Genomic DNA, 72,089 nt, shown 5'->3' on the forward strand with positions numbered 1-72,089 from the left:
ATAACTAATAAAGTAACAAAATAATTCAGAACTAAAAAATGCAGTCATCCTTATCGTACTAAAGACATATAAATTTGGAGAGTGCTCTTTTCTAGGGTGTTACACCGTAAAGCGTGGTAGACGTTTTCAGACGTTTCGGAACAATATGCTGCCTAGATATTTAGGACGGAAGACTAAACAAAGCAGCAGCAGCCTGCTTTGTTTACTCTTAGATCCTGAAGATGGATGTAGTACAATCCTGCGAAAGTTCTATGAACATCTAACAGACTATACGACGTCACATCCCAGAAGACAGTATTCTTCATTGGCTCCGCCATGGGAAGAAATCTGAAAAATGTAAATTTGTTTACTGCAGTGAATAGAATAGGGAACAATAGTGATGAGCTTCGAAAATAAGGAAAAGCAATCTTTATAACATTCACTTCTTTTAAAAGTATTTCGTAATTATCTAAGGGCTAAGTTCAGAGATGGTGGATTATATGACTTACGAAAGTCCAATGTCCAAATGTCTCTGCTCCGCAGCGTATTTTACTAATACATCCTCGGATTCTACACAACGAAGTACAAGAAACATAATTGTCTGAACAAAGGATAAATCAATGAAAGAAGGTAAATGGCATGAAACTAGTACAAAGCATGACGAAAGAAAAGAACGTATAAAGTTGAACATTCATTAAAGAAATAATAAATACTCTCAACAAAAGAAAAAGGGGGAAAATAGCTAAGAAATAAACACAACGTTTCGGAAACTTACAGTGCCTTCTTTCTATTAAATTACTCCTGGTGTGTAGACACACCAGCACAATTCATAAATTAATAAACGAGCTACTAAGAGACCGATACTAGAACAAACTTCTTGTTAGTAACTTAAATATTCCTCTTCCTCGAAGTTGTAAAATTCGACTTCAGAATTTCGCGTATTTGCCATGTGTATAATTGGGTACGAACAGAATATGTTATATTTTAAAGTATTTATAAGTGCACCATCTATCACTGTACGAAATCCCAGGTGTGTCTCATGACTCATCGCTATCGATCTCCAGGATCAAGTTCAAATATTGTTAGATCGTCTGTTTGACTGTGATAGCAGCACAGCTGAGCTATACTTGCCGCCATTTTCGGTCTGGTTTCTTACTTGACTCATTATTTGATGCCGAATTCGTAGGCTGTTGTTCCTCTGAAACGTCGGCCTCTCTCTAACATAAAGGCGTTACAACCCTAAAATCCGCACACCGGCGAGAACGGCAAATCAGCAACAACCCCACCACCACACGTAACAGAAGTTACATAATTCTTGAAGAACTGTCACCATACACGATTTCACGGTTATATAAAAGATAAAGGTATAGCTGTCCCTGCAAAAGGACTCGAAGGCCTATAATGTTATGAGACGTCGAGGCTTCCAACTTTTCTAGACAATTGGCTCAAAGATGGCGGTGAGGTTGTCAGCCTTACGGGCCGGCCGGTCGCCCTTTACCACCAGGAAGAATCCTGGTACTCATTTCTGTTAGAGGCTTAGTCGAACCCAGGGCCATAGTGCGTTTGAAGGAAATTGTAGAATCCAATGATCTTATCAGGAATCGAACCCGCGACCTTCTGGCTTGTAACATAGTTCCCCTTCACCACATCCACTCTTTTCAAACTTTCCTCATATTCGTTACTACATCATGGCAAAACACAATGGAGAATTTTAAGCTCTCTTTTTTACAAATAAAACATGCGTTTCAATTTATCCTGAACTTTAATTGCATTGTGTAATTCGTTTTAATTTCTCTTTATTCAAGTGAATGAACTTACATTAACATTTAACTCTGTGACTGTCAATGCTGTGAGATATACGTGTATAAGTGAAGACTGATAAATAATAAGGAGAGGGCTTTCGTACCCTCGAGAAACGTTAGTATTCACATAGTCTGTTACTTCGACGTACGCATTCTAATTTTGGAACCATAATCTGCTATTTAATAACACCCGATCTATACGTCAAAATCAGTCACCAACCAATAAATTTCCTGCAAGTACTACAGCAACTGCGAGACAGGAACTCAAGCTTTAGTCTGTGCCAGGTCGAGCGAACTAATTACCTCTACTCCCAAACTAAAACCCCTGGAACTTTTGTAACAAACTCCATGGAGCCGAGTCCTCCTTGAGAAGCTACCAGCTGCTGAGCTACTAGAGAATTTCCCAATATTTTATGAAACTCGAAGGTTCATTACAGTTTTCACAATAGCCCTCCCGTGGTCCCTGCCCTCAGCCAGATCAATCAAATCCATACTACTCCATACTACCTCTCTAAGTTTCATCTTTAATATTATCTTCCCGCCTATGTCTAGGTACTCCAAGTGGTCTCTTTTCTTCTGCTCTTCCCACAAAATTCCTGCTTGCTTCCCTCTTCTGACTCATGCGCCCTACATGCCCCGCCCATCTCGTCATACTTCACTTGATAAATTCTAATTATACTGGAACTTTCGTATTCTATCTATTTATCTATCTAAGACATCTATCTATATATCTATCTATCTGTCTGTTTGTCTCTCTGTCTATCTGTCTATCTATCTATCTGTCTGTCTGTTTGTCTCTCTGTCTATCTATGTGGCCATCCATCCATTCATCTATTTATGGCTCTACAGCCCTTTGTTGGACTTCGGCCGGTTTTTTTTTCAGTTTCTTAATCAATACACAGTCGGTAGGGCTCCTCGGACGGGTGGTCAGCTCGTCGAAAGGCTGCTACCTACACGCAGGACAAGACAAAAATAACAATCGCACAGGGACATCCATGTCTCAAGTGAGATTCCAACCTACGATCCCAGTGTTAGAGCGGCGAAGACAGTTCACGCCTTAGACCGCGCGGCCACTCTGATTGGCTGGAACTTTTGTAATAGGGAACTATATTCCTCTGGTAACCAGACTGACAGAAGTGAAGGGATAAAAGGAACGCATTTCAGTTTGGTGTCTTTCTGCATGACAGTCCCGCGATACGCAGACACCTGGCACAGCATCCCGTCCATTCTTGACCTGACGGTAGCACCTGTGCATCGGCAACACTGCGTTGCTGCATCACCGCACTAATAATTCAATCTGCTTCGAGAAATTCTTGGGGCACGTGGCTACGACAGCCGAGAGTTTATTATCGAATTTAAAATATCTATATCGTGGTTTCGATTCCTGCCTTCTAGAATATATTAATACGAAAGATTAATAATTTTGTAAATCATAACTATGTTGCACTCTTTTCTCGCTATGTTTGCAAATATATAGCTCAAGCGTTTAGTCGCTGGCTTCCTTCTTCGGCTGCCAGGGTTCGATCCCGGGTCTGGTCAAGTGGGATTTGTGGTGGAAAAAGTGGCTCTGGGGCGGGTTTTCTCCGAGTACTTCGGTTTCCCCTGCCAATCTTCATTCCACTAAATTCTCCATCATCATAATCACCAGGGGCAGGCTACAATAGGCCAATCGGTGACCGCCGTGCCGAATGGACCCAGTTGGACTCCACCCTCACCCCCACTAAGCGAATTGCGAATATATCACAGCTGAAATATTTAAGCAGCAGCAGCTTTTTATCGGTTTGTATTTTAAAAACTGTTCTATATATCCGGAGAATTGCTTCTATTAATAATGTAGTCCTGTATTTATTAACTATTTAATAGTCTGTAAACACCTGTAATAACACAACATTACAATGACAGTAAAACGTACTGAATCTGAGGTTCTCACAGCGGTCACTTGAATGTAACGCCATTCAGTCCAGTAGAAATTCGGCAATGTTCAGGAGAGATTTCTCTCACCATATTCCGAGCTGAAAATGCGCTAAGGAAGCAATTTGGAGGAAACATGCACAAGCTAAGCAGTTATACTCTTTATCCGAAGCGTCAGTGAAGTTTTCGCTACACGGCGTTGCATTTCAGAAAGCATTAAAGACTTCGAAAAGAAAGTATGACGTCTGTTTCGATCCACGTTCTTTATTCCGTACACAAAGGCTAACTGGATGTCGAAGTCCCACTGTTAGACCTGTATTATAAGCACCGGCACCGGTTATAATGGAGTCAGAAGATCTACAAAGTGTCGGGACTGCAGTTCTTCTATACATTGTGCCATCACCTAGAACCTGGATCACCAACGGGAGCAAAGCTCACACAAGACGACTGATGGGCCGCGGTGGCTTGTCCTTAAGAGAAGTACCCGGATCGGACACGGCTAGCCGAGCCTATTATTTAATGAATACGGGAGTTCTTTTCCAAGTAGTGTGTTATATGTATGTATGTACACACATACCCGTTACTAGGCAACAACCGCGAAACAAACTACTAGAAAACGGCCCTTAAACAGCAACAGAGGAACGGTGTTTCAAGTGCGGTTCGTGCCGAAATATTATAAGCAGAACAGTTAGTGATGGCTCAGTTAGTCAAAGTTAGTGAAGTAAAGAGTAGTTGGTTGGTGAGTGAGAGGACTGCTGGGGCTCAGTCCTTGTGAGCTGTTGCTGTGAGAAGCTGGTAGCTGAGGCACGGGGACAGTTCGGGAACCCATAGGAAGGGGAACGTCCGTCGTTGGAAGCCGTTACCAGAACAGTGGTGAAGACACAGTAGTCTGAGAAGACTTTAGTGTGTGCTGTAGTTAACTGTGAAGCGCGTGAATTATTTATAATTACCCATACTCATGGCCACGGATCTGTAAGAATCCACTGAATCCGATTGCCAATCCAAAAACCGTCTATAGTCACTCATGCACGTGACAGCATTTGTATTGTCACGTGTTGGGTATATGCCACGCGACAAATAACTTGACGCCTTATTTGATATGGCGAATTTACTGCACATTCGCTCTTACAATCTCACAATTTACGAGCTCAACATTACTGCCATCGGTATTATCACAAATACTAGACCGCATACTCTTCCCTGGCCAACTCGTAACTAACTCTTGAATAGTCTTCTCTGCTTCTTATTTATCCCCGTTACGGACAACACAGAAAACAGTTACGTAATATGCACCACTGTTGTCTGACGCTGTGTTTGCCGATAGCCTAGCAACGCTGTCGGGAATTGTTTACTGCTGAGTAGCAACGGTGACATCCCGTGTTACGTCACTGCGGGAGGGGGCGGGTTGTCATGCATAGCGCAAATGTGTCACAGCATGCATAGCCACGGAAAGGACAGTTTCCAGCCCCCCCCCCCATACCTTCAGGATACTACATATCCGTTCTCACCAGGGGTAACGCGACCGGAAAGAGAAGGTACCACTCACCTCCATCGACCACGGAAGAATGTGTCGAGCTATTCCTCCCATCCCCATACGTCTTCATGCTGTGGTGCTTAAGGAATCACGGGGACAACTGTACCTCAACCTACACGGTATAAGTAGATGAGGAAGGACTGGAAACTTTCTCTGACTTGTTCAAGCTGCCGCACCTGAGCTGTCCTGGCAAGATTGGCGAAGTGGAGATGCTCCTCGAAGGCAAAGATGGTGACTTTGATCGATTTCTTCAAACATGAAGCAAACTCCGAAATAACAACATATGAATCTAAGCAATAAGTATGACATTAGATAACTAAAATGGCAGAATTATTTATTTCAGACCACAGCCACTAACACAGCCGTTTCTCTGTATTATTTAATTGACCTGTATTAGGAGTATATGAGGATTATAGAGGTTAGATGAAGGAAGTAAAGGAGGTGGAACATTACCCATCTTCCTTTTCCTTCTGACGAAATGAACTATACTTATGATATTCACGAATTTGAATTTTCATCAACTCCCGCGAACGGAACCTTGTAAACGTAGGCGTCCGCCACGTAGTCCTAATGCTTCGAAGACCGCGTATTACAAAACCGTACAAACACAAGATGAGCAGTCGTCTAGGTTATTAACATATTCCACTATCCGATTTGTTCCTACTTTCCTTAATTTATAAAGGCAGATGCATTTGTGACATCATGTTTGTGTTATATACCCATTAATAATTTCTTTACTTTTCCATATAACTTAGTATGAACATCATACTCCTACACGTCACCAAATCTTGTGCTTTATAATATCCTACTGTAAATAACATATATCAAATCTTGTGAACTTCTGAGGTGGTGGGAACATTACCGACTCTGGTGTCGCATTACCATAGTATCCTGAAAATTTTCGTGACAATAGACGTTCAAAATATTTGTCTATGGAAACACACGTTATCAAGAAAATGTTCGTAGAATATAAGAGAGAAATATGGCGGTCGAGCGATTATACACATGCAGCAAATTATCCCTCTCATATCGACCACCAATCTACTACTGTAGGCAGGTATGTCAAACTTTTCATAGAAGTAGGTCATAGGGGCAACTAAAAATTATTTCTGATTAAGTCGGGATGGCTCATTCGCTATACGACGGGTTACGGGTTGGACAGCCGGTGTTAGATTCTTGGCAGGGTCAAGAAATTTTTCTCTTCTCCACAAAGTCCAGACCGGCTCTAGGGCCCGCCTACCCAGCCTCCTATCCAGTGGGTGCCAGAGGTTCTATCTCAGAGTTAAATCAGTCGGGACGTGATGCTGACCACTCACCTCCATCTAGTGCCGAGGTTAAGAATGGCAGAGCTATGCCTCCTCCACTCCCCCATACGTCTTGATGGCGTAATGTTTAATTAAACATAGGGACAATTTTACCTTTGCCTTCACCTTTACAGCTTTACATCTCAATAACTACAAGTAAGGTAGCGGTGTGATATGTGAGGTTCTATCGAGAAAAATTTGCGTCGTTTGCATTTGTGCTAGTGGAAATTACATACCGCCTTCTTCTACATGATTAATTTGCAGGCAAGCAAGCATAAAAATTTATCTCATAACTATATTTTGATAGCAGGACAGGCAGGGCATGGCTCAGTCGTTACAGCTGGTGCTTCTGGAGTTACTTCCCGTCCAGAGTGCAGCAGATAAAGCAATTTGTTTGCAGTTGGGGGTCTGAGTGCTCAAATTGAGGGCCTACTGCGTTAGGCCGAGACAGTTGGTCAACTCCATCCCCTCCCTACCGCTCTGTTCCCCTTACGTGCAACAGATCGTCCAGAAGAAGTTAGTACTTCTGTCCTGCATTCGCAACAAAAGCAAAGTGGGACGACTTCATATAAAGTTAATATCAGAGATGGACGTGACGAAAATCTTGAAAATTGAAAAGGAAACGCAAGAAGAACATGAGTGTCTAGAAACCGGACGCGGCGTAGTTAAGAACGTGAGCGGGCACCATCACAAAGAATGCAGATACGCCTAAATAAAGGGACCACTCAATTAGAAATTCTTGATTAATATGACTCCACAACGCAAGTGTATTTCCCAAAAATGGATCAGATCTAGAGACTCTACGCGTATTATCTATATTAATTCATCAAACGGAACTTCCTCGACTACGTGGCTCATATATGCCATCGAATTATAGGATGATTGAGCATAGTTGCAACACACGTAAAAGTGACTTGTCGTGACCGATTTTTTAAGATAGGCCCACTATTCTACGATTTGCCTGTAGGGCACATTAAAATAAAAACGTAAATATGTCCCTGTGTTTAATTAATTCAGCACTTAAACACTACTCCATGAAGATGTATGGAGGTATAGCTCCATTATTCTTTATCCCAGAACTAGATGGGGGTGAGTGATTACATTTCACGCCCCTGATGTTTTACCGTCGGGGAAGCAGCCCCTGGTATCCATTGCCTAGGAGGCTGGGTGGGCCACAAAACCAATCTGAACGCTGTGAAATACAGAAAAATCTATTTTCCTCGAGGAATAGAAACAATCCTTGAAGGTTACAGAATGATTTTTCTCAGTTATGAGAATCGAAACCGTGACATACCAATTTGAATCAGGTACACCAAAGCTGTATTCGGTCGAAATATACCATGTTCGTGCAGTGCTGAAATATCTGCACTGCAATTTGTTGTTCGTAAGAGTTATGTATAGGTAATATTTCCCATATGTTATTTTTGTGACCTTGGGAACACAATTATTTCGCAGCTGTTCGTCATTGGGCGGCTGGGCCACTTTCATCCCACCAAGGCTTCCTGGATTCGATCCCCGGTGACACATAAATGACTTATAATATATGAAGCGGTGCCGATTTAGGTTTCTCTCCGAGATCTTCGGTTTTCCCACGGAAACAGACCGTGTTTACGGAGCTGCTGCCTCTCAATGTGTTGATCAAATCGGTTACAATATTTTTGTTCTTTCCAGGACTACACTTATTTTGAAAAGGGGCCTCCTTTTCGCCGAGGGAAGGAGTATGACGACTACTACTGCTGGTCACTCCCCCTCTTCTGATGGTGACTCGAGCGAACACTCACTCACTAACTGATCTTTTGACTGCTCGAGTAAACTGCTGCTGGGTCCTCGTCAGCACAATAATTCTTGGTTCCGAGTTCCGGGGTCTTCATGATCATATTTTGCTGTCATCAGGACTCTAGGAGCTGTGCCGTATATTATACAGGAATATAAGAGCTTGTGTTATATTAACATGTAGCTATATGCATTTCTTTATTAAATCCGTCACAACACAACTATATTAAGGTCAGTGCCTGGTATTGGCTCTGCTACATGTTTCGGCTATTAAAAGTCATCATCAGGCAAATACATGGCTAACATATGTACATCACTGAACTGCAGTACTAATAAAATTGGATACAATAATATTAATTATATTAAAATACTTGGCGTAAAAATACAGTAAACCAGAATATATAAAACAAAAGTTATAGTATAAAACAAGAATAAAATTCTTCGATTGATGCTTTACATCATCGAGTCAGTCGCTGGTTTTGTGATTTTGTTGTGTTCCCACGGTCAAACTGGAGTACTTTATATTTTGTGTATAAAAACTGTTATTGGAGGCTCGTGATTTAGATGTAATAATATTAATGTTAATTCGCATTTAGTCGGTGCCTCATCTTACGAATTATTGTCCGTTTTGTAGGGAATGTAAACAACTACCGATTTGGTGATATTAACATATATCACCAAATCAGTCATTAATAGCCGAAACATGTAGCAGAGTCAAACTGGGCACTGACCTTAATATAGTAGTTGTGTTGTGACGGACTCTAATAAAGAAGTGTATATTATAATACAATAGGACGCACGAAATGAAAATTATGTAGCTATATGATTCCTTAGTTTCTGTAAGGGCTTACCCAATGCCTTTGTATGGGAGAAAAGATGACGAAAGAAACTGACTTAATGGAACTAATGCAATCAAAAGAAGAATTAATCAGTCTACTGAGTTTCCTTTATCGAATTGGACGATTTTAGTCGCTCTTATTAGGCATATCATTTTCCAAGTTGCCCGGCTTGACCGGCAGAAGAACGGATACCTTGAATTGCAGAGTCATGTAGAGATACTCGTATTCTGCCGCAAGCAGCAGTCGGGACTGAGATGTACCGGCATAGACTTCCCGTACTCACCCACATGTCGTATTCTGACCCTACTGTACGCGTGAATATTTACTGAACAAAAAGTGGGTAGCTTCTTCATAATGAATATGATGGAACGTAGGTTCCAGTAGATTTAAATTTTGCAATGATAATAGTCGATATTTCCGTTGCTGACTTTCTCACACGTGTGAAATATTTTGAAGCTCTTTGGAAAAGTGATGAGGAGACGATTTGGACCTAACCGGCAGGAAATAACAGGAGGATCGAGAAAAGTCCATTATGATGAGTTTGAAAAGTGTTTTGCTTCAAAATTTAATATTTGACTCGCCCAATTAAGGAAGTTAAATTAGCATTAGAATAAAAAAAAAAGGTTTCGAGAAATGTAGAAACTGTTTATAACCGGCGGGGATAGCGCAATCCGTATAGCAACTAGCTACGGGCTAGACGACAAAGGAGTCAGAGTTTGAGTCCCGGAGGAGGCAAGAATTTTGACTTCTCCATGCCGTCCAAAGCAGCTCTTGGGCCCACCCAGGCTCTTTTCCATTTGGTACCGGGGGCTCTTTTCTCGGGGGTAAAGCGGCCGGGACATGAAACTCACCACTCACTTCCAACTAGCGCTGAGGTCAAGAAAAGTTGGGTTTATACATCCACTCCCCCATACGTCTTCATAATGCAGTGCTTAATAAGTTATGCAGAGGGACAAATTTAACTTTTTTTCATCTTCGCTTATAACCGGCATAAACAATTTTGTTCTTTTCATGGTTAAGAGGAAAACTAATTACTTCTTAACGTTTCACTTGTAGAATACACTTCTCTCACATGCGCAGACGCTCAGTTACAATAACAACAGAACTAGATATCCACATATCAGATTACGGTACAGTCTCATAATCTAGACCAGAGGATGGCAATATTAATATTCAGCGTCGTGGGAACATCAATAAATACAGCGTAGGATACAGGATTTTTGGGTTACCAAATAGAGACTGACCTGACTGGATAATAAAGAAACACATGGAGACAAAATAGTGTCATTTACAAGGGATTAGCGTGACTAATAATTGAGGATTCTAGATTTGATGACTGGATTTATTGGACACCCCTATTACAATTACACTCTACTATAGTAGCTCACACATTTAACTCCTTCTTAACGACGTCTTTTTGACGGATCTCTGGCTGTTGCCTGAATTTCGGGCTGGTCTCTTCAGTCTCTTGGATTCTAGATCTCTCGATCTGGATCTCTACTTCTCGGATTCACTACTTGTTATAACTGCTAGGTGACCGGCATGGGTTCCACTACTGTGACTGTCTGCGTTGTGCCGGATACGCCTTTAATACCATAGTAACAAAAGCCATTGTCCACCTACGGACATCTATTCTCGTTGACAGCGTAACGCTCGGGAACGTGTTTAGCTAACCGTTGCCTAGCAATACGTCCAAGAGATTACTGTTATCATGATTCACACCTTATCCTATAACATCATCAAACTGTTTTATGTTACGAGATGTTAACTGAAATTCGAAAAGCGGAAGTGAAATCTCGTGTTGAAGGATGAACAGCTGTTGATTGTCATATTCAAGATGGCGACCTGGAGTTCGGCTAAGGCTTGTCTCAAGAGCGGGAGTCTGAAACCTGGGACAAACTTCAAGAGAGCGTCAAGATATGAAGTCAAATAAAACATGAAACAAAGAGATGAAAGAAGGGGTTCTACAGAGAAGCGATATGAGACTATACCGAATTTGTAAAAGAAAAAAAAGAATATAACTGTGAGTAGCCGAGGAATACAAACATGGAACTAGGAAATGGTTAGTGACTATGGAAAGAGACAGAAAATTACTTAAGGAAGGAAACAAAGGATATATAAAATTTCATCTTCAACTTCAAATCAAGATTCTTCTTGGGCAGGTTACAGTGATTAAACTAGTTATGAAATTCTCTAGTTTTACAGAACCTATAAATGTAGCCACTGGATTATATTCCAAGACATTATTATCCATACTATCCATTCATACAATACTACCCTCACGATTAAGGGGTGTGACTATAGACGGGGTTTGGATCAGTGAATAGATTTATTGATCACTTGTATACACCACACGGAACTACAAGTAATTACAGCACTACTGCTAATCTTCACAATTCACATATCACCAGAAACCCGTTAAACATTTTCCAGCCTGCTGTGTCTTCAGCAGCCGTTCCCTAGCAACGGCTGCTAACTGTGCGGATTCTTCATCCTACGCGCTCACGTCGTTACTGTCCGGATAATATTCCGCAACTGAACTCCTGTCAACTGTCAACTCAACCATAGCGCCATCTCTTCTCAGCCTTCCTTGCAGAGCTCGACTCAACTGCCACTTCTCAACTGACTCCTCCGGAACTCGACTACCGATTCTCGACTAACTGGATTGCCCCAGTTGCCTCCTTTATAACAACTTTGAACTAACGGAATACAAAACACCGTTTTCAACAATAACCCTATTCTTTTAGACACGTGTTTACACATCCCTTGCTTAGAAACGGGTTGCATGACATCGTTGTTCTAGTGTTTCTCGTGTTACCTAGCAACGGCCGATGTTTACAGAGTCACTACTTATCAATGGGTCTATATGCCATATGAAGATCTATTTACGGGCTCGAAGGCCGAGAAACTTGGTTTCGATTTCCGATAAGAGCAAGAGATATTTTCTTCACCACAGCGTCCAGATCGGTTTTGGGCTTCACCCAGCATCCTACACAATTGGTGTCGGGGGCTTTCTCCTTTGAGGGTGTGAAGTTGAACATCCATAGAAGTTAAGAATGATGGAGCTATGCACCCACTCCTTTTACATCTTCGCATCATGGTCTTTAATTAACAAAGCGCAAGGACAACTTTACCTTTGTCTTTACCGTGAATATACAACAATAATCATGATCATAATAATAGGCCCCTGATCTTCAGATATATCCTAAGGTATAAAATTAAACGAAACAGAACGACATACATCCAGATAAAAGTATGCATGCAAACCGATAAACTGAGAAAGAAATGAAAACAAAAGAAAGTAAATAAAAAGGAAAGTGAAATCAAAATGAAGTTTCTTCGAGCAGGAAGGAGTCTATACAGTGCTGGTAAGGACTGAGGTCTTCAGTGCAAGAAACGAAACAAAGATAAGGTTTGAAACGAAAAATTTTCAAAATATTCAAAGGTGCATTTCGGACTTGAAGCGAAATCTATAAAGACCTTGGACCTAACATTGCCATTTCCCGGACAGTTCTCTGTATAGATATACTGAGTTCATTTCTAGCTGTAGGATGTGAACACGATTCGCTTCCCTCATCATATATTATGGGGAACCTGCCGAAACAATTGTTGACAATTTCGTGTAACAATGGCATAGATAAACTCGTTGCCGTGGAAATCACGACTCATTTCAATTAATGTCGGGTCTAACTTATGTTAGCCTGACAAACAGAAACCTCGATTTCCTAAAGAAACGGGCTTTGTATGCTCGTTAAGGGAAATTTCTTCGAAGAATGTGGAAAAGGTATTTTGATAAAATGTATGACTAATGTTCCAAGTTGAGGGCACCAAAAGAAGTAGAGTATAAAGTGTTTTCTAAGTGAAAAGTGTATTAATAACATTTCGTAATCATTTCGCTTTATGATTATGATTAACTCAATCTTAGTTGAAATTTACGTATAAATAAATGTCCATTTTGTCAGTTAAACTTCACAATTTTTCATCAAAGGAAAGCTATGTATATTATGTATATTTGTCAATGGAGAGCATGAAAGCTTATTTTAGCTGTTGTATACAAGTACATTAGGGCCTGTTTAAAATTCAACAGCAAATCTCTTATAAATTTTCGTCCTTTATTACAAATATGTTTTTGGACATTATCCATCTCCGGAGATAGGAACTAGCTCTATCGATTGGGCCCAACTGAGTAGGATTTACCTGAAGACGGAAAGTGAATCCAGTCTCCGAAACGTTGTGTTTTGAAAAATAAAGAGGACGGTGTTGTAGACAAAAGAACAGTATGATGGGTATTGTCCAGAAATATAATATTTGCGCTAATGTATTTTGGTCACAAACTTTCAGATCTTATTTCGCCCTTTATCTTTTTCAGCTCTACACTTTTCCTTCCTTTTCCCTTTTACTTTCGCATTCTATCGAAATTTCTTCTTCCTAAGTTTTTAGTAAAAGTATAAGACGAAATATGCTGTAAATAAGCTGAGCTGACTTTACTTACTTACTCACTCACTCACTCATGGAACTGAGCCCTTGTGGAGGAACCGCCAATTCTGCAGCTACTCAAGAATTTCCCAGCATTTTATGGAACCCAAAGGTCCATTACCGTGTTCACAGGAGCCCTCCACTGGTCCCTATTATGAGCCAGATCTATCCAATCCGTACCATCCCATTCAATCTCTCTAAGATTAATTATAATATTGTTCACCCACCTATGCCTTGGTCTTCCCTGTGGTCTCTTTCCTTCTGGCTTTCCCACAATATCCTATACACATTCCTCATCTCCCCCATTCGTGCTACATGACCTGCCCACCTCATCCTCCTTGACTTCATCATTCTAATTATACTTGGAGAAAGCTGAGCTGACACCTTTCAATTTTTCAGATTTTAGTGCCTTATGAAAGAACTGCACCGATTGTTCAGAGATAATTTTCAGTTACCAGCACCACCAATCATATGCAACGTTAGAGCTACGTGACTACTCGTACCATGTGCCGTTTTGAAACCCCAGCTTGTTCATACGCATCGAGAGGTCAGCAGAGGCCTGTAACGGACGCCTTCCCCTCATTGTCAGGAATTGGCTGTCGTTAAATTCCCACCATGGGTTACATGAGAAAATTCGGAGTATACTACAAAGCCTAGAGGTGTGATAATTTTAATAATATAATCAGAGATCTGGGACAAACCCGATCTGTGGGTATTGTGCATATTTTTCTATAACCACGTTCGTTGAAGAATTCTATCTTCTGGGACATAACGCTCTGTAGTCCGTTGATAGTCAACAGAAGTTTCGTAGAACACGTCTCCTCCATCTTCAGGTACTCGAAGAATAGGCCAAACAATTAATTGTCACCTGCTTTCACGCTTCGTTTATTCTTGGACAACCTGACAAAGAAAACAAAATTTCCTCCGAAACGTCAGTAGGTTTTCAACGGACTACACAGCGTTATACCCAGAAGACAGAAATCTTCATAACCGCATCTGTGAGAACTTCAAATCCTAAATAAATATTCCTTCCATGAACCTTTAATATTATGTATGATAGGTTAGGCAACGTTGCGAAATAGTGAACTATCTTATAGTTTTAGTTAAATAATATTGAGGCAACAAATTACTTGTATTTCTAGTAGATAACGGCAAACCCTACGGTGTACTATATGACTTGGTATCTAGAAATATGAAATACATCAACAAACGCAAAAATAAGAACACCAACAGTTTGGATGCTTTCGAGGAAACAAACACTGGCTTGTTCTCACGGTTCGTGGAAATACCGTGCAGCTCTAAAAAAATATAATGAAATGTTTCCACGGCCATCTGTGACCATGAGGCGTGCCGCACGGCCTCTGCGAATCAAAGGAGGTGCACTGAAATTTTATTTTTAAAAATAATCCCGAGCGAGAAATATTTATGGCATTTCCAGCGACGCATAAATGAGAGGAGCTGATGGTGAGTAGCCGTACAGCGAATTGCATATTTATGAGGAGCAACATACACATCACCCATCACATACAAGCAGCAATAATCAAGCATCGATATACTGAGTTCTGAATAAAGATGAATTGTACATGTAGCTTTTCCGAGCCGAATAAGACTTCATAAACTTTTAATGTTTTTAAAAAATGAAGTCAGCTAGTTTTCACCAAATTTTGGTAAGACTGGAAACTTCGACGATCAAGAATTATAAATTGCTGAGTGTTTTCGTAAAACGAAATTATGCTCTGTTTCAAGAAGTTACTGGCAAGAAAGCTAGAATCAAATGACAGTATGAAAAACAATATAAAACCGCGCTGCCATTTATCTCTGAAAGGCTTGCTTTATAGAGATTTAGCCAACTCTGTTATGATTAATCGTAAGAGTGCGTGATGCATTAACCTGGATGTTCAACGTTCGACTCCAGGAATCAGCAGGAAGTTTCCTCTTTGCGGCCACATCCAGTCTATGGAGCGAATTCAGTTTTATATCCAATGTGTAACATTGGACTGTAGTCCTAGCGCAAGGAGGACGCAGCATGAAGCTGATACCTCATTTCCATTGGATGCGAATATGTGAATAAGTAATTCCTATACCCTTTACGTAATCATATCATATAGCTCCACTAAGTCCAAGTATAATTTTACAGCTCCTTAACGGCAATTTCGTGGCCATAATCATGCAATGTAAACATGTCAAGATATATTACACATCTGATATTTGGCTGTTGAAAGTAAGTAAAAAAGTAAAGCTATTCCTGTACCAGGCCGTGAAGGCCCATAGGGTTGTGAGAGCTTGAGGGTCCCACATTATCTAGACAATCTGCTCAGTGATGGCGGTAAGCTTGTCAGCCTTACACGCCGTCCGAGCTTTACTCCCCAGGAAAATTATTTAATTAATTCCTAGTACTCATTTCTGTTAGAGGCTGAGTAAACCTCAGGGCCTAGTGCGACTGGAAGGATTAGGTAAACTGAAAAAAATCTAATTACCTCATCGGGATTTGAACCCGCGACCTTCAGGCTTGTATCCTAGCACCTCAACCACTACGCTACCGCAAAATATCGGATATGACTTGCTTCTAAAATACGTCGGCAGAAAAGTAAATTACATCTTGCACTTAATTATATTGCAAGAAATATGTTTGTGCTAACTATAGCCCGTACAAAGACACGTCAAGATTTTCGCATTTTCATTCTTCACGTTTTACTGTTATGACGCGTACACCCATTGCTAAGCAACGACTCGGTAAGCACAATCCCGCAAAGCGTATGCATGCAAGAGAAGGACGTACATTCCCAGGTAACGAACAAGTAAACACGTCTTCTTAACGATAAAGGCTGTGTTTCTGTGTGGTCCGTGCCTAGGGGTTATAAATGGATATAGAAGACGCGGCCAAGTAGTAGGAGTATAGAAGTAGTCGAGTAGGGTGAGTGGTCTAGTTGAGGTGAAGGGTCGAGCTTCGCGATATGAATCTGCAAGAATTTAAGCTTGGGAGCAGAGGAATTGAATGGATTCGAGTTTTCTGAATTGACAGTCGCAGAATAAGGGCAATAAAAGGAATTAGGCTGCGAAAATAAGACTAAATTTGTGATTGGAAATTCCAGTGAGAGATTTATAAATCCGTTGCTAGGATACGACTACTGAAGATTGAGAATCATATTGCGTGCATAACGGTGAACTGGAAAGTGTACAGAATAGCGACAGCGCTGTATTACCTGTAGTCCCGAGGTACAATAAATCAAATCATCCAATCCAAATCCTAGTCTTATAAGTCACTCTTACGCGTGGCAAGATGCTGTATAAATATATATGCGTGTATATCCTCTTAATGGACTGCTCCATCGCATACAGGGCCAAGCAGTTCGTCTCTTGACAACGGCCCCGAAAATAAAGAGAAATGAGAGACGTAATTCTTTCAGCTTGAAACATTACGAGTGCTCACGTTGCCAAAAACCACAGGAAGCCTCTACTAATGACCCCACTTACTCATTCTCTGCCAGTTACTCTGCATAAACATGGGACATCCTTAGTGTAGACTAGCTCAGTGTCGCTGTGACATACGAGGGCTATTCGCAAAGTAACTTGGTGAGGTATTAACAAAACAAGCAATGAGGAGAACATGTTAATATCGAAAAATTACGTACATACTTAACCTACTGTGAGCTTAGCGGCCGCCGTAGTCTAGGGGTAACGTTCCCACTTTATGACTCAAGGTACGCGGGTTCAAACCCGGCGGAGGTGGTGGAATTTTTGAGGGCGTGGGTCCCGTGTCGTAGCTTTACGGCACGTAAAAGTACCTCATGACTCCAAAGGAGGCCACTAAGCTAAATTAAGGACATTTCCCGCCCAACAGTAGTCTGTAACGCCTCTGGTAGATGGGGGAAGCATTGAGATACCTCTGAACCAGTAGAGGCCGACCTCGCTGGCTGAGTAGAGACTGATGGTAAGCACCAATACGGGTAGGGTATAGAGGCTGGTAGAAGATTATAGGGGGACGCACAATAGATCAAACTGGTCGCGGTGCATGGGGAAACTCACCCCCTCCAATAATAATAATAATAATAATACTGTGAGCTTAGTCACGTTTTGAAATCTTCCATCAACTCATCATAATTGCTGAAGCGCTGCGATCTCACCCAGTTCTTCAGGTCGGTAAACAGGGAATGGTCGCTAGGAGCGAGATCAGGGCTGTAAGGAGAGTGGTCAAATCTCAGACTTTTCTTTAAACTCTTCACCTTATTTGGAAAATGTGTCTATATTGTTTTGCCTGCGCTTTTGTTTCAACATTCACAAATGAAACCCAGGTTTCATCATGTACTCGTAAGATATGATTGAGAAATTCATTGCCATCTTCGTGGTATCGCTTTAAAAGAAGCCTACAAAAGCCGAAGTCATTCATTGCGTTTTGCATGTACCCCGTGAGTACGTTAGGAACCCTCCTTGTGCAAAACTTGTGATAGCATATCCTAACTGTGATAATCTCTCAGAGAAGAGTGCATGAAATTTGTGGAAATTAACATGAAAATTCTGACATTGTGAAGCGTAGTCTTTCACAAATTTTTGATCAACAATTTGAGCAAGATTATCGGTCAGTATAGACGGCCGGCCGACAATTTCGCTTTTCATCGTGAACATTTCTTCGCCCATCTCTGAACACTCTACACCATTATCTTACATTACCTCCGCTCATTATATTTTGGCCCTGAACTGCGCTTAATTCAAGATGGATTTCCTCAGCGCTCATAATTCTACAGTGGATAAATAGGATGAGAGTTAGAATTTTGCAGCTAGCGGTATTATCAGTCTCAGGACACATCATAACTAACTCTGTAGAGACAAGGACAAACACTATGTGACCCGTTATGTGATGGTTTACAAGGCAATGAATCATGTGCCGGTACCTCGCATGCGCGAGCTCTCTCCCGCTTCTACATTAGTTGCCTAAGGTAAAAGGAATTTCTTTTCCGAATATCCCTCGTATTTTACGGAATACCAGTAGCAGAGTAAAAAAGGAGGTCTATTTTTAATTAAAAACTCGTTATTCACTCTCGTAGTTACAAATTAAATATATCTTATAAATAATTACAACGTTATTTCACTGTTTAATAATGACGACATAATTACCAAGCTTATCACTCAGAATTACTATTTTAAAATATAACCTTAAATTTTGAAACTCTGTCTGTGTGAAAAGAATTTCCCGCTGTGCTGTGTTTTGCAGGAATTAAAGTACGGCGGAAGGAGTCGTATTAATTTGCTCATTGCAATAGTTTCTTAATAATCCACTTGTACCAACGTAAATCAGATTCGTTCTCAATATTTTCGCGTTTTTTTATTTGTCGGCCGAATGAGTGTAAGACGAATAGAAACATTCCCTTCTAACGTACGGAAAGAATATTGTAGTGATTGCAGTAGTTTCTATGCCTAACATTCTGCGGATAACGCTCTTCTAAGAGCTACTACATAAGCAAATGAACCGAATATGTCTTCAGTAAGTTGTAAGAATGTAAAACAAATCTTCATTCAATATTTATGTGATAATACTCACTTTCCCTTCATATGGAGACATGTTTGAAGTCGTCAGCAAAAGGAACTCTAATTAGTTATTTATGGAATTGTCACGAATAGGAATTCTTGTCCTTCAAGTGACGTCGCAAACGTAAGGATACTGTGCGCGCATGTGCAGTAACTTGTGAGCATGTAGGTTGCAGGAAATTGTATATCCTATTCAAGGTTCCAGTGCTGTTGATTAATCATTAGGCACCAACGAAACCTTAATGTATTAATGTATATGTAAATATTCGTCGTAGATTTTGTGCTTGCCGTCCATAACCAAAGAAGTTCATTTGAATTAGTCATCATTCAGCGTCTTAAATATATATAAATATATTCGTAATTTAAAAAATATGTTGGAGGAAAACAATGTAAAGCTATCCCTGTACCAGGCCGTGAAGGACCGTACGGTTGTGAGACGTTAAGGGTCCCACATTATCTAGACAATCGATTCAAAGATGGCGGTAAAGTTTTCAGCCTTACGCTCCGGCCGCGCTTTACTTCACAGAAAATTATATGTTGGAGTAATTGTACTAATATATAAATAGGCCTATATATAAATTGTAGGATCTGTCAGAATAGGCTTTAATATGCTGGCAATAAACTTAGTTACCATATTAAAACCCATCTGGACATATGGGATTGAACTGTGGGGCTGCAGTAAACCCTCCAATACGAAAGTTTTACAAACGTTCCAGTCAAAAATGCTACGCTCAATAATAAACGCTCCATGGTTCGTGTACAATCAAACCCTTCGTGCAGATCTCGGAATACCCTTCATAAAGGAGGTTATCACAAAAAGCCATCAAATAGAGACCGCATCGTTGACCACGACAACCATCTAATAAATGAACTCGCCGCCCAACCCCTGGCAAACAGAAGACTCCAACGTCATTGGCCAGAAAACCTAATCTAGGCGATGCGTGAAGACCCATCAGTGGATGGTAATCACAACAAGCTACTAAGACGCCCGAACTTATTACTCTGTTGTCACTAGAGTAGATTGTAAATTAGCAATAAAATAAATAAAAAAAAATAAACTTAGCACTACCCTAAAGCTAAAGTAGATGAGATAAATAAAAGAGACGAGATCTGCTTATTTTTGAAGCGTAGGTGTCATAAATTGACTGAACTACTGAACTACCCCCTAGCGACTAGTCTCTTAAAAATGTTAAAGAATTTGTCTCCTAAATAGTCTGTAAGAGAGACATAGAGAAAGGACTAAAATTATCAAGTTAAACCTAAAATCTTAAACATGCAAACTTATGCTCTTAAATCCGTGCTGTTTGCGCTTACGGCCATTAGAACACAACTCGAAGCTGGTACTTCACACCATGTGTTATTTTATTTGTGGCTGCAGCCACATGCTCACGCTGGTTTCTTGCTCATGGACTTTTCTACCCTGAAGATGGAGATGATACGTTCCTCCGAAAAGTCGGTTCACACAATATCTACAAGGCGCCACATCCCAGAAGACGAGATTCTTCAGTCACCACCGTGAAAACATCAAATCTTACATAATTTTTGGGGTTTTCGCATTATTTCAAACTTCGTTCATAAAGTGAGAATTTATTAATATGTTTCATATTGCATTCTTTCAAATTCTCATAAAACGCGACCGCACTATATACACACAGTGCATTTGCAGTAACTGGAAGCCTTGGGAACACATCTCCAGTTGCGCTGTGCGTCTCCAGGTGCTTGTAGACTGGCGCTAATGAAGTGCTCTTGCACTCGGCCCAGGAAGGTGGCAGACAATAACCATAACGAGTCAGGAGGGAGTCTTGAATATCTACTGTCTTCATTTTCTCGAAAAATTTCCTCCCGGGCTATGTTTTATCGTGATTGTGACGAAGGAAACCAATCCCATACAGAATACATTTCAAAACATCAATCTCCCAAGTTCAAACTCTTAATTCAAAGCTCTCGTCTCTTTGCACTGCTTAGCTACAAGCATCGACTATCAGCTGACACCTAATCTGATATTCGGCAAAATATATCTCCGAATGTAATAAAGAAAAATGGAAATACTTACTCAGGTTTAGCGTAAGGATATTTTCCGGATATATTGTTTGGCATTTCCGGTTTAGAAAATCGAGATTAAAATCCGTGGGGATCCGTTGCGCTGACCACACGACACTCTCTATCCGTTAAAGTTGACACTAACTTCGCCGACAAGCGACAGTCGCTCGGTCGGTAGAGTTCTCTTGCGGACAAGAGGTCACGGAGTTATTTGGCATTGTCTTAGTGTTCATTAATTTAAGAAGCGATTATACAATAGTACACGAGATAATCATATTATATACAATACTGCATCGTCGTAAATAAACTTCCTTTAAAAAAGGTGGCCCTGGCTAAACTAATTTTTGCACTATGCCATGAAGGCGTATGGAGGAGTGGATGTATAGACCCACATTTTCTTATTCTCGGCACCAGCTGGAGGTGAGTGGTCAGCTTCACGTCCCTGCCGCTTTACCCCGCGGAAAGGGCCGCCGGTACCCGTTGGATAGGAGGCTTGGTGGGCCCCAAAGCGGGTCTGGACGATATGAAGAAAACAAAATTCTGACCCTACTGAGACTCGAACTCCGACCTCTCGGTCACTATACCGACTGCGCTAACCCGACTCAAATGAACTTCCTTATATTTCGTAATATCTGTAACATATTGTCGCGTGTAGGGGGGTACGCGTGACGAAATGACGGGTTCTAGTTCGGATGATTGGATTTATTAGCACCTTGGTTACAACCTCTTTTAGTTACACTTAGATACAGCGCTATCACTGATTTACACACTTTCTAGCTCACCGTTGCACACGCACTAGGCTTCTGTCTTCCACTAGTCGTCTCCTAGCAACGGATCTCCACACAGAAACTGTCACTTAAATCACTCCAAGTATTACATATAATTAAAGTCTTTCAATCACAAACCAAGTCTTCACACGACGAAATTCCCGTGGCTCTCAAATACTCCCAAATACCGCTTGGTCAAAGTCACATTGCCACTGACGGTCAGTCACTCAGTCTTGGTATCGAGCCCAATCTGGGGCTTATGACCAGACAACGGATTTATAACAATCTGTCACTGCATCCCACACGAAATCTTCTTCGCACCGCCTAATTCCGTTTTTGCCATTATTCTGCCAACTTGCTAAATCCGAAGATTCGACTGAATTCTCTGCTGAGACTGCAAATTCCGGAACTCACCTCAATTCCAATTCTAGCCTGAGATCCTTGCTATGTAGCCTCTGGGCGATCTCCACAGAAAACACCGCTTACTCTAGTGTTGCATGCAACGTGAGTTTCTTCTCTTCCTTGTTGTCATAGATACGGGAGACGAGGGAACCCATCTGAACTTTTACCTCCTCTTGTCCGTTATCCACCTTTCGTTTATATTCGTCCATCTTTCTTGAAAGGCGTCCATCTTGGCTTTCATTCTTAATGGTTAGTTTCCACTTTTGTTGCATGGCTTATACTTCGGCCAGCAAGGGCGCCATCATTTGTTCCATTTTCATGGTATGGCGGTATGAAGATCGAGATCCAATCCGATCATTGCTGACACACTCTACCATAAGAAACGTCTCTAAACTGTGATCTCCCGTCGTCACTTCATGACTAAACGAGTCTCCTATTCCGACCTGTAATACTGTTACATCTCTTTACAAGTTCTTCTTGGCCTTCTTGAGTTTAAGATACGAACGATATTTACAGGCTTGGAGGGGAATATCAGATTGTTCCGACAATGATTATATTATTATATATCTAATTAGGACACCTCCATTGACTCGGGTTTCCTGAGACATTCCTGTTGCCCTGTGAATGCATTTCCGTCTTAGACACAGGTACTTGAACCTTGAATCACAGTTTCTGATGATAACAGAACGCTCCAAAATTAGGTCGGTTATCACTGCTATCAGCCGGTCACGGTAGCCGAGCGGTCTAAGGCATGCACTGTCTTCGCTCGCTCGGAAGCCGGGATCGTGGGTTCGAATTCCACTCAGGGCATGGATGTTTATGTGCGTTTTTCTGTGTTTGTGTACAGGTAGAGGCCTTGCGATGAGCTGATCACCTGCCCAAAGAGTCCTACCGAATGTGTAAGATCTAGAAAAACCGAAGTGAGCGGAGAAGCTCATGGAGGTAGGCCTAGGCCCACTGGGGCTGTAGTGCCAAGGGAAAGTAAATCACTGCCGTTGCTATTCTCAGTTTATTTCCTGGGCAAAATCTTTCCCGAGGCTGTACGCCACAAAAGCAGTGGACGTATGTAATTCCGACTTACTATTGATAAGAAGCAAAACGCATGAATATGGGATTAAATTCAACACAGAAAACGTCAGGTGGGTGGATGTATTAGTTAAATGTGTATCCAAAGAGGCGGTTTGTACAAGAGGTACCACTTTCCAAATTCTTTATTCCCTTCGAAGATTTTCTGACAATCCAGTTCACTCTCCCAACTGACGAAACAGATCGCCGTGATCCCGCGGCAAATTCTCCTACATGCTAGTAGTGCGGGCAGTACCACAACTCTGGCAGGCGGTAAATTAAAATGAAAGAAAACTTTTCTTTCGGAGTCCTGAAGATGAAAATGGACATAAATTTTCTGTAGACAGAGAAAGCATAGAATAACATTTTCAAAGAGTACAAGCAATTTTATAGACTAACCGCTTATCAACTGCATGAACTTTATTGTACTGAATTCAACAAAGTTTATAATACGAGGGCTATTCGGAAAGTCATTTCCGTTTATTTTAGGCAAATAATATAGAAGCGGAGCCGGTGACGGTAGCCGAGCGGTCTAAGGCATGTACTGTCTTCGCTCGCTTGAAAGCCGGGATCGTGGTTTCGAATCCCACTCAGGGCATGGATATTAATTTATGTGTGTGTGTGCGTTTTTCTGTGTTTGTGTACAGGTAGAGGCCTTGCGACGAGCTGATCACCCGCCCAAGGAGTCCTACCGAATATGAAAGATCTAGAAAAGCCGAAGTGAACGGAGAAGTTCATGGAGGTAGGCCTAGGCCCACTGGGGCTGTAGTGCCAAGAAGAAAAAAAAATACTATATAGAAGCGGAAGAGAGCTCGCGCATGCGAGGTAGCGTCACATGACTCACTGCCTTGTAAACCATCACATAACTGGTCACCCAGTGTTTATTATTGTCTCCACAGAGTGAGTTACGTTATGTTCTGCGATTAATAGTACCGCTAGCTGCGAAATCCACGATCTCATCCACTTTCTTCACGCTAAAATTATGAGTTCCGCGGAAATCCATGGTGAATTATACGCAGTTTACAGTCGAAACATAATGAGTGGAGCAAAAATAAGACAGAGGAGTAGAATGTTCACGATGGAAAGAGAAGTGGTCGGCAGGCCGTCTGTAGCGATTGATGGTCTTCTTTACAGTACTGACCAAGAAATTTGTGAAAGACGGCACTTCACAATTTCAGAATTTTCATCTGAATTTCCACAAATTTCAAGCAATTTCCTCTGCGAGATTATCACAGTCAGGCTAGGCTATCACAAGTTTTGCGCAACATGGGTTCCGAAAATACTCACGGGTGCCTACAAAAAGTAGGGAATAGCTTCGGCTTTGATTTTTTAGAGCAATACCACAAAGATGGTTACGAATTTCTCAACTGCATCGTACGAGTAACAGGAGATGAAACCTGAGTTTCACTTATGAGTGTTGAAACCAAAAGCAGTAGATGCACACACATTCACCAGACAAACTGAAAAATTTAAACAAATATTGTCTGCCAGAAAGCTGATGTAAACTGTTTTCTGGGACAGGGAAGGAGTACTGATGGTAAAAACTGATGCAACAATGTATTACAATAATGTGAGAAGTGTATTGCGACACACTAAAAGAACTGCGTAGGGCCGACCATTCAGAGAGAAAGGCGTGGAAAGCTGACATCCGACAGAGTACTCCTCCATGGCAATGCACGTCCGCATATAGCAGCTCGCTCTAATGGACCATTTCGACTGGGAGTTGTTTGACCACCCTTCTTACGGCCCCGATCTCGCTCCTAGCGAATACCACCTGTTTACCTACCTGAAGAACTGGTTGAGATCACAGAGCTTCAACAATAATGAGGAGTTGATGGAAGGTGTGAAAATGTGGCTGAGTTCACAGGCGGCAGACTTCTTTGACATAGGCTTACAAAACTTACTCCCCAATACAACAAGTGCCTCAGTCCTGGAGGGTGACTAAGCTGAGAAGTAGCTTCAGTAAGTACGTGTTTTTTGTCTATAATAAAATTTGTTTCTCATTGATTATTTTGTTAACATATCAACGTAAGTTACTTTCCGAATAGCCCTCGTATATATAAATATGTTTATGTGTATTTTTAAGTGTTAGTGAATATGTTCAGGATTTGGACTGATAACTGGGTTTATTGAACTCTTATAACTCGTAACTACGAGCTATTGTAAAACAAAGCTATCATAAACATGCCGATTCGAATTCTGACTATAGTACACGTTAAATTTTCTGTCTTCACCAGTTGTTGTCTGGTAACGGATCTCAACAATGTCCTCTGCTTACGCCCTTAACAGCTGGGGACTGTCTCACATTCTCTACTGACTAAAAACTTCCGTTGGTTCTTCTTATACAGCCTCGGCTCGACTCTCATAGAAAACACTGCATCCAACAGTTCCTTCATTGTTGCCTGTTAACTGAACCATGTTTATCGATCCGTTTCTCGCAACGGATCAGTTATTGCCACGAGTTTACGCAGATATTGCCTAGCAGCGGCTGTCTCTTTCAGCCATCCTTTCACAATATACGAGGGAGATTCAGTAAATCGATCACAAATTGAAGTAAAACAGCTGTAATGGACGTGATAGGTTTTCTGTATGTCATTAGGTAGCAGCGCAGTCCAGTTTCATGACGACCTAGATAGCAGACGCACATGCGCATGTTCAGAGGCTGATTTCGATAGTCAAATCGGGACCGTTTTTGAGGGGTGTACTACCGAAGAGCAGAGTTCTGTCGTGTGTTTGCCCTGTGTTCAAAAGGAATCATTGCAAAGGATATCCATAAAGAAGTATTTCTTTTTTATGGTGGGAAGTGTTTGTCGCGTAAAGGAATCGATAACTTGGTCGAGAAACATGGCAAAAGTTGCACTGATGACGAAGAGGTTAAAGCGGAGGCGCGGAAGTGGCTGAGACAACAGTCAAAAATTTATACGCTGCGAGTTTCGACGTACTGGTAAAGCGATGGGACAAGTGTATCAATGTTGGTGGGGGATATGTCGAGAAATATTTTTTTTTCCCAAGATTCGAGTATCACATGTTTCACGTTTTATACATATTTGTAACCGTGTATCCTGACTGCCATGACCTGGGAGAGAGGCGATCCATATTACTTTCGAACTTACAGGTTAAATTAATCTGTTCGTTTAAGTTTAACACCGCTCTTTTCCAACCCGCCTTTGCTTGTATCGGCGCAGTCGGAATGGTGCTATCCCTGCTACACCTGTTTCTACCTTAGGACAGTGTATGATGGCTACTGGAAGTTGTTCTCACAGATCAAACTAAGGAAGATCGGTATAGGTACGGGAAACTAGCTGGGTCGGTTTGCATGGGTCTCAGGGTAGCGATGCCGAAGAAAGCGTTTTCTGAAAGTTGAGCCAACTGACGTTTATTCACCTGCTAATTCACCACACTGTTAAATTAATGTATTCTTAGCTTTAAGTTACAGCGTTACACTATCGGCTAGCTATGTCTCGGAGCGTGCAAGGGTCCCGTCCGTTCAGTTCGGAATATTGTGAAAGTCTCCCCTTTTGTGGAATGGCTTGCACCCCCACGCCGGNATAAGACTTTTGAAATTTAAATTACCGAGAATTAATTAGAAATAAATTTCATGGTCATCTATAATCGTCAAAATAAATAAGGGCTCAGAATGATCAGCGTCAAGTTTCTATGTTAAAATATTTCACAAGAAAAATAATTCCAGATCTACAACAGCAGGGCAACCAGGGGTCACCCACAGAAACGAATGCTCTAGTTGCAAGGGCTAATTAAGGAAGTATATGGGAACATTGAATTGCTTTTATTCGCAAAATCCGTGAAGGATACAGACCATGAGGGAAAACGTAAAGTGAAGAATAAAGTTCATTTTCCTTGTGGTTATGCCATTCCGTACAAATGTCAACGAAATAAAAACATGAGTTAAAAATAAAAATGATTTGTTTTTATTATTATGCCTTTCGGTAGATACTGCAGATTGCATATGCGTTTAATGCCACAGGTTTCGGTTTCCAGTAGAAAATACGGAAATTCAATAACCGAACTGGTGTATCTGTGCAGCAACCTGCAACACATTCCAGTTATCAGTATTGGTTCACGTGACTGTGTGATGATAGCTCCTTAATTATCCTCACGAGGCTGAGTGGACCCCGTTCCAGTCTTCTCAGATAATTTGGTAGGACCAGGAATGGAACCCGGGACTTATGGATCTGTAGCCAGGAATTCTGACCACTAGACCACAGACTGTCAAAAATATTAACGTAAAATCCCCCCCCCCATTTTTCTCCAAAGTGTTGGAAGAATTCGACCAATTGAATTTAGTCTCTTCTTATTTTGCGACTGCAGTACTCAGGTTTTCAAATCACAGTCATGAAACTGATTCAAAGTGTTCAACAAGATATTTGGAATAACTCGATCTTCTGAACAAAAAAGAAACAGATTCTGATGATGAGACTTTAGTCTTCGAATATGCTGCTGCACATGTGAAGGGCATTAATTCCTCCACCCGCTAAGTTCAGAGTCTACGAGACCAAGGACCCTTGAATGTTTAATTCATTGAATACTTGCAAGGTTTGTGAGACAATTGCCAGGGATTTAAAAAATTATGCCACTAATATTTTCAATCATGAAAAGCATTTGAATACCTCCATTTGAAAGTCAGAATGTGAACAGACTCGACGAAACTTAGTGGTAATATCAAAAAGCGTGCTCTCTATGATCTGTCCAGTGATTTCACTCTCAATCACCGTACTGTGTTGAGCTCCATTAGTGCATAACCGTGAAAAGACAAGATGATAGTGACTTGTAAGCTGCAATGTACGTGGAAGCAGACTGATGGTTGGTTTTAAGACAATCACGCAATCATTTTCTGGATTATTTGAGACGTACGGAATTTCCCAAAGTCTCGGTCGAGATTCAAACCCAGAATCTCTTTAACCTGAAGTTTTAGAACTACATATCGTGACGTTCGGCAATGGAAAAATAAATAATAATAATAATTGTATTTTTGTGAAATATCTTTTGTCCAACAGACAATAAAATAACTTCCTTTCAAATGATTTCTCATGAAATAAATATGGGTATTAATTTAAAAAGAACGCGATTAAGAGCAGAGAAAATTAATCACAACAGTATTTCATAAAGAAACCTGACGCTTTAATTGCTTCAACGTCTTCGTAAATCTGATTTCAAACAGTAACAGCTGGACAGCTCCCGCATTGCTACTTCAATATCTGAAACAGAACCACGCTCCATCCCTCTCACGCGTCGGGGAATTGCGAAAAATCTCATCAGTCAGTCAGCCAGCTAGACACTGGAGTCACTGGGATCACAGAAAATTGTGTTTATTAATTGGAGGAGTGATTCACCGCAGCTGCACTGGGTGTTCGCGACTGTCAGAATATCAAATAGCAATTCAGAATGAATTCTAAAATTAAACACAAAACTAATTCCATAACTGACTCCATTGTACGTAGATCCTGTTCCTTAAGCGTCAAAAGTTAATGTTTCTTAAATTTATGGGACCTGGAAGTTTACTGTTTTTTTTATATAAAAGCTTACTGTGAGACCATATCCTGTGCCAACTCAATACATTAACTCACTATCATGCCTTCTGTCTCAAAGATCCAGTTTAATTCATATATTCTACTCCAGAGTCTCAAAGAGGACTTTTCTCTTACGTTTTCCCGAACAAAATATTGCTTTACTTTCAATTTCCCTTACACTTACTACATGAATGGTCCATGTAATCCTTCTCGAGTTAAACAACTCAAGACAATATAATTTATAACATCCTACAGAATGGCCTGGTACATTATGTTCCCTGAAATTTTTTTTTAAATCATCATATCGTGCTTCCTTGATACATTTAAGCGAAGATGTGGGTAAAAATTATAGGTATTTATGCAATTTTTCCGTTCCTTTGTTTCTTCATCTCTGCTAGGATCAAATACCATACTCACTGAATTGAATTAATGTACATTTTATTAGCCTTATGCTTTTCGCATCCATGCAATACTCATCCTGCCATGACACGGTTTCCGGAAGCTTATTTTGTGAAACCAGGATGTGCTTGTGAATGTACGATAGGCGGTAACACAGGGAGGCCTCGTGATTAATACTTCACCACTTGAACATCAATAGCTTGTACTAGACATAAGCGCACAACTACTGAGCCACAGAAATAAAGAAAATGTCCACATTTGGCATTGTAATGACATTCTGCGAATCTTCATCGTAACAAATCAGAGATACCAATTTCTGGTCCATTATACCATTAAATATGTCAGCTGTGAATTAATCCCTGTTCATTTAATTAATTTATCGCTAGGTGGCGTTGCGGAAGGAAAACTCACGAGATCAGCAGAATTTGTGTAACGTGATCATATTTCATCTTCTTAAGAATTGGAGAAGGAAATGCCGATCTGCTTCCTCTTTTCCTTCTAGCTCTCTAAAAAGTCAGAGAGTAGCAACCAGAGATATATACTGTTCGACAGCTTCGTGCAGGAGTGAATTATGATCTCTTTATCTTGATATTTTTGTTGGTTAAGTCATGTGGTGAATAACTATTTTTTACTGACCTTATAAAATGTACGACTTGAACCTCAAGATACTCAGTTTTGTTTATTTACCTGTCTGAAGGCGCAGTAAGAAAGACAGTGCAATTTGTCTGTATGACTCAGTTCACATTCTACCCGTTATAATTTCGGTAACAACACAGGGATTAGGTCTATTATTGAATAGAATAAATTGGTGAGAGAAGTAAAGAAAGAACTTGAGGTTTATCTCAGGGCAGCATAATATAATTAGCCTTAGGAACTAATTAAACCTGTAATCGTTATAATAATGAAATATTAAAGACTATAATTTATAGAACGTGGTGCTGGTGTTTTGAGAGATCATTACAAAGGTTTCGGATGACTTATTGACTTGTTTCCATTTTTTTTAAGCTGCAAAATTCAGATCCAAGGAACTAGGGCTTACAAATTATTTCTAATAATTATTGCATGTTTGGATCATAAATGATGATCATCGGGTAATACACAGATCAGCTACAACAATATCTGTTCTCTAAGTAGGAGTGTACAATATGTTCTGGCCGATCTGTGTATGTCACGTGATGACAGTGTATGATAGAAATACGAGTATGTAGCTTACAGCCAGAAATAAAAATAAGTAAGTTTTTGTGAAGTTACGAGTGAACACACTGCTTCTATGTTCAGGTTATATATGCTCTCCTGAAGATCAAGTTAATATTTTTGGTTAGTTTCTTAACACAGCCGCTTTATGATTGCGGCCATTATCAGCTTACAGTTCGGTATCATAACTAAAATATTTGTAGTTTTCCTCAGTCTCTTTAGAAAATATTGAGACATCTTAACTGGGCCATAACCATCACTTTATGTATCCTTAAAAATATTTACTCATCATTAACCTATCATCGCTTGCTATTTTGGCCATGAACCTGAATAAACTGAGTGACTGAAACTAATAATTACTGAATAGTAAGCATTTTTCCGGGTTCTCAATTCATTTTCTTCGCAACAATATGAGACTTCTCCGTAGACCGACTATAACCTTCCTTCAAGCAATGGTAACGCATTTTTTCTTCTCCCAATATGAATATGTTGATTACGTTGTTATTTATGAGTTCGTTGGTTCATATCTGGCAACAGTTTAGGCTGCTTGACACTTAATGATATGTTCAAATTAGAAACGTCCCTGTCTTGTTGGGTTTCCAACATTAGTTCACCCAATTGTTAATTTTACAACGTGCATTATGTTTCCAGAATTAATTAATCTTTCATATTAATGTTGCTATTTTCCTGGGTCATTTTGCTACTTTACGTACTAAGTAATTTAATGATCGTAGATGTGAATCATATTTATCTGACTTGGAGCTACCAAACTAAGTGTCATCATCATCAGCAGCAGCAGCAACAACAACAAACTAGCTTTGTTTCCTGTTGGAGACTCTACTTTCATGTTTCAAATTCCTACAACCAAAGCCACCACCATCAATACTTCCACAGTATAACTGATTGTTAGCAGCAAAGCTACACTTCGAAAACTGAAGTTAAATAATCTTAAAATTAATAACCCATAAATTACAGTGACAAGATCTTTAACTGGGTTAATTGAATTTGGAATTCTGATGGCACAGGTTTGGCTTCACATATTACAATTGTGTAGCCTGTAAGCCGATTTTTATAAGAGTACGTGAACTATTCTTGTGATTTCAGAGAAGGGGAGAATGCATCCAGTGACGTGACTAGGTCATGTAGGACGCGTAGTAAAACTCTATAACCCCCCCTTGTTGTAGTTGATTATGATGATCTATTAAATTTTTTATGACAGTACGAGTAGATATATGTTTTTATTGGAAAAAAAATTGTACAGATGAAATACTCTCACGTATTAAAATATATGTACTAAATCAGAAATCAGCGCCAGAGAACATAAATATATGATGACATTTATTGATAAAATACATAAAACTCTTTTTAAAACCATTCATTCTTGAACTTACACAAATTATTCAATGATTTAATCAAAGTAAAATTAAGAAGCAACATCTTGTTCAATCGAGACAATTTGCAGTCCATATAAGCCTCCTTGGTTCATGGTGCTCCGCCAATAATCTTTATAAAGATCTTCAATTTTGAGAAAATATTTGTAGTCTTTCTTTAGTTTGAAATGAGCGGAGTAGGCTTATGTTATCATCTGCTGTCCATGTGTGTCTGTGTGTCTGTATATGTTTCCTCTTAACAACTTTCGGGCGCCTGAAGCAATTTTTATGAAACTTGGTTTGTATATCATGCCACCTGAGGCAATCTCAATTACACGATTCATAAATCCCTCTCGTCAATAATACCAGCTTTACTCAGGCAAAACCCCTAATAATTCTTCAATGCCTGAACTGATCACCACGAAACTTAGTATGTATATCATGACGCGTGATACCATCTCAGAGAAGTGTTTCATTAATCTCTCATCAGTATTACTGACACTGCAGCCTGTCAACTTTTCGAGGTAATGACAAAAACAATGTTTGATTGAACTGATCGCTATGAACCTTGTGTACGTCATGACGCCTGAAGCCAATTCAACGGCGTATTTCATAAATCCATCCCATTAATAATATTAATAAGGCCGCTCCATAGCTCAAGCGGTTAGTCCCTGGCTTCCCACCGCGGCGGCCAGGGTTCGATCCCATGTCTTGTCAAGTTTGATTTGTGGTGGACAAAGTGGCGCTGGGGTGGGTTTTTTCTGAGTACTTCGGTTTCCGCTGCCAATCTTCATTTCACCAAATTCTCCATCATCATAATCACCCGGGACAGGCTAAAATAGGCCAATCAGTGGCCGCCGTAACGAGTGGACCAAGTTGGACTCCACCCCCCACTAAGAGATTTTTTTTATTTATTAATTAAAGACTTGGTAACCCAGAACCTAATTACAATTAAAACTAGTTGGATAACTAATGATTATTTTTTTTCTAAACCTAATATACTACGTAAATTAAAACTAAGTCACTTCCACTGAATTACTTAGTATTTTAACAAAAAAGAAAATTAAAAGAAAAGTAATATTAATATGTCAGTCTCTCAGATTTTAGTGTTTTACTGACTTCATAACGCACCAGTACTATCTTTTCTTTTTTTTTTACTTGTTGCAGCAGATACTCAAATTATAGTGAAAGGAAAATAGGTGATTGGTTCTCCCAGAGTCGAGTATCTCTCATATGTAGAAAGTTCCTTATATGTACGTGTTCTCCGACGAGGTATAGGCCTTTTCTGTATTCATGAATTTCCCGCACGCAATCCTGTGATCATGCATACAGGTGTTTCTGTGGCAGTACTTTTATATCTTGATTCGCATAGCTGGGAATCAAAACAAACGCATAGTAATATGTGGCCGGCAATTAAGTTGCCATTGCTGTCAGATTGTGATATCATGAAACACTTATCAGAAAACCATCTAAAGGAACAGACGGTTGTAATGATTAAATGATAAGCAACGTTGGGTCAAATTAGTAACATTGGATCAACACATTTTTATTACTGTCAGTGTATCGTCATTGGACGCTGCCACAAAGAAGTATTACATAGAAACATTTCCTGTAGCAATGTTAGTTCGGTTATGGCAAGATATTTGCATCCGATTGCTTCTGAAATTAGAACTGCTATTCACGTTTATGTACAAATAGTCCGAGACACGAATGTTAAGTCGAAATTCAGCTAATTACTTTATGACTTCTCTGTTTTGTAACGTGATTCTTTATTTACTATTCACATGTATTCTACCTACTGTAACGGATTAGACCAACGCGCTGCCAAGCAACAGCTCTCTAAATACGGTCAGCACGCTACAATGGAAGATGTGGCTCAGTGGACGAACGTTATTGCTCGTTGCTACGCAACGGTGTACCAATGAAGACGCTGGCTACGAATCACGTGACTTGTTCTCTGTGTGGTCTGTATGCTTTCTGTGCGTGGACTATGCCGAGTACTTATAAGGGAAGTGAATTGAGATGTAAAGCCAGTTCAGGGCAGTTACGAGTGGATAATAGCGGCAGAAGCACACGAACAAGCACACAAGGAGGCAGTGAAATTGGACTGGGAGTGTGTGATTTAGAGAGACTTTTATAGTTCCTGTGTTTTAAATCTGTGAAAACTAGTGGAGGCAGACTGAAGAGATTAGTGTGTAGTATTGTACATTGTGTAAATCAGCAATAGCGTTATAATTAATTGTAGTTAGGACTAGTAAGTATCCAATAAATTCAATTACCAACCAAAACCCGCGTCTCAGTCAGTTATACACGTGATAATATATTAATCATTTATAAGTAGAGGATCAGCAGCTGGGGTAGCTCAACTAGGGCAAGGTCGGGCGGGCGGAGTTCGATTCTCATATTTTTCTCTTTTCCATAGCGTCGAGACCAGCTGTCGGGCCCAGCCAGACTCCTGTCTAAAGGGTACCGGAGTCTGTTTACCCCGGAGGTAAAGCGACCAGGGCGTGAAGCTGACCACTCACCTCCTTCTTGTCCCGTGGTCAAGAATGATGGAGGTATGCCTCGAATCTCCATGCTTATTCACTGAGTAGTGCTTAATTAATTAAGCATCGAGGTAGGTTTACTTTTAAAACCAGAAGATCATTTAAGTAAGAATTTAAAGAATTCTTCATGCATAAGAGAAAACATATTTCAACTCAATTTCAGAGGACATCTAAATTATGCTGATTATGGAAACAATCACCCTTTGTACCCAGAATCAAAAGAACCCCACAAATAAACTGCTTAAATGAAACGTTGTGTTATTTAACTTTTAAGAAAATTGTACGAATAAACATCACTGCCCTATAAAGGCTTCCGTTATTTTCCGTGATAGAGCGACTTATTATGATCTCGCAGCTCTCGCTGTTTGTATCTCCCAGAACTACAGAACGATCAAAAAGCCTGTAAAAAGTATGTGCTCCTTTAATTACGTTCAAAATATTCAAACAGTTATTTCACAGGGTTTTATGACCGTTCCTGTATTATTAATTGATTCTTCAACAGCAATGATATTAACACATAAACTGGGTCAGTGCAGGATACTAAATATAATAGCTAAACTCATACTCCAAAGAATGGAATAACCAGCATTCTGCAGCATTTCAAATGTTTATAATAAACAGGTACGGCCCCTTTTAATGCAGAATAATAATTAAACAAAGTTTAATTCATAAGTCCCTCCGGAAACCGTGATAATAATTTATAATCACCCTGTAGATTAAATAACTAGCTAGGAGGGGTACTTAGATTCTAAATTATTGTCGGGATATATGAACTGCCCTTTATTTTAAACAAAATGCTTAGTCATTATATGTTCCTTAGTATAAAATTAACTTAGGTTCTCATCATCGCTTTCCTTTTACATCCTGACGTCACAATGTGCTTCTCTGTATACCGTAATAAATTAATAGGTCTCTTTTAAATCTAATTCCATTTGCAAAATACCCCATAGTGAATTCTGCAGTATGGCGTATGGAGTATGCTAATGGTTTCCACGTGAATCTGGTTTCATTCAGGGAATGGGCCCTTGCTTTTTCTTTCCATATACAAAATGCTGAGAGAAATTACAAAGGCTGCTCCCGTGGTACACACAGATCAAAGGTCCCACTACAAAGGGCCCGTTACTTCTAACGACGTGTTTATGCGCTAGCGGAGAGTTAGCCGGGCTGAACACAAACCTCTGAGCCACTGTACCCGAACAGACTTACAGACAATCTCAGAATCCTGCGTTTCTAATTTTCTTGATAATGTATTCTTTCGTGTGCCGAATACACCGACTCGGCACAGACAGACGTGGCATTCTCCGAGGTTACAAAATTTAAAAAGGTTCAGAAATTTAACAAGTGGAGTTAACTGAAAATTATATTCGAAATAATTTCATAACCAAGGATTTGCTTCTGAAATGTAATACGAGAGAAATGAATTTCATGTACTCTCCATATTTTGGTGCTAAATTTTAAATTCATTTTCGCGAAGTGTTACAATAATGACCTATGTTAAAGTAAGAATATACTTAAATTATCCATGGAAAATTTATCTAACTCCTTCCGAACGGAATCATGTTCTGGTATATAGGAGACTTTTATCGTTTCTCTAACTTACAGACTCCTTATAATGACTGTTTAACTAATTCGATATTCTCTTCTGGGGATTATGAATTTTAAATATACATTAATTTTCAGACGCACTAAATGTTTTGCTACAATATATCTTCTACATAAAGAAGGACAGCAAACTCACTGCCCTAAAATAACCATGTGTAATGCTTACCGTATCTCATCTTACAACAATACAAAAATCTGCAATTAAGTCTCAAAGTAACTACGTTATTAAAGATTTCAATGAGTTTTAAAATGTAACTATCATTAAACAACAACAGGAATTAGATTTATGATTAAATTACTGGAATAATTTTGTGAAGCGTGAGTTGCCAATTTTGAGAAAAGAACATAAACTGTAAGAGAATTAGAAACAAAGGGCTCATGATAACCTTCAGATGGTGGAGAGCTGACAATGGTGGAAATAACATAACATGACATCTCATAATTTATAAGGACTACCTGATGACACTCGAATCAAATGCGTTGTGATGTGTTGGGTAAATGGGAGAAACTATAACTCAGTGTAAAATTTTGGTGAGGAGAAACATTTGATACAAATTATTCCAGCAATATAAAACGAAAAATAAGCATAAAAATAAAACATAATGAAATGACTACCTAGTATTTATTAATAAGAATAATGTCATATAAAAATATGAACCTTAACAATGTAACATCCTATACTACTGAAAAGTATCATTGCCGCTCCCAAGAACGAAGCAAGTTGGATGGTTAGAAACAAGATGGCTCTTAGTTCCAGAAGCGGGCCGTGGGCGTCAACTTCTTCATTATCATTTCCAATGACGGCATTTGATATTAAACTTGTTCTCCTATAAACTACCGATGTTAGATTTGTTGGTTACTTATTTAAGTTATATTATGCAGCGTAATTACTTAGTCACTTAACTGAGTTCTTCAAATTTCAAAATACATTTGAACAGCAAAATTAATCTTCTGTCCGCGTTATTATTGTCAAGTGAATTAGTTACTTGTAGACAAGGTTTGTATTAGCGAATCGATTTATTGGATATTCACGAGTTGTAACTACACTTAATGCTCAAGCTTACGGTAACTACAACGCATGAAGTAACCTCTTCAACGTCTGCTTACACTAGTCGTTGCTAGGTAACTGAGCTCAACATAGATACACCTTTACAATTTTTTCACTGAATTACACAATGCATATATTACACATAATTTTTCTTTTCACAGCCGCACTCTTACTACTAACGCTTTTCTTCACAGCCTCTGGTAAAGAACTCAGCTCGCAAACGAAATCTCCTGGACTGACTTTTCAGTTATTCTGGAACTTCTTGTAATTCTTCAGCACGGATGACATAGAAAACATCCTTTATTTTTGTGTTATAATGCAATTATTTAGCAAAAAGCTATAACATTCTTTAGAGCAATGGATTTCCTATTGTTGTCACCTGCTTTAGGTGGAAATTATTTGCCGGCCGTTTGCATAGAAAAGACATTTATTCTATTATTGCTTGTTGGAACGTGTTTCGGCGATTTTAACTGGAAATTCTTTAATCTAGTCCATTACATCATGATAGGATTTTACGAAAACTTTACAGTTCTAAACAACAGTATTCAGCGTTTTTCTTTTGCGTTTCTCTCCGTCGGGCGCCAATTCCGGAAAATTTGCACAGTGCAGAGAGCTGCTAAATCGTACATTAAGAAACTGCGTGAGCTTCTAGAGGCTCCGAGCCGCCGATTATCTAAATTAAATGCATTGATAATTTCAGATGAAACGTGACTTTATCTGTGTTATATATTTCAATTAAAAACTTTTCCTTTTGCTTTGAACTGCTTCAGTAGACCGACAGTTCTCTCTGGGGAGTCGGACTGGAGAAAATCTCATGCCCTCGAAAGAACGAACCACTCTACTGTGATTCAACTCCTGTGACCCATCGCAAAGTTCTTTCGTGATGAAAGCATGCACAAATTAGTGGTTCTGAGGGTGAGAAGTTGAGGAAACTCATGCCGCATTTATGTGCAGTGACTCTCCTAGCTTTCCTCAATGCAGCCGGATTCATATAAAAAGTGAATCCATTATTTCAATTTGTAATCTGACCAGTCTACGACACACAATTTTATTTGCTTATTGTTTTGCTTTCTGTCTATGTACATATATCTGTTGACTTTGAGTTTTCCGGAAACTGGTTTGTACATTACGGTACTACATGAGAATGACTACAAAGATTCAAGTAAAGAATTCATAAAATATGTTGGAAATATTCTACAAATTTGGCTGGAAATTCAGAGGTTGAGGTTTTATTAACAGATGCTATGACAGCGTCTTGCGGTCACATTTGTAGTTGTGAACATGTATAAGGAATTCACATATAAATACCGTAGCTTTACTTCTGCGAAACCTGTTCTTTGGTCTCCTTCATGTCTCCCAGCTAAAGAACGTTGTCAGGGGACTGCTATCACTTAACTAAGTTCCATACCTTTTTGTACTAAGTTTTTGTTGAACTGCGTAATGTCACGCAATTTACTGTTTAATGTATAATGAGCGAAGTGCATGTGAACATCAAGGTCAATATGCAACACCTGTGAAAGAGAACTTAATTCATTTTAAAATGCAACCGGATCCAAAAACTGCCCATGGGTGGGGGATTTGTTACAATTGTAATTAATTAAACCTGTCGCGGGAGTGGGGAGCGTTCAGATTGTGTCGTCTAGCCTGCGCGCGCCTCTTTCTATTGAAGCACCCTGTTTTTCCTTCTGGAAAGTTAAAAAATTGTCTCAGCTTCGACTGTAGGCCGATACCGCAGGAGAACTTGCCAGAAAATTTAAGTGCAACACACCTGTAACAGTAGCAGCAAAGGCCGTTGCGAGAGATAGTTTAGTTCAGGGCAGCAGGGGAGCAGGCGAAAAATTAGAGATTTCAAAGTATTTCAGAATAGCAGAGTGAGTTGTGGACCAGTCAGGTCATTCTTTTGTGGGTCAGTTATTGAGTCTATAGTCACTCGTACACGTGACTTCGGTTCCTACCCCACAGGAGTAATACTGTGCCTCCATTACAAAGAGCAGTGAAGGAAACAATTCCTGTTTATTCTGAGGATCGTACTAAAAACAAAATTACAGGCTGTGAAGAAGAAGCAAAGCTTGTTATGGCAGGCAAGTATATAGGCCACTGTGAATTAAGGGATTAAGTATGCTGCCCATGCCAATTGCATTTAGATCCTGACGACTGGACAAAGAAGTAATTATTCACTTTTGTAGATTTCTGTACCATTCTAAACGACTTCAGAGTTCGTTCTTTGCTATCAGTGCATATTAATACACAATATCAATTCCTCTCTCCGTTTGACTCAGGTAAAATGTTCATTTTTACAATGAGATAGCGTTGTTTTCGTGTTCAGTTCGTTCCCCACACTTCATTTCAGTATTTGCCCTTTGAATCTCTGCAGTGTCTCATATCAGTGTTGACCCAGTTCTTAGACATCGGAAGTCTTAACTTTATTTTAGTGCCCAGAATGCAGATCTTCATGCGAATGTGGTATCTTCTTTCTTCCTTTTTTGCAATAAGCCAGTAATATTTCCTCAAAAGAACTGAGTTGTGTGATAATGTCCAACATGATATATAAATGCCTCCTGCTACTAAGGTCAAATCTGCAGAATTGTCAGGCCCACTAGTAACATGAAAATTCATTTACACTCTTTCTACTGCGGTAAGAAATAAGTTACTGTTCTCAGAGTTAAATTTTTAAAATCTTCTAAGGGACCGGGACTCTTTATAATTCGAGTGCTCATAATTTCCTCTTACTATTAGCGTCTAAATGTTCCTCATTTAACAATTAACTCTGAATCGGATTTAAAAAAATATTCGAAATAATGAAAGTTACATTTGTGTTAGCAGTAATACAGGATGATTCTAAGTTATTATCGAGGTTTCATGGCCTATCATTTTCAAACCGGAAATAACAAAATGAAATTGCATAATAAGTATGAAAACGTAACTCAAAGACTTTTATTAGTCATAGAACTAAAAATTAGGAATTATAAACAACTTCTACTTGTGCAGTATTATTTCATTATTTCAATTTTTAAAATTATGGACCACGGCAACACCGACAATAATTTAGAATCACGCCGTATATTTGGTTATTTCAGTAAGATTGAGATTAATGTTCAGCTTACTTTAATCTTCAATAATTATGAGAGACACTACTATATAATCAATATAAATATAAATTACGTAGTATTCATTCACAGAATAATTCACTGTTCCTAAGCATGCTCTTCTATATGGACAGAACAGACTTCAAGCAGTGTGATGCAGCGGTGAAGTTCTGTCTTAATTCCAAAGTTCTAGGTTCGAATTTTGGCTAGGCTACCTGTTATCCAAAGTCAAGTTTTCCGCACTTTCCCCAGTATTAAAGTGCCGGAGCAGTGCCTAGAAATAGATCATATCCGTCGTGTTTGGGTCATTTGCCCTGACACCATTCATGACCATCTTAACATATCATTTCAGTTAATGAAAGATGTACAGGCGAAGCAGCGTAACCACCCATCTAAGAATCAATCACATAGACTTTACTTGCACTATTAATCACCTACTACGAAATATGATGTCATAAATATTGTCCCGCCCGTCACGGTAGCCGAGCGGTCTAAGGCATGCACTGTCTTCGCTCGCTCGGAAGCCGGGATCGTGGGTTCGAATCCCACACAGGGCATGGATGTTTGTGTGCGTTTTTCTGTGTTTATGTACAGGTAGAGGCCTTGCGACGAGCTGATCACCCGCCCAAGGAGTCCTACCGAATGTGTAAGATCTAGAAAAACCGAAGCGAACGGAGAAGTTCATGGAGGTAGGCCTAGGCCCACTGGGGCTGTAGTGCCAAGGAAAAAAATATTGTCCCTGTGCTTAATTAATTAAGCACTACGCCATGAAGGCGTATGGGGCAGTGGGTGTATAGGTCAATATTTTCTTAACCTCGACACTAGCTGGAGGTGAGTGGTCAGCTTCAAGCCCCGTCCGCTTTACCCCCGGGAAGAAGCCCCCCCGTTCCCATTGGGTAGGAGGCTACCTGGATCTCATATTCGGCCTGGACGACACTAAGAAGTGAAAATTCTTACCCTCACCGGGACTCGAAATCAAACCCCTCTGTCGTCCAGCCCGTTTCTAGTCACTATACCGAGTACGGTGTCCCGGCTCCAATATAATCTCATGGAGAGCTAGAAAAAACTACGATATCCTTGTCGAACCAAATATGTGCAGAGTAAAGGAATACAAGGTGCACAGTCCAAAATGGAAGTTGATCTGTCAGTGAAACAAAATATTCAGGCATTTCATTGGAGAAAATCACAAACATAAATTTGTTAAAATTGAACCTACAGGGGATTGAATTCTTCAATAAAAATGCCCAGTAATAATCACAGGGAACGTATCTGCTCGTAACAGTGAAACCGGATCAACAGAGCGGAACGCAGAATCCAATCTCACACTGTCTGGTAATTCTCACGACTTCTAATTGCAAATCGTGCCCTTGCGCAGTGAAACAATGTCAACTGTGAGCGGACCGAGCAGTAAACAAGGTCATTTGCAATTCTGCACCACGTATTGCTCATCAGCAGCACAGGATATTCATTGTTACTGAGTGAAGCACAAGAGAAAACATTTGTTGTTGCTCAGAGTTCGAAAGTGAGTTATAAGGATTTCCCGGCCTCCGATTTCGACTGGGTCATAGCCTGAGATGATCAAGGAATTGACCACTGAACTCGAAAATTGAATTCCGCATTAATATTGGCCATAGTTTTTGGTTCTGTTCATTAAAGTTGAGAAATTTTTGTGGTCTGTTGATATAATCAGCTATTAAAGAATTCCTGAAGAGTAATTCAATTATAGTTCTTGAAACTTCTAAAACGCAGACTGTCTTACCTTTAATTTGACTGTACTGACAAAGAATAGTAGGCAATGAATATGCGGACATCATCACATAGAGCAAATTCCAAAAGAGATTCTTTTGTAATCCTGATGTTTAATGATAAATAATTAATTTTAAGATGTTATGCTCTTTTACTCCCCTTATTAACAAACACTGTTACCGAAGGAATCTGCCTTCGTGGGCATTACCGTGTAGTCCTTTAGAAGTCATCTGACGTTTCGGAGGAACATGTCACCTCCAGCTTCAAGATTTCTGTCTTAGCTTGTTCTTTGACACTGAAGATAAAGGTAGGAAGCTGCTTCGAAGCGTGGGCAAGACCCTACGAGGCTATGCGGTGTGATACCCAAAAGACAATCTAAATTGACAATTGAGTAAGTCTCAGTCACTTAGACCAATGTCTCCCAACTTAAAATATCCCCATGCCCTTTTCGCAACCTTGACTATATCGGCGTAACCCCTCTCCCTGTTATACAGAACCAGGCAACCCGTAATCAATCCAACCATATAATGACTGCTCCTCTGGTACAAACTGAAAGGGATACGAAGTTAGCTAAAAATTCACAAAAACTAGTGATTTGTATCCGTATTGTCAGTTAAATGTAAATAAGTGATGAGTAAATTTCAAGGTATATACGTACCTGGAAATAAGCAACTTGTTCAATACTAGAAGGGGAACTGCTCATGACACGACAAGAGCGCAGGGCTGTCCAGGCCCTCGTTGCTGAGCTTAGGCCGGAGATGCTGTTCAAGGTGGGTATGATGATTTCACTCAATACCGAGAATCCCACCTTACACATGTACGAGTATGTGGTTAGGAACGGCGGGAGATCCTTAGGAACTCTTTCCGATAGGGTAGGGTCCTCGGAACGAAAGGTCAATTGAAACGGTGTCAGTAACGCTGTTCAGAGGAAGCCATCTGAAGAGAGCTCCAAAAGTTGCTATTCTGAATAGAGGTTATGTACCAAATTTGGATACTGATGAGGAAATGTCTTATCCACGGAAAATTATCATCAGTCCCGGGAAAGTCCATGCGGTAACCTCTCCTTCAAATCTCCTGAAGGACCCTCCTCGTCTACAGCACATCAGCATAGACCTCTTCATCTGACTTGACCATCAAGTCATAATGAAATGGAAAGAAATCAAATATCCCACCCTACCCCTCCAGTTTCGCAGTCATTGCGATCTCGTTGTCTTGAACATGGTTATCGCCGCGCATTTCAGACTGTTCCTTCGAATGTGGAAAGGAATAGCCAATGCATAGTATACACATTTATTTCCAGTCATGCATGCGGTTTCCTAGATTACAGCTTTTATTCGAAACATACCTGAAATTCTTACAGAAGCTGAAATAGTTGAATTAGGACTCCCCCCCCCCAAGAGACTCCCTCCTGTAAATCAAGTAACTTTAGGAAAAGGGTTAGGAAAGTGGTAAATAAGTCGAAGAGATAGTGTGGGGGGAATCATCATGAATGCAGTGAAGTGCAGTGAAGTTAAAAGAAGTAAACTGTAGTCAGGATGTGAAGGGTGTATAAGTGTAGTAAAATCGATTGAAGGGAAGGTCATAGTGAAATGTGGAGGCATCGGAACATGTCATTAAGTACGTGCATTTCATTACTGTTTCTGTTTAGTGTATAGCGTACTTACTTCTTATTAAGGCCGCGCCATAGATCAAGCGGTTTGTGGCTGGCTTCCTACCGTGGCGGCCCGGGTTCGATCCCGGGTACGGTCAAGTGGGATTTGTGGTGGATAAAGTGCGGCTGGGGCAGATTTTCTCCGAGTACTTCGGTTTCCCTTGCCAATCTGCATTCCACCAATTGCTCCACAATCACCTCCACCTATCATCTGGGGCTTGTACAATAGGCCAGAAGTGGCTGCAGTGCAAGGAACTTAGTCCCATCCCACTAGCAATTAAAATATACTTTTTATTAATGTTAATTTATTGAATTGTAGTTGTAATTATATTTGCAATGTATCCTTTATTTCTTTATGTGATGTGTTTTGAGTGTGGTGTGTTATTTGTGTGTTGTGTCTTATTGTAGTCCTACTGCCACCGGGTAAAAATCCATTTGCTGTTGAAATAAATAATAATAAAAACAACGTACTTCACTGTCCGAAAGGAGCTGCGTATAGTCACTGTCCATCTTCTTAGAAAGCTGAGAAAAACTCTGGGCATTCTGTGGGCGACCTATCAGAGAATTGACAAATTTAACGGTTCCTCAAATACTCACTTGTATGTTCCCTGTGTATGTTAGCGAGTTTATTTTGCTTGAATACGTACAACATCTTCACTTGTAGCTATCTTGGCTCTGGCACCATCTGCACTCATCTCAACACATCGACTCCAAACCACGTTCTTGCTTTTGATAGTGTCATCAATAACTTTGATAATGGCTACTCTAATTTTATGATACGGAAAAATATATAAAATATTAACATGGGCTTCCCCATTCAGCTCATATCCGACAAACAGCAATAGCTTAGCTAAATTCATAAAACTGCTGGTTCATCGGCTTCCCATGTGTGGGAATGCCTCTGTCGTTCTCGTAACCATAAATGCTGCTCCACGTTTTTCAGTTATACCATGAACAGTATTATTTGACAGGGACACACTATCAATCACTTTTATCGCTGTCTCCAAACATCACTTTTGCCATTACTGAGGCCGCAGTTCTTATCAATGCGTTGCTAATCACCTCAGCAGTCCCAGACCCTCCTTTAAGTAGGACACACTAGTGGAGATCGAAGTTACACAACAGAGCCTCACACTACCAACAGCACTCACTCATATCCGCTTGCTTACTTCAGTCATCTCCAAACACTCAACCACACACAAGGTACACCATAAAGGCATAGGAGTATAAGACAATATGTACGCAAAAGCAAGGAAAATTAACCGAATGCAGTCAGAATATCTAGTTTACAGCCAGCTGGTAGCCAGTACCAAGGCTGAGAAACTCGTGTTGAATAGCTTCCTATGTACACAAATATATTCAATACGTAAGTAAAATACATAAATAAAATATCAATTTAAAATTACATAGAAGTAATATCCCAAATATTATACCTTCCATACTTTAAAATATTAGCTATGGCAACTTTACAAGACAAAAAAGTCACATGTTCACCTAAAATATCAGGAACTCCGTACACTGAGCAGTCACCTACACGCACCAAAATAATGTGAGTAACCATGAACACACAACCCCATAATTAAAATATCTAAAATAATGTACAGGTTTTCAGGTTTCGCGTGCCTAAAATAAATCGAAAACTACGAAGCTGATCTACACCACTTAGCAAACTGTACTCTAAACACTTCTTCCCCCGTTTCAAACATTTAAAAGCTAGACTCCTATTTTAATCCAATTTATTAATTATTAGATTTTAAACTCTAGCACATGTTTCGAGACATAGCACAGATTCAAAAACATAAAAACAAAATTCAAATTATGATATTATTGGTAAATGAAAAAATGGATACATTTTGATAATTCAGCAGCGACATATACTTCTATTCAAAACATCTTTGAATATTAATGCTGTACGCGGTCTATTCTTGAAGTAACTTCCGGTGAGTTGTTAACAAACCAAGCAATGAAAAAAATATATTTTACACAAAATATACGTACATACTTAAGCTACTTCACAATGTAGTCACCGCCGGAATTGAGACTCGTGTCGTTTGGGGAATAAGTTTTTGTATGCCTGTTTCAAAAAGTCTGCCGCCTTTGAGCTCAACCACGTTTTCAAACCTTCCATCAACTTCTCATTGCTGTTGAAGCTCTGTGATCACAATCATCCCTTCAGACAGGTAAACAGGTGGCAGTCGCTCAGAGCGAGATCAGGGCTGTAATGAGGGTGGTCAAACAACTCCCAGTCGAAAGACTCCAACAGTGCGAGCAGCCGTATGCGGAGGAGCATTTTCGCGGAGGAGCACTCCATTGGATGTCAGCATTTCACGCTTCTTGTTCTAAATTTTCGGCCCTATGCAGTTCTTTTAATGTTTCTCAATACACTTCTGATATTACTGTAATACCGTATTTCATGAATTTCGCCCTTAGAACTCCTTCCCCCTCCCAGAAAGCAGCTGCCATCAGCATTCTGCCAGACAATATTTTTTACATAATATTAGCAATCAGAATTACATTTGATTCTATAAACTAATTTGTTGTAGTATTCTTCGTGACGTGGAGAGGGCTTATCCAGAGATTAGTTCTCGTTAACCCTCTCTCAGGTCGGCTGGCCAATTCCTTTTTAGACTTCGTCCATTGTGCGGTTCCAGTAGCGGTTGCATTAGTACGTTCTCATGTCCTTCTGTTTTGTTGAGGTATCTTGTGCTTTTCCATTTTATTACTTCCTTCACTAGCGGCACTTTCAGGTCTTCATGGAGTGTTATATTGGAGACCTACCATGGGGCGTTAGTAATCATACGTAGTATCTTTGATTGATAACTTTGGATTGTGGAAATATTGATTTTGCTAGCACATCCCCGTATTTCCACTCCATATACCCAAATTGGCTTTATTATTGTTTTGTAAAGTAAGATTTTGTTGTCTAATAAGAGTTTGGAATTTCTTCCAATTAACCAATGCATATTCTTGACTTTTAAATCAATCTGTTTGCGTTTTTTAGTAATGTGTTCCTTCCAGGTTAGATGGTTGTCTAGATGAATACCTAAGTATTTTGTGCTGGGTGATTCAGGTATTTGTATGTTATTAAAGAAAACTGCAGGACATTGTTCTCTTCTTAGACTGAAGTTTACTTGCACTGACTTGGTTTCGTTGATTTTTATTTTTCATGTATTTGTCCACTCTTGTATTTGATTTAGATGATTTTACAAAGTGAAGGTAGCTATTGCTGGACCTGTGTTGGCTGAGAGGATCATGGTATCATCCGCAAATGTGCCCATTGTTGTGTTGGCATTGACTGGTAGGTCTGCTGTATACAAGAAATAAAATAGTGGGCCTAAGACTGCCTTGTGGTACACCTGATTTTATTGCAAAATTGTCAGATATAATATCATAATTCTCGTTCTGAACTCTCTGCCATTTATATAGAATTTAGTAAGTGGAAATAAGTGATAGGCAGATATTTTTTGATTTTGTACAGTAGTCCTAGATACCATACCTTATCAAAGGCCTGACTTGCATCGAGGAAGACCGATGTGTAATATTCTTTATTTTCTATTTCTTGGTGTATCTTATGTGTTATTCTATGTATCTGCTGTACAGTGGAGTGGTTTTCTCTAAAACCAAATTGATGTGATGGTATCCATTCTTCTGTATTTGGATCAGGCCTTATTCTTTTTAAGAGAAGTCTTTCGATGAGCTTAGATATGATGGGTAATAAATTTATAGGACGATAGGATGACACACCATTAGGATATGTATATGTGAGAAGTATTAACCCTTTTCTTGACATTTCTTTTAACATTATTGGAGTCACTTCGTCAATGCAAGGTGCTTTTCTTGAATTTAGAACTGCTATTTCGTTTTGCACTTCTGTAACTGTAAAAAATGTTTTTCTGGCATAATACTGATATTTTAAGATATTTTTTCTTTCTATTTCTTTGTCAGTCTGGTCATCATATGGTGTAAAAACTGTAGCAAGATATTCAGCGAACATAGCTGTTTTTCTTCATCACTTCTTGCCCACATTGTTTGCGGCGCCATTTCCAGACAATATTTATTTAAACATTTTCGGCTTTCTTGGTGAATGTGTGCTTTGATTGCACTTTCATTTCAACATTCGCACATTAGATTCGAGTTTTATGACCTGTTACTCGTACTATGTGTTTGCGAAATTTATCACCATCTTTATGATATCGCTCAAAAATGGTCTAGAAAGGCCGAAATCATATTTGTGCGGAGATCATTTTCGGAACTCATCTTGCGCAAAACTCGTAAAAGCCTAGCCTTACTACGATAATCTCGCAGATACCAGTGGGTAAAATTTGTGAAAATTCATGCGAAAATTCTGAAATTATGAAGCGCCGGCTTCCATTTTGAAGAAGCTCATCACCCACTACAGCTGGCCCACCAATTCGCTCTTCATCGTGAACATTTTTTGGCCATGTCTGAACATTCTGCACCATTGTCTTACAGTTCCTTCATTCATTAATTTTTGGCCGTCAACCGCCGCACATAATTAACGATGGATTTCCACAGCACTCATGATTTTAGCGTGACGAAAGCGGATAACAGTCCAGATTTTGCAACCGGTGGATTTATCAATTGCAGGACACATCATAACTCACTCTGTAGAGAGAAGAACAAACACTAGATGACAAGTTATATGATTGTTTGCATCGCAATGAGTCATGTGACGTTGCCTCGCATGCGCTAGCTCTCCCCTCTTCTACATTAGTTGCCTAAACTAAACAGATTACTTCCCCAGTATTCCTAGTAAGTGCAAGGGAAAGTATATTTCAAAGCTGACTTTGCGGTTCCAATACTTCACTGGCTTATTTTATTAAAGTTCTTGGCACAGATTTTCCGTTTTCTTTTTATGAGCAATTTCTTCTTTTTGAACTACGGCAAGTAACCAAATTACAATATTGCGCCAAAGTTTATTTTTAATTCATATTCCATCCTGACAAATGCAACAGACTTGTAACGACTTGTTTCCCATATGCACAGGTAGTCCTCGCCTTATGAATATATGCATAAAAAAATTTCGCTCATACGACCTTCTACATAGCGCGCGTACCATCGGCTTTTCTTGTCACCCTAATTCGAACTCGGTCAACCGAAATCCATTTCAGGGCGGGGGAAGAACACGTGCAAACGGAAGCGGGCCAACCCAATGTCGCTCTGTCAGTTCGCCTTACTCTTTGCTCTGGTGTGTATAGGTTATAAGTTTTTGGTGTTTCTCAAATATTCTAAAAATTTATATGGGAGTTTTCGTTGTACAATAAGTTCTCCAATGGCAGTAATATAGCCTAATATGTTTTTGATGCCAGCATCTTTTCAGAACACTAAATTGGTTATTTTTATTTGTTGATTATGTTTCGGTTATTTAGGAATGTACCCCCTCCCCAGTTATAATTTTGTGCCTATAAGAAATATTGACTCGTATTACGAACTTTCGCTTTATGTAATCTCTCCAAAAACACAATTACTCGCTAAGAGCCCGAAAATGTCCGCACAGTTTCTCCAGAAAGCAGTGATATTACGACATGAAGTGATGTGTTTCCTGAAGAGAAGGAAATCGAAAAACAAATTTCGAAAGTAGAGATTATATGGCATACTAACGATGTAATATCAAAACCCGAGGCTCCAAAAATCTTGGCACCAAAACCTCTAACTGCATACACTCACTAGTTCAAATTACCTTCCATCTTCCCAATGTATCTTCATAAGTTTTAATTTAATATAACTCTTCCATCGCTTTACTGTCTACCAAATTAACGTTCTACTAGTTATTTCACCGCTAACATTGCATATGAATTCCCCTCAGGTCTATATATATGGCAAGTCAAGAACAATATGTTTGATTTAATATCCTAAGAAAGCTGAATGACTAATCAACATACAGAGATATTGGGTTTTCGGTTTATCCATCGTCCTGGTTTTAAGATAACTAATAAAAACACGGCGTTTCGGAAACTGGATCTGTTTCCGTCCTCAGGTGAGGAAAACACCTATTCTGTTGGGTCCCTTAGAAAGAGCTAGCCTCAGTCAGTGACTCTTTCTAACGGACCCAACAGAATAGGTGTTTTCCCTCACCTGAGGACGGAAACAGATCCAGTTTCCGACACGTCGTGTTTTTATTAGTTATTTCAAAAACTAGGACGATGGATAAAGTCCGAAAATCCAATATTTCTGTGTGTTATACACCATCGTCAGAATCCTATAGTAACTACTAATTAACATCCTTATGTAATATTCTAACTTGCAGAATTAATTCATCTTTTCGATTCAAATATTTTACTGTGAAATTTCCATTAAGATAGTTGTAACTTAATTAACGTGTATTTCAATTTCAAATATGTACTTTTCATATTAAAATTTAAGAAAATCATGATGCTGCTTCTGAATCTGTAGTTCTATCATGTTCATACGACGTACATATATTTGTATCTATAATTACACTTACGTCATTTACACTTCTCCTGCTGGAGAATTGATACGTCGGTACTTACGGTATTCATATTCTTCTTCTTCAACAAAACGGCCTCTTAATGAAGAAAACAATTATATCATTTAGGTAATTTAGATGCTTTAAGAAAAAATTTAAAATTTTAATATATATTTACAAGCAAAGTCATACTTTTGCGTCTACATGCCTGTTATTACAGCTTTGAAATAGCAGTAAGATATCAGGTAAAATTAAATTATGAGACTTGTACCTTTTCAGAAATATCAAAATTGAGTCATTACGAGTTTTCCCTTACTTCTTAAATAAAATGTTCTACGATAAGCAAATAGCCGGTCACTGTAGCCGAGCGGTCTAAGGCATGCACTGTCTTCGCTTGCTCGGAAGCCGGTATCGTGGGTTCGAATCCCACTCAGGACATGGATGTTTGTGTGCGTTTTTCTGTGTTTGTCTACAGGTAGAGGCCTTGCGACGAGCTGATCACTCGCCCAAGGAGTCCTACGGAATATGTAAGATATAGTAAACCGGAGTAAAACGGATAGTTTCATGGAGGTAGGCCTAGGCCCAAATTGGGGCTGTAGCGCCACAGAAAAAAAAGATAAACAAATATAGGGGTCGCTTACGTTCAGAAGTGCATGCGTTATATCTCCAAGTCTGAGCGAGTTTAGTCTTCACTCCGGTTACATCACTAGGCTTCAGTCTCGTCGAACCATCTCAATTTTAACTTGTAACAAATGCGACATTAATTCTAATCACATTTCAATTATCAAGACGCTTTTGCGAAGAGGTTTCTGAACACTTCTGGGTCAACGTCAGTAATGAAGGATGAACTGGTACACTGTAAGATAAAAATTGCCAGGAATTTTTTCACAAAATAAAACCTGCCGTAGAGAAAACTGTACCGCTGACCAGTGGGACAATTTATTCTGATATCGTTCGAGGCATAACTGTATGTCACAATTTTCTTGTGTTATGTCTTAGTTAGTTAGTTATTAGAGAGGGTGGGTTTCCCCATGCACGTAGACCTGTAGTGGTCCATTGTGCTTCCCTCTATCATTTCTACCAGCCTCTATATCCTACCGGTATTTGTGCTTACCATCGGTCCCGCCCAGCCAGCGAGACCGGCTCTACTGGCTGAGAAGTATCTATAATGCTTCCCCCATCTACCGGAGATATTAGAAACTGCTGTTGGGCGGGAAACGTCCGCAATGTGTTATGTCTTACTGAGCAAGTAACGGCTTTCCAAAAGTTCCATGGAACGTCTGCAAGACAGCCATGAGTAACTGTAAGCTGGACAAGGCCAAAAGGCATAATTCGCGAAAGATGAAGAGAATAAAATCTAAAAGGAATTAGACGAGCTATATTTTTAATCATGACAGCTGTAACGAAATACGTAATATTTAATAAATGAAAATATTTCACGTAAAGTTGTATGTTTTCTGAAAAAAAAAAGAATGGCTCTATGCCACATTAAACACACACAAATCTTCTGTTTCCATATTTTTCAGTGTGATTTTATCGAAGAGAAAAACAAATTACGTACTTAGATGTTAGATAGTAGCTAAAAATAAAAAAAACATCGTCGAAACATTTCATTACTGTGAAGATAGTTTTTCCCTCGTGTGAAATTTGTTCTCTAGCGCTTGTGTTCTTTTCAAAACAAACGATTCAATTATAGCTGTTTTTCTGGTATCACTGTGTCCGTGTTACTGACAGACATTCGCAAAATGTTACTGCACTATTTTTTCAAAATATAAACATACTGTCAGAAACAATAATTCTGATTTTATTGAAAGTTTAAAAGACTGGTTAAAACCAGTCAATCACAGTAATGTTGCAAGAGAGAAGCGATGTATACCAATGAAAGACACATATTTTCCAAAATAATTCTGTAATATGTTGCATACATGCAGGTAAATTGGCCGATTACAGTGGCCGCGCCGCCTAAGGCATGAGCTGTCTTCGCTCTCGAAAGCTGGGATTGTGTGTGCGAATCCCACCCAAGGCATGGATGACTGTGTATGCGTTTATTCTGCGTTTGTGTTGTCCTGTGTGTAGGTAGCGGCCTTGTGACGGGCTGATCACTAGTCCAAGGTATCTTGCCTTCTTTGTAAACAAGATTATGAAATTGAAGAAGATGACAGGGCACAGAAAAGGACAGTAGAGCCACTGATGAATGAAAGAATGAATGAACAGCTAATTGACTGGAACGCTAATCAAAATGCACAGAGCCATAAAATATTCCTTTCATTTCGATAAACATTCTCCATTTTAACAGATGTTGGAAACAAGATATGTAGAATTTAATGAGACATGTATTTTAAGAACGATGTAGTTTCTTCTCGGAATAAATCATAACTTAATGTTCCAACGTGAGACAACATTAAATGTGCCAAAACTCCGATCAAATATCACACAGAAACTGAAAACACTGAAGCTCCGGTATATCCCAAATATTTTACAGAATCTGGTTGTACTAGTTTGCAGTACGTTAAATTAATGGACTTCGTGAATTCTATGCTGGGCTGTATACAATTTTATGAAAATAAATTTCCGGCACAATGTTGAACTGAAATCCTGAAATTGAAACATAATAAATTAGAGAATTCTATCATCTAAGATATACCACCGTATAGTTCGTTAAATGACAACCTATGTTTCAGAGGGACATGTGTATCTAAAATAAAATTTCTTGAGGGAGAAATGGTAGTCATATGGTAACTGTGACACCAAGGAAGGAAATCCGGCGTTAATTCCTTCTAATGTACTTATTATGAGACAAATAATCTCCGCTGCATGCACCGAACAGTTAAATTCTTTCACTCATAGAACCGAGCTATTCTTGAGAACCCGCCAATTGTGAAGCTACTCAAGAACTTCCCAGTATTGTATGGAACCCGAAGGTTCATTACTGTGTTCACAAGAGCCCTCGAATGGTCCGTATCCTGAGCCAGACCTAACCAACCCATAACATTTCATCCTATTTCTCTAAGATCAATTATAACATTGGCTACACACCTACGCACTGGTCTTCATAATCGTCTGTTTCCTTCTGGATTTCCTACCAATATCCTGCACGTATTCCTCCTCTTCCCCATTCGTGCTACATACCCTGCCCATCTTATCCTCCTTGACTTGATCATTCTAATTAAATTTTTCGAAGAGTACAATTTATGAGGCTCCTCATTATGCAGTTTTCTCCAAACTCCGGTTTCTTCATCCCTCTTCGGTCCAAATGTTCTCCTCAACACCCTCTTCTCACATACCCTTAGTCTACCTGTATTATGTCGTCAATTCCGAAAATATTTATAATTGAAAATATGTCATGAATCGTATTCCATGGAAAGTACTATGGCAAAATTTTCTCTTAGTGAGTCGCTGAAAAAGCGTTTCGTAGGCTTGCCTTTATTTTGGTTCTCGTGCAATAACAGTCGCCCATCACAGAATATTTGCATACATATTCTGTATCTCCTTGCGCAGAGGATAAAAACGTTTGCATTTATCTACCATGAAAAGAAAACACAACAAAATTTCGACAAATATCAATGCCCCAAAACAGATTCGAGTAAAGCTACACAATTCCACAAACTCATATGCGGCTGGCAGGAGGAGCCATATTAGTACTAATAAATTTAAATGTAGCAAAATAACTACACGGTAGAGGATTTACCATGAAAACCTGAATTATTCATAAAGTCAAGTAGGTTCCCCTTTTATGAAACCATATGCTTCATTGCAGCAGTCGCATAACCCAACTGTTGAAACCCAAGCTAGAAACGTTCAGTCCTATGAAATCCATGATTTCACAACAAAATTCTATTATTATAAGATTCATTTTAATTTTATTTCCTCATCTACGAACAGTTCATACAGGTAGCATGAAGTGTATGAATGCTACGGTTTATGAATATGCTCATTATGTAATTTCCTACTCTGCTACAACTACGTATTTCTTATGTCCAGATATACCCCTGAGAACTTGTTTCTCGAAAATAATCAATTTACATTTAAAGAGAGAGATTATTTTTCAATAAGTTCATGGGGCTAGCTTTATATTAAGATGATAGTCGCTTAACTGACATATAAATTACCCACGTTGTGCGAAGCAAAATATTCATTATCTTGTCTAAAAGAGCCCGATATTTGACAATATCCTGACCCATTTTATTCTAGGCCCATTTCAACATTACTCTTCCCCTAGATTAAGGCCACTCTAACAGATCCTTTCCTTCACATTTTACGACTAAAACCTTCTATGCATTTCTTATCTGTTCAATACGTGCTTCATCTCCCTTCATCTTCTTCCCAAAAGCTTTCATCACTTAACAGGCCTAGTAGTTGGTAAAGAGCACAATTATGAAGCTCCTCGTTACGTAATTCTATTCTTTGTCCCTCATCTCCAAGCATTCTCCTCAGGAAGACTCGACGATAGCAGCCTCAGGTACTAAGAGCGCACTTGTATTTAGTTTTAGTATATATAACATCATTAACGCATGCATATTTAACAGGTGACCGGAATATTTCTTCCGCTAAGTCTCTCAGCAACCATAGAGAACAGAGGGATGGGCGTTTTGCTGACTACGCTCATATCCGAGTACGTCTCCCGTCCTTTGTTCACCATCACTCACATGCCATAGTTGCCCCTCGGGAATGAAGTTCAAACACATTTCTCGATACGATGCATATTTAATAGCTGATATTTAAGATTCTCCGAGACAGTAGAGTACAGTATCGAACGGTAGCTTGCTTCATGTTCTAGAAAAGCCTAACATGACTCCCGTCCTGAGCCTGGCCGTTTCTTAAAACAATTGGATAATAAAATATGCTACGACTTCTAACGCCTTCCACTACCATACAAGAACCATGTTCATGTTTATTTTATCATCGTTATTACATATCACATAACATTAAAACAATGTAAGACGTGAAACATAGATGGCACACGCTGTGGAACTCCGGCTGGTCTGTTTCTCCTCCCTACCCTATTTAACGCATCTTTGTCAACTGCTTAGGTCATATAGTTTGAAATGGAAGGACAACAAACTAGGTTGTATGTCGGAAAGGTCCTTGTCTGTTTTAAGCTCATGCTCTAAACGTTTGTATGACTGGACTAAAGTAACAGTGACCTCCGGAGTGGGAACCAAACAGGGAAATTTCCAAATAAGAAGCCAAACATTCGTTCTCGTTCCTCAGTAGATTCAAAATATATTTAATTCTTTTCCACGAGAAGTGTAAAGTTAATATTAAAGTATTCTGATAATTTAGGCCTCAACATAGCTCAAGCGGTTAGTCGCTGGCTCCCACCGCGGCGAGCCGGGTTCGATCCCGGGATGGGATTTGTGGTGGACAAAGTGGCGCTGGGGCGGGTTTCCTCCGAGTACTTCGGTTTCCCTTGCCAATCTTCATTCAACCAGATTCTCCATCATCATAATCATGCAGGGCAGGCCGCCGTACCGAGTGGACCCAGTTGGACTCCACCCCTTACTAAGTGAATTAAAGAAATCCAATAATTTCAAGAAGAGTTATTTAAAATCTGCAATGCGCCGTGGCTATCCCTTTTACTTAAATTTACACCTAAAATAAGGATTTTCTCCTGCATTGATAGAAACGAAATCATGAATCCGCTTAATGCTTGCAGCTATGTTTATTTTAGATTAACTTTCTCAATACACTGTCACGTCTATTAGTGACTATATACGGGGTTTGGATTGGTGAATAGATTTCTTGACCACTTACAGTTCGTAGCTACACATAACTATAACACTGTTGCTGATCTCCATACTTCAAATCACTTTACACAAAGTCTTCTCAGTCTATTTTCACTGGTCTTTACACGGTAACAGCTCCCCACAATTGCAATTCATCTGCAATGTCTTTACTAGAAGATTCTTCCTAACGAATCTTAGCAATGGAGATTATTTAGCGTCGGTTGCCCGCTGATTAATATTCCACAGCTGAACCCTCAACCGTACTGCACTCACTCCCTGAACAGAACACGTTGGGTCTAGTCATATAGCCTCAGAGGGGACCTACAGAGAACATCACCTGCATCGCCTCTTCTTTTGTTGTGTGACGTCACCGCGCACGCGCATGCTGCTGGTGCTACTTAGCAACGGCTCTACGCGTCACGTATCGAGGCACCTTCTTTATTGTTGCATGAGGGCATTACCTAACAACGGCTGATATTTACAGGGTCACCTCTTAACAACGAGTCTATACATCACAATACATGTAATATAGTCCTACTTCATAAAAAGTGTAAAGAGGAAAGGTCTATTTAAAACCCTTTAACTGACAGCTCTGCAAGAAATTTAGTACATTCCAATAAACAAAAAATGAATTAGTCTTATATTCATAACCAAGCTTCTGTAAGAAAGAAAATATGAGATCACAAATATTTCCTGTTACTTAGCGATGTGGCATTGCGCGGGAAAAGTTGTCGTAAATACTAAATATATCGCTTTACGCATTACAGAGCACGCAGTTGTCTAGCGACGAAGGAGAGTTGAAAATGGGTCGCTTTATGTAGTTTACCTTATATAATTTTTATTAATCACAAGGGAAATAGAAAACAGAGAAACGCGTTTTATTAAAGGACCATCTACTTCTCGTAGAATATACGGCGTTCAACATAGTACCAATAATGAAATGGGTACGATGTGGAAGAAAGTGGTCGTGGTCTAATTTGAGGTAACATCCCGATATGTCCCTACACAGGACGAGGAAAACCACGAGAAACCTAGATCACATCAGCCTGTCTATATGCTGAGAACAAAGCCTAGGGTATCGTGATCTGCAAAAGGAGAGGAAGCGAGGTAAACAGTACAATGTTGCATTACATACATACATACATACATACATACTCCTACATTGTCCTCCGTTCTTAATTACAGTAAGAATAACTGTATGTTCCTTTAGGCCTTAAAAATTATGGAACTAGAGAATTATTCCGAGGTAGAGGTCACCCTGATTGAAGTTTCAGAATTTAGGCAATTTCGCAGTCCTGACATCTCCCTACCCATGACAGATTCCACGGTGATCACACAAAAGTGAAGAACAAAAATGAAGAGTTCTGTCTTCTGGGATATAAAGCCGTATAGTCCGTTGAAAGTCAACAGATGTTACGGAGGAACATGCAACCTCCATTTCCAAGGTCGAAGATTAAGTCGCGCAAGAAACCAACGTGAATTCAGGAAGTAAGAAGAGCAGTACAAATATCTCCAATTTTCACGTCGACAATAGGAAGCCAGTCAAATTTGTAGAGAGGCTCTGATTTCAGGAACTAAGTAGTCTACTACATTTCTCATCTTATACTTCTGTGACGCACACATTCCAGCTACAAAGAAAAAAAAATGAAAATTTCGTTTCCATGTAATTAATATGTATGAATAATGAACCTTCACACTAATCCGCTAATATGATACATCAGTGCACGCAGCTTGCAGAACAAGACGATGTTTCCGAAGTTGGATTGTATGAGAAAAGAAAAGGGACTATATATTTGAATTAGAAACCATATGAACGTAATGAAAAGGCAGAGCTCAAAGGGCTAGAATAAAACGTAGAAGGATCAGTGCGAATACAGCAGGAGTCACGTCGAATTGTGGGTGCATATCAGGAAGAATAAGGGGGAGACAAAAAAAGGAAATGAATGACGGAATACCGGAGGTAATTAAAGAAAGACTATCAGAAGAAAGGACTGAAGAGAGGGGTTTATTTTCTCCATGGAAATTGGATATTGAAGACAAGAAAAAGTGCAGCAAAATCAATGTGTTCTCCGTGACTTTCGGAGTAGCATACCTAGTTTAGTTATGAAAGGGTCTAGTCTAGTTTCTTGACGCTTATCTGTGGAAAAAACCATGGAACTTTCGTTTGTTAACAAGACAGTTAACTCTGTTAAGAATAGAATGTAGACGAATCGTAGCGATAAATTATTACAAAAATATATGAAGACTTGGGATTGGTCAGATTATTTCCGATAAGGCATCAGTAGATGTTACTGTTGAATAATATTTCGAATACAGTAATACGAAATAAAACTCTCGTCAAATTACATTCTTTAAATACAGCAATCAATGTAAATAAATTATACTAAGAAGAGAGAATAACGAAGGAAAAATTAGATAAGACATGCAGAAGGCCTATCGAGGTGCGAAATATATCCAGAATTCTAATAGAATTAACTGGAATAAAAGATAATTTAGGAGATATGGAAATAGATGGGAAGACAATGTTAGTAGTATGGAGCTTAAAGCCTTGGGCTGAACTCATCTGGTTGTCATTAGCGCCCAGTGACAGGCAATTTTGAATACAGAAATGAAGATGTGGGTTACGTAAAGAGCAGGAAGTTTCTTGATCTGTTGAATGGGTATCAGTTTCTCACGCGTAACTGTGCTCCAAGGAGTTAAATCAAATCCCTGTAAATAAGAGTCAGTTGGGAAATGATATTCAATCATAAATTCTTAATTAAATTCCCCAGCATTTTAAACCTCGCATTAAAGCATAGCTGTAGCGCGTGACTTCGATCTTTCGTAAATTCTGTTGCAGATGCTCTACAGTATGTTTTATTAACAGGCTTTGCCGAACACCGGGAATTATGCATCCCAAATAGTAAAGAGGGTTTTCGTATAACATACACGTTACTTTATGTCAAATACTATATACTGCATACTACAAACTAACTCATGGAGCTGATCCCATCTTGACATTCCGCCATCTTCACTCCTATTCTAGAATTTACTAAGATTTTATGGAAATCGAAAGTCCATTACCGTGTTCACACGAGGACCTCACCTGTCCCTATCATTATCCAGGTCAATCCAGTCATACAAACCCATTCTGTATGATCCATTTTAATATTATCCACCCACCTACATCTTGGTCTTCCTAGTATTCTCTTTCCTTCTGTCTTTCCCACCAAAATACTCTATGCAATCCACTTCACCCAATCCTTACTAGATTTTTTTGCCAGTCTAATCCTCCTTCATTTGATAATTCTAATTATACTTAGCGAAAAGTACAAGCTTACAAACTACTAAGTTCCTCATTATGCAGTTTCCTCCAAATTCCTATAACTTCATCCTTCTTGGATCCAAATAGTTTTCTCAGCGGCCTTTTCTTCCCTTAATGTCAGAGACCAAGTTTCATACTCATACAGAATCACAGACAAAATTATGCTTTTGGGTATTCTAACTTTTATGTTTCTAGACAGCAGACGAGAAGATAAAATGTTCGGGACACAATGGTAGCAAGCATTACCTGAATTCAATCTCCTCTTAATTTCCTCTTCAATCAAATTATGATTTGTAACTGTCGCTCCCAATTATTTGAATTATGTCACATTTTGAATAATCTATTGGCCACCTTTTTGTCATGATTTTGCCCTGCATTCTGGTGGCAAGACACAACATACTACATACTACAGATCACAATATGAGAACTCAGAAACTACAGTACCGTAACTTTGGATGACTTTGCTTCTTGGGGAATAACACTGCCCCAAACTGGAAGCAAATTGTAAGAGAAAGTACAGGTTTTTGAAGGCTGTGACAGTTGGAGGTATTTTTTTTGTGCATTGGTTGGCAACAATGGAAGTGACTTGTGTGATTTTACGGTCTTTGGAACCTTCGTTATGATTATCTTATGGCACCAACGTGGTAATCTAATCAGAACTGATTCGAAGCCGCAATTAACTTGATTATATCTCCTACTTTCAAGCACTTTCCTAGGTACATGTGTACTCAGTTTGTCAATAAACTTCTAAAAAATTATTTGAGTAGATTTGTTTTTATTTTCAACTGTATTATTAATAAATAATTAAAATGTATTTCGTTTGTGTGTTTTTCCTCAAAAAAGAGGGAAATTTGCACCATAACACACCACTACTAAAGCCTATTTAAATCCGGTGATTAAAGCTTGTTGTCATTTTGTAGTGTTCTTCTATAAGGGAAATGTTTACAACAGGAAAATTATAAACCTTAAAGCAGAAAATATTTAAATATCGGCCATGGTGAAAAGTGTGAAGTAGTAGAAGTTAAGATAGAAGTCAGTCATTCTTGACTGTGAACGGAGTGACGTGATGGGAGGCATTGATCCTCCGAAACGAGGGTTTGATTCCATCCCGAAGCTATGAACATTACTCACGTTCTGACTTTCAGTTAGTGGGTTACAGTGTTCATTGTAATACAGGTTCTTGTTATAACACTGCTGATATGTTACTTTTTAACTGGGTCTTTTTCCAATATAATACTGTATTACTCTTTAACGATGACTTTCTTTTGCATTTCTCATTTTGTTTCCTACGACAAAAGTTCTTAGAAAATAACTATTTTTACGCAAGCATTTCAAATCAATGGTGCACATTTACTCTTCAGAAGAAAACACATCGCCCCAAGATGATTTTCCCTCGCTGTTTATGTGACCTCTTCTGTGGTGTTAAGTATCCTGAACCCCCGGGAAACAAAAGCTCCAAAATTTAACAGTAAATATGTAACATACATGAAATGGGAGTTTGCGTTTGGATAGTTGTTTGAGGCCCTACGCTACAAGCCGGAAGGTTACTGGTTCGATTCCCGATGAGGTTATTGAATTTTTAAATTTACCTAATCCTTCTAGCCACAACATGGCGATTGATTCCATTCAGCCTCTAACAGAAATGAGTAACAGGAATCTCCCTTGGGATAAAAAGCGGCCGGCGCGTAAGAATGACAACCTCACTGCCATCTGTGAGCCGATTGTCTATCAAATATGGAAGCTTCGACGTCTCACAATCTTATGTGTCTCCACGGCCTGTTACAGGGATGGATACATGAAACGAATTCGAACCAAATCAACTATGGGTGATTCCTTTAGCAATGAATTTGTAATAGGAAATAAATGTGCGCATTTCAGTGTACACTAGAAAAATTAGGGGTAACAGTAGAAAAAGAAACATAAAAGAACTGGAGCAATATCACCCAAATTTAAGACGTGTCAATTGCGAAAATATCAAAAAGACACATCTGAGAAAATTGTGATTTCGTCTTGGTATATTTAACAATGCTTTTACACAACCACCGATTACACAGAATCGTCTAGGAAATTGACTATTATAGGGACGGATGTTTAACGTATCGATCGGGACCTAATTTGAGGGCCCTTCTCAGAATTTCTTTGAAAAAAATGGAGAAAATAACGAAAAATTCATTCACGACAGTGAGCCCCTGGAAAGCTTCGAACCGAAGGCTTCTCGAATACAGAGAAGTGTTAACCAATTAATGGCATATTTTTATCTTACCTCCCTTTCCTCCATGACAGATGCTGAAGCATATCAACCCTTGGTCAGTTGTTATGTTATTGAACCATAGCATGGGGGGGGGGTTACTTAACACAAGAGGAAGATAATCGATTGTGAAAAAGTAACAAAAGGAATAAGTTGTGGCCTATTTCAAGGCATAATTCTGGCATAAAACTGATCAGAATTAAAAAAATACGAAAAATATATACGAGAAAACCCGTGTCTAGAACCTCTCATACTAAAACTGGCATTCATTGACACTTTGCCAACCTGCTCGAACACATATATGTCTATTATATCGTTATTCTGCAACATCTCAATTAAAATTCTGCAATAACGCACAGTGAGGATATAATATCTGGTCTTCGGAAGGGTTTTCGAACCTGACGCAGCCCACATAACAAGCAAGATTGCTAAACACTCAACCAAGTCGCTTGATGAGCATATTTCTCTTGCATGTCATTATGGGTTCGCTTGCGACAGGAAGAAATCTATAGGTGGCCATAATGGTTCACAGAAATATACAGCATTTAAAGGTGGAAACATCCTTAAATATTCTAAGAAAGGTTGTGATATTCAATTCACTAAATGGTAAAGTTAGTTTCTTAGTTAGTTAAGCCCTATACCTTGGGAGAGTTGGAGGTATAGCTCCATCGTTGTTGGACTGGGCACGAGACTTAGGTGAGTGGTCAGCTTCACGCCCAGGTCGCTTTACCCCTGTGAAAATTCCCCCCGATAACCATTGCATAAGACGCTGAATGGGCCCCAGATTCGGTCTGGACGTTGTAGGATGAAGAGAAATCTCTTTCCCTTGCCGGGAAACGAACCCCGGCAGTCCGTCCCGTTTCCCATCGCTTTACGACTAAGCTATTTGAGCTCCTTAACCAATATTAGTGCAATGAAATTGTAAGATTTTCAGAAGCGGTTAGTAATATATTTTATAGAACAAGGTTCATTTATTTGGACAACCCTAGTGCACTGCAGTAACTGAATGTCTGTCCGCTGGTGCGCACCGAGAGCTGGGCAGAACAAGATTTTCTAAAAGGCAAATACATGTACAGTGCGTGTGTACTATCCGAGACAAAAACATACAACTTGTATCTTACGCTGTATATACAGTAAATCTTTAACGAATTTTGTGATCGTAGAAAAGTTCGCCCTAACCAAAGTCACCCAGTTACGTTTGTCACAGACCGCTGTTTCTTAGAAGATTCCAAGTCGAATTATTGTCATCCAGAAGTTTATACCCACTCCTGTACCAACATATTCCCTGAATTTTATGGAACACGAAGATTCAGTACTGCATTCGAAAGACCCTACTGCTGGACCCTATCTCGTGCCAAATCATTCCAGGCCAAATCCTCAAACTCTGTGCCCTGGGGTTCCTCTTGACATTAGACATTACTCTGAACCATAACGTCAGACTCCATATGTCAATGTATCGGTAGCTATTAGCCTGTCTGTCTATCAGGCACGCTGCCGATACGTTCATAGCCTATTTGACGTAAAATGTAGGCAACAGAATGCTCATCTTATGTCACTTCTGAAATTATACTGATGGTCATTGAAAACAGGCATAAAATCACATAAACCCGAGCAAGTTACTCTGGCGGTAATGTTTCGGAGTATCCGTTAGGTTGCAGATACAGCTCAGGCGGTTAGTCGCTGGCTTCCCACCGAGGGCTCGAGCCCGGGTCAAATCATGTGGGATTTGTGGCGGACAAAGTGGCACTTGCAGGTTTTCTCCGAGTCCTTCGGTTTCCCCTGCCAATCTTCATTCCACCAGTTGCTCCACCACCATCATCATCATCATCATCATCTATCACCTGAGGCTGGTACGATAGGCCACGAGCGGCCGCAGTACCAAATGGACTTAATCTCACCTCAATAGAACAATAAAAACAATAAAATAGGTGAGAGATACGATTCTCTGCCGATGTTTGATCATCGTGACTCTTCCATGATTTTCTTCATTTTCTTCTGCCGGATAAGTTACGATTATTTCCCTTTCAATTTCATAATTCATTAATCATCTTACCTCTCGACGCTGTGAATTCTGAGATAATGACAGAATCATTAATTAAACAGCAAAGATATAAATGAAACGTCATCCAAACGGCATATTAAATATGGCCGCCTCCTAAAACATTCACTGTTTAATAGTTATCAAAACACTTGGTACTACAAAGATTTCAGCTACAGATAGAACCGTTAAATAAGTAATTTTATTTAAAAAAATATGCATTGGATGCTGCCTATTCAAATAATACATTTATATTTCGGTCCATATTTCCCATAAAACCAAACAATAAAGCTGATTTTATCAACAAAAGCCTCATTACGCGACATGTAATACTAAGCAATTATAGCTTTAGAGGGATAGCTTTACTTTTTTCTTTACTTTATATTTCTGTAATAAAAATGTAATGTTTTTGCTTTGAGTAATACACAGCAGTCCTGAAAACTGAGATATATCAACAGAAGGAAGAACTCCCTCAGGAGAGGTGGAAGTAAAGTAGGAAACTCCAGCGAATGAAGATGATGGGTAGGATTCAGTGTGCTTCTGCGATTCCCCTGATAATGCCCGTCCCAGGTTCGAAACTCGTCTAGTCACACGGACCATATTCCTCATGCTATAAAGTCTTATCTTCTTTCGTCCAAAATGTAACTTTGAGAAGATCTAATATACTACAGGTATATGTTAACAGGCGCGGAAACATTCAGTATCAAAGCGTGCTTTTCCTCAAAGCATAAATGTTCTTAATGAGATCTGGGAATAGCACACAGTTTAATCACCAACAAGATTGCACGTAGATGTATTATATTTTTGTATTTCTTTTCCTTATCCCATTTCTATGACGTAAATAAGTTCATGTTAGCCCCGCGCTCTCTAAAGTCATTCCTCTCTTGATCCGAAATTTTATACAGGTTAAGAAATACCACAGCAAAAAGAAATAATTGACATATCGAGTCAAATTACGATCTGAGGTGAGTATGATAATGTAAATTCGTGCCTCATAAAACTCTGGATAACCATGGAACTATTATTTTTTTTCAAAAAAGGACCCTGCTTCATGCAATTAATGTTATATAAACTTATAATTTATCTGCGGTATCACGCAACAATTAGCACAAAAGTCAGTCTCATATGAAACGTTAGCGTACGTTACTATGGAGTCACATAACGAAGTACTTCAGAGTTCGTATCTTTAAATTTGATAAATATTGTGGGAAATGAACATGAAAACTTATTCAAACTGTCAAGCATAAATTCGCTGCTTTGATTGATCGTTTTACGCTACCGCCAAAGAAATAATTCTGGATTAAAAAATATGTGTATAATCCAAAACAGTTCATTTAACGAGTCAAACACATTCTCCTACATATACTCTGATTAATATGCTGAAAGAAACTCATTAAAATATTAAGCGCAAATGCTCCATTACAACATATAAAGAATAAATCCATATTAACCATTGCCTTGTTTGTACATCATTACACAGAATCGTGTTCACAATCAATAAGCTCGCCTTCCATCAAAATTTAATTTATTTAAATATCCTCAGCGAACAGATTCTAAGGGGTTCTGACAGTGGTGTATAACACTCATAATTACTGGGTTCGGACTTCGTCCACTGTCCGGTATTCTAGAAACTAGAAAACATAACGTTTCGGAAACTGGATCTGTTTCCTTCCTCAGGTGAAGAGTCAGATACCTACTCTCTTGGGTCCCTTACGATGAGCTAACCTCCAGTGACTGAGGTTAGATCTTTTTAAGGGATCCAAGAGAGTAGGTATCTGACTCTTCACCTGAGGAAGGAAAGAGGTCTAGTTTCCGAAGCGTTATATTTTCTAGTTTCTAGTATACCGGACAGTGGAAAAAGTACGAAAAGCCAGTAATACTGAATATCCTTAGAGAAGACAGAAATACTGTGTTTCTACTCTCCACAGTTCCATTCTGAAATTGTGTATAGTAAAAGGCAAGGAAGAGTTTTATCTTCTGGGATGCATCGTAGTGTACTGTGTTGAAAGAGGGAATCTCATATTCATAAAGTTTCCCTTTGTTTATCAATTAAGCACTATGCCACAGAAACGTATGGGGGAGAGGAATTATAGTTCTAACATTCTTAACCTCGGCACTAGACTGGGCTATGTTGCTGGTTTCACGCCCCGGCTGCTTTACCCCTGGGGAAAGTTATCCTAATATCTATTGGATAAGAAGCTCGGTGGGTCCCAGAACCGGTCTGGACGTTGTGGAGAAAAGGAGAATCCCTTACCCAGTCGGGAAGGGCACAAGAATATCTCGGCTGTCCAAACCGTAGCCAGTCGCTATGCCGACTGAGCCATCCATGCTTCTTTTGTGCAGTATAAGGTCACGCAAAGGAAAAGAAAGAATTTGAAGCAAATACATAAAACGGAAATGAACAAACAAGAAGTGAAAGAAACAGAGGAAGGAGGGTGATGAGAACATGGGAAAAAGAAGAAAACAAACTGCACAAGGAACAGAAAGGTACGAAACGAGATAGAATATAAGGAATAAAAAATAGAAGAAATATTCAACGTCTTACTCTGCTTCATCCTATTTGTTTCGAAGTTTCCTTCCGCTTGATTCGCAAGTGTTTCATGCTGCCTGCAGGTAGTGCTTTGTGCTGGGTACATCTCATTGTGTTTGAGATTAAACTGGAACACCCAGACGGACAGATGTAAGGCCCTTAGTATGGGTCACAACAATGAAAGTAATAACGAAGCATCATTGTTTCTGTTCTGATTAAAAAAAAAGGGTTTAGACTCACAAGCACCTTGGAGTCTCAAGGTGGGTTTCGGGGGTTTGGCGATGGATGATCAAGGGCACCTCCGAACTTCTATTGAAACAACTTTCTTGCTTACATGCGTCTTGGAGCAAATTATCACGTTGAAGTCTTCCGACTTGTCATGCTGCATTAACTGATATTGGCATGGTGAGAAAGGGCTTCACTGGGCTTCTTCCTGCAGTACGCCTCTCTCATATCACGATCACATTCCACAGTAAATAAACTCAAGACATGGTACAGTGTGTTCGGGGAACCGAACCTCGTTCTCCCGTGCAGTAGCGAGTCACCACTCGAACCGAAGTATCCGGATTCAGACCACGAAAAAACTATACACAAATGGCAGTAAACTATAAAACAAAGAACTCCGTGACCTTTAGTCCGCAAGCTAACTATGCCTACCGAGCGATCGGCCAAGTTAGTGCCAACTTTAGCGGATTGAGGGTGTCACGTGGTCAGCGAAACGGATCCCCACGGCCACTAATCTCGGTTTTCCAGACCGGAGCCTCTATTACCTTGAAATAACTCCTCAATTAACCTCACGAGGCTGAGCTGAGGCCGTTCTAGACTCACTACTTCTCAGAAAATCTGGTAGCGTCGGGAATGGAAACCTGGATCTCAGGATCTGTAACCAGGAATTTTGACCACTTTGGTCACCATTTCAGTCACTTCCATTCGTGTCCAGTGGATTAGCTGTTTGGTCCATGTGGGATCTCTTTTTCGAAATTTTAATATCAGCGAAAAGTATTTTATCCTTCGCACAATTTCTTACTACATTTATACTTAGTAGTATCAAATGAGATCGTATCAAAACACATGAGCTTCCTTACGAGGAAGAAATAAATTGGATCACAAAGGAGTTCAGGCTCGTAACGACAATTTAATAAAAACAAGAACAAAGGAGCCTGTGGCGCGCTTACCACACCCATATTTATCACACGAAACTATAGCCATCAATTTTTCTGACATCGGAACAACTTTACATCATTTTATTGGCAGATACAATCCTATGAGATATAACTAAACGTAGACCTACTTTATGCGCCACGGATGAAACAACCGTAGTACGAGTATTTTTCTTCCTTCCTCGCTTAGGCACATATAAGTCCGTACCCCGATATTTTAAATTCGTAAAATTTTGTCACAAGACTTCAGTGCACGCCATCTGTCATATTGAACAGAGGAGGTTTTGGAAATGTATCGGGTAGGCCGTACACATATTTCTCTGTCACGGCCCTGTAGATCCGTGTGCCTGGCTTACTTTAAATAACACTCCTGCCTATTCATGTAAAGTCTCTCCATTATATGCAAATGAAAGTGCGAATTCAAACCCCAGTAAAGGAGTACCATAACATTATCAGATTGCTGATTATTTACATCACGTGGTCCTGCTCATTCTTTATCGACTTCATATACCTCATCATTTGATAGGCTGCAGCATGAGAGGTGATAAATGTCTGGCTTACCGAATAAACAATGAAACATGGCATAATAAACGAGTACACTAATACGGCGTTAAATGATTGCGGTAAGGCAGAACATGTACAGAAGACTGTAATAAATGAAGGTGTTTAGCTAAGGGCAGTATTTTGTCAGTCATAAGAAATAGCATGAGATATCTGTACGCAAAGAATCACATATACTGAACAGAAATACAAATGATGTAAGCAGGAATAAATATAAAAGGAAAGATTATCGAAGGAAGGAAAGAGAGAAATTGAGAGGGGAAAGGAGATAAGGAACGAAAGACGTGTGTGTTCTGTAAATTTGTTACTATCATGTACATAATTTCAGATGCGCCATTAATTATCTTCATTCCTTTTATTTCTAAAGTAGGCTTTATTCTTTCTCATAAAATGCTTAGCAGCTTATCTTTAGAACATTTTATTCACGGATAATTATAACCACACAAATAAACAATTAATTTTAGGGCGAAGAATCCTTTTTGAGAAGCTAATAATAGCTCAGTTATTGAAGAAATTACCTGCTTGTATTTAACCATATTTTCAATATCGTTTTCACAATAGCAAATTAGTTATCCTGGTTTGAGCCCATTTAATTCAGTTTACACGCATATCCTTACACCATATTCTTTTAAATTCATTTTAATATTATACTCCCTTCCAAGTCTACAGCTTCTAAGCGTTGTTTTTCTTAAGGGTTTCCGAATAAAATATACGCATTTCGTATCTTTTCCATGCTTACTACATGCTTCATGACTTATCCTTCTTGGTTTCTTATTCGTAGTAACATCTGATATAGAGCAAATCCTACAATTGTTTAACCTGATCATTATGTATTCTTCACCGGCATGTTGAGTTTCAGTGTAATTTATTTATGTTCTGAGTCTGAATTACTGTATAATGTGTTGAATGTCTCTTAACAATAAATGTAGTGATTCGACCTTAAAGCCATTTAACTAGTACCTGCGGCTTGTAAGCCCGTACTCGTATCAGTGAAACACTGTCAAAACGAAAGAACTCTTATCAAGTTAAAGAAGAGCAGCTGGCGAATAAGAACAGTACCGTACTTTGTCTGAAACTCAGTTCCAACAATAAGGTAACTTTTACTTCAACAAAATAAATTCAGTTCCTTCCTCGCACTCTTCCGTGAAACCCTTATGGGAGTAAACAGTCCTGAAGGTGTACAATAGAGCTAATCCTGAGACAAGGAGAATGAAGGTGACACAAACGTTCCAGTCAATTAGAGAACAAACATTTATAACTTAGCCATATCATTTCCCAAGCGACGCCCGGGATCTCACGAGTTCAGGATCGCACTGAAGCTTTTCTCAGTTTCCGACTTCATTTGTATTCTTCATCAGACAACAAAGAAAATGAAGTCCCCGATAAATTCATTTCCTCGAGGACAGCTGAAGAGACATTGGAGAATGCAGAAGATTAAACAACAACATTCTAAATATCTTGGGATCTACTGCAAGACAATGTAGCCCTGTTCGACTGCGGTTTTCTATAAATTCGGACATTAGAAACACGTCATAGCGACTTAGATCTGCGGTATCGGTAATCTCTCTTTCCCAGAGTACCAAGATTGAGTCCCGCAGAAATTTACCGTGATCCTATCTTTTTCTTCAGTTGAACTATATGTAGGCCAGGGTCGTATATAGTCCTCATTTTTTTCACTAATCGCGACGCATTCATCAAAATGAAGTATGAAGCACAAGGACACATAACAAGAAACAGAATGAACTCACTATACACACCTTCCCTCAAATCCATCCAATAACAGGGTATACATGAGACCTAGTGGTTAAACTGAGCGAACTATTTCCGTGCTGAACACAGCTAATAAAATCATCATTAACACGTCAAGGAGAATGAGATAGGCAGGGCATGTAGCAAGCATAAGATAAGAAACTAATACACTTTATTCGCAATACTGAAGATAAGAAAGCACATGGGAAATCTAGTCTTAAATAGGAAAATAACTTTTAAACGTGTCTTGCGTAGGCATTTCCTCACAGAAGTGATTATGAAAAGTTTTATCTTCTTGAATATAACGTCGTATAGTCCGTTGAAACCCAGGTCTTCTTGTTATCTGCTTCATGTTGATTTATTTCTTGGTTTATTCTTCGACATTGAAGATGGAGGTGACATATTCTTTCGAAACGTCGATTAACTTTTAACATACTACACGGAGTTATATCACAAAATATATACCTCTGCCTATATATACCCAGTTTACTGCTTATAACTAACCCAGCATTCTTCATCTTCTGCATACAGTAATCATGAAATGAATTAAATAACTGTAGGCATATGCTTCAAAAATACGAATATTTCACGCAATCAGAGATTGATTTCATAAGAAGATATAATTTCAAAATTCAGTGTCATTAGTTCATTAACCATAAACCGAAATAACTGCTCACGTCAATCGAATGTCAATTGTCTTGTTGCTGTTGACATCAGCGAAGGGAAACCAGTGTAGAGCGCGCCACTCACCGGCACAATTCATTACAGCCGAATGCAAGCTCACGTTAATCCATTTAGCAAATTGTCCTTGTCTCCAATCGGCCAGAGATCCTTCCTTCCAATACAAAAAGCGGAGTATAAATCAACAGGGAAATACTAATGCGATTGTGGTTAAAATGACGGAACAAATCTGTGGACTTTAATATGGAAAACGAAAATCGAATTATCCTAATCACATCGGTGAAATACAGTATAAACACAACCGTCTAGGGCTCGGTATAGAAAGCAGCCAACTGGATACCAGAACCTGATACAGATTAATGAAATAAATGAGAAGGTGTATGGGGGCTCATGTCCCCCTTTCTGGTTTCACAATCTACAGAGGTATAGCGGATTGTATATAATTGAAGAAAGAATCAGTAGCTCAGAAACTTCAACAGTAACTTCTTAAATTATTGCGTCTTGTCCTTCCTTGTTGCCTTTGGATTGTTGCATGGAGATAGAACGTACTATAATTCATAAAATAAACTATGTCCACGAATATTTCGTCTCTAAGCAACAATACAAATTCCACTACTTAAAGATGTCTATTTTTGTTAATTATAAGCCCTGTTAATGATGTTGCGATGGGAAACCATAAAAATATAAGTGATTTTACACATTTTAGTTTTTACAACCTGAATTCAATGTTTGTTTCTTTCGGTACGTTATTTACGTGATTTAGCTAAGAGCTTAAAGTATCCTGTTACTGTTTACAGCCTTAAAACGCTTAATATTGATTCCTGTACAATTTATTTATTTAATTACAATCAATATATAAGAATTTATTAAGTAATTGTAATATAACAATTAAAACTTCGAAATTTCAGTACAGTTAATTTAAAGCAGTAGTTCCCTGTCTGAAGGGAGTGCCCACCCCCTTAGAAGAACATCATTAAAACAATAAAATTATATTTTAATGTAAAATTTAGCTGAAATATGTAATTATTTTATCTGCACTTATTAATCTCTTCCGTTAACACTAGTTAGAATTCTTAATCCATATATTAAAACCAGAGCGATTGTATTTCCAAATTTTTTGACATTTTGCATCGCGAAATGAGGGAAACCGCGCTGTATTTACATTTTTTAAAATTTGATTGTCTTATTCAAAGTGCTTCTATAGCACTGATTAGGAGTTAGTTGATCATGAAGAGTAATATAAATGCCAGTGGGAAGGGTTACATTTATTTCAACAAAATTATTGAAGGGAGTACTACGTTTCTGTGAAAGACAAAAGAAGGGTGTCACCCAAAAAATTGGAACCAGAGGTTTGAACAACTCCAGCTGAATAATGGGGTACTGCAGTTAGTTTATAAATAGATCAGGATCCGTCTACTAGTCAAGTTAAAACAATTTAGTGCCGAGTCCACAAACTGAAAGGCACTGGATATAATGACGCGTATCTCGGCGTATGAGAGGCCTGCATGGTTTAGTGTGCAGTCAACTAATGAAATGCGTACTTTCAATTTGTGTCATACTTTGGCACACGTTATTGCATTCTGTTTATCATATAGACCTGCGGGCGTACTACGTAGCAATACTGGAAGATGTTAAGAAGGAAAAGAGTAATTAAAAGCTTTGAGATATTCATGGCGGTGAAGATAATTCCTCTGTGTTGACACCTTCTTGTCTGGCAAGTGTATGTCTATGTTTCTGAATTCTAGGCTAAAGTAATATATTCGGAAGTTCTGGATTATAGACTCAACACCTGTACCCACCAGGCAGACTACACGGTGTTATAGTCTATAAGATCACAATATGAGAACTAAATTCTTCCTGAAGGGTGTATCATGCCTTATAAAAGTCATTTGACGCTCTAACAATGACTAATGGTAGTAATAATTGTGTTTCTGGCTGCACTTTTATTTCGGAATATTTTTTATTATGACGGAATCTCTAATTTTACATATTTGAATCATAATTTAATAACAATATTCTAATAAATTGTTATTAATAAGTATCACATAGATTCTAAAGG

This window comes from Cryptotermes secundus, unplaced genomic scaffold, assembly GCF_002891405.2.
Source record: "Cryptotermes secundus unplaced genomic scaffold, Csec_1.0 scaffold568, whole genome shotgun sequence".
Lineage (NCBI taxonomy): Eukaryota > Metazoa > Arthropoda > Insecta > Blattodea > Kalotermitidae > Cryptotermes > Cryptotermes secundus.